Below are 60,948 nucleotides of genomic sequence, written 5' to 3' on the forward strand. Positions count from 1 at the left end.
AATACTAGGTTGATTAAGATTTTGTTGTTGTTGAAGTTAGAACATTTACAGTTGTGATGCTAAGAATTTTAGCTTTTAGCACCTCAAAAAACTATTTTATTTATTTTACCACCTCACTTTTCAATATGCCAAATATCAAATGTTCTATTTTTTTATTACTTTATTTAAACAAATATAAACAACTTATTAAAATAATAAATGAAGAAGGAGAATTTGAGTTTTTTAATTGAAGGAAGAGATATAATCTTAATAAAATATTGTATTTTATTTTTAACAATTTGCTACAATCAATAGGTATTTATACCAGTTTACTATAGTTGCAAAAAATATAGTTTTAGCTTCTCCAATAACACATGATTTTTTGGTAGTAAAATAGTTTTTTTTTTTTTTTCTAAAATACAATTACCTTTATAAATGTTTTTATCGTTTTTGTAAAATTTTGGGGATGGATAGTTACTATTTGAGTTAGGTTAGTTAGGCTGATTGGGAAGAAAGAGAGCCTAAGGTTTTGAAAGAAGGGTCCAACTACAAAGATAAAATAACTATAAAAAAAAAAAGACCCAAGGGGGCCCTGGGCTCTCTTGAGCCCCTACCTGGGTCCGTTCTTGCTTGAGAGGTTGGCCTGCAAGCATCCAACAAACTTTTGGTATGAATTTTATTTATTTATTTATTTTCAAAAAAAAAAAAAAAAACATTGGCCCACATCTTCATCTTTTATTTTTTATTTTTGGAGTAAAACATCCTTATCTTTTTTTAGTGAATGAGAGTTGAGACGAATATGAGTATAACTTGCAAAACAAAATATCTCATTGTAATCAAACGGAAATAAGTAATCAAACATAGCTCTTTGTATTCTTGGCCATAATAAAATAAAAATCTTACATTTTTGCATTGCGAGATATTATATATCATTCCACCAATATGTTGCATCGTGCTTAAGTTTTTAAGATACACATATTAAGTCCTCAATGGGATCATTAAATCTACAAGGAAAACTTCTTTGGAGTCCACCTGAAAAATTAGAGAAAAAAATGTTTAAAACTTTATTCTTGAATAGTTTGAATCAATTTCGTTTATAAACGTGGAGGCCAATTCCATAAAATTTGATTGAAATATAAAAACAAGAGCATTTGTAGCAGGTGTGTTAAATGTGTTAAATGCTATAATATGACACATTTGGCATACCAAATACCAAAAATAGAGCTTTATCAAGTGTATCAAATGTCTCAAAATTTTGAGACATGCTACAGTACCGTTCCAAAGATAGAACGGTATGGACAAATGTGTTAAAAAACTTACTTTTTTATTCATTTCTCTCTCTTCTTTTATTACTTTTCTTTCTTCTCTCTCTCTTACTTTTTCCTTCTTTCTTCCTCTGCCTGTTCCTCATGTTCAGTCACTCCTCTTCCCTTTTTCTTCTTCTTTTTTCTCCAGCATCTTCACTGGCTTTGGGTTCTTCATTTTTTTTCCTTTTCCTTGATTTGGGCTTCTTTCTCTATTTTTTTCCCTATCACGAAGAAGAAGGCAATTCCGATTCGATATTTGTGGATGCGCTGGAGGGACTCCGGCGGCGAGATTGTCGAGGATTTGAAGCTCAGCTTGCCGATCTGAAGCAGAGCTCGCTGATTTGAAACTCTGCTCGCCCGGTGGTAGTCACCGATCTTTGCTCGTTGTCCTCCACAGCTCTAGCTTAAACCCACCCAAAATGTCTTGGTGCATATTCGATTCAATTTATGATTTTAGTGTAAATTGTAATTAATTTTATGATTGATTTGGTGGATTTGGGATGTGGGTTTGTTTGATTTGGTAGAAGTGGGTTTGTGCCGGTGGTGGATGTGGCCGTTGTTGCGGTGGGGTTGTTGGTCGCCGTTGTTGTGGCAGTAGTGGTTGTGTCGCTGTTGTTGTTGTTGTTGTTGTTGTTGTTGTTGTTGATGATGATGATGATAATAGGAGGAGTTAATATATTATTTTTATGTGTAGTAAATATTATTTTAATGTATAGAATTGAAGGATAAAACATCTGATAAATATGATATTGTAAAATGATGTGGTAAAATGATAAAGTATGTGTTTGATGTGTCAAAATGACATTTTTTTTGAAACATTTGATGAGAATGCTCTAAAAGAGGTAAAAATTGATTCTGTACCATAAAATCACTATAATTTGACCAAGAAAGCATAAAAAACACCATTAATTCAGAAAATATCAACCTAAAAGGCTAAAACCTAAATTGAGCAAATTACTTGAAAATATAAAAAATTAGTAAATAATATAGATTAAACCTTATATTTGTCCTATATCAAACCCTTTCACGGTGAAAAGATATGTTGATAGATTTAGATCAGTTCACTTACAGGAGCAATCACCTCTTGCGTTTTGGTAGGGGATAGAGATGAGACATTGTGTTACTTTAGGATTTTATAACGAATGAGTTTAGTTGACATAAAATAAATGTTAGCTTCGTTGGGCTAAGATGAGATCTCTGATATTTACTTTGCTAAGATCATGTATGGATTGAAGAACACAATCCATATAACATGTAATTAAGTGGTCGGATGTAAGACATTAAATTTGAAGATTGATGAAGTAAGCCAATACGGGATTTAGGTTAGATTCCTGGATTGTGAGTGGACTTACATCTTTACAATATTCTAAAATGATTATATATATATGCATGCAATTTGATGAGATTTTTTGTTCACTTTAGGAGATGTGTGAATGTATCTCTGCTTTTTTACTGCGTGAGTTCTATGGGTCATTACTAAGACCCCAACTATATTACGAGGTCTAGCATTCACTGACTATTATTCTAGCGCATCATTTCTATGACCAAAGAATGTTTCTGTTTAAAGATGCATGATTTAGAATGTAATTAAACTTAAACTAAGTGACATGAGGGCGAAGGAAGATTTATTTGGTAACATATTGACATGTTGTGTTGCTTTCTTGACATTATGGATATAATTGTGCATACATTACATTTGGTAGGGGTTTACATAGGTCTAAAAGGATGAAGTTCACGAGGGATAGGAGGTGTTAAATCTAATGTGACCCAATGAGTTTACGGAATAACTAGACCTTGTCTTAGGAATTAAGATGTTGCTACGTTAATCTCTGTTGAGATTTTTTGTCGAGCTCCCAAATGTTTTTTGCAAGTGTACTTGGCGATATCATGACTTACTTGCCAAGTATGAACCATGTTTGGGTGTGTTTGTTTGGAGGTGAAATAAGATGAATAGAAAACTTTAAAGAGAAAATGGAAAGGAAAATTTTTTTGGAGTGTGTTTGGTTGGATAAGGAGAAAAGAAAATAAATGGTGGGAGCTGGTGTTTTCTCCTTAGGCCCATCAAAAAGATTCTTCTCAAAATGGAGAGAAACTGAAGAAAGAAAATGAGGTTGTTTAATGGACGAAAATGCCCATGTCTAGTTCATTTTTTTATTTTTAGGTGCTGGCATGCATGCTGCCCTTTTTCTTTTTCTTTTTTTTTTTGGTAGTGGTTGGGCAGTGGTCATGTTGCCTCTTTCCTTTTTTCTTTTCTTTCTTGGAAGTTCTTTTATTTTTTTATTTTTATTTTTTAAAATTTCTTGGATTGTTGGTGTGATAGTTGTTTTGTTTTGTTTTGTTTTTTTTTTTTGTTTAACTAGACATGATTTTTTTTTGGGACATGTTTTTATTTTTTAATAAATTGGGTGGTTGTTTGTCACTTTTTGGTTTTAATTGGCTATCATTTTTTAACAAGGGTGTATGAGTAAATTTATACGAACTCACATTTTTCATCTCCCCACTTTTCCACTCCTAACCAAACAAAAATGAGAGAAATTAAAATCTTTTTTATCTTCCCATTTTTCCATCCTCCTACTATTTTCTATCCTCCCACTTTTTCTCCCCTCCAACCAAATAGACCCTAAGAGATTTTTATGAAAAATGTATAGTTGTCTTCTGCCCACTTGTAGAAGTGAGAGATGTTAGAAGTTTTGGACTGGACCAACCCAAATGAGTATGCTTAGAATGAGCGGGTGGAGCTCATTGTCTGATTGTCAAGATCCCTTGATTTCTTATAAATAACTTCCCATTGTTGGAAATATTTTAGTGAATAAACAAGTTTTGATACAAAATTAATATCCCAAATAATTAGCAATAACATATAATAAAAAGGAGTTTAGAACAATCTCATAATGCTATACAATGATGTTGCGAAAGTATTGTCCTTAAAGGTTGATTCGTGACACCCGGAGTAAAACTCGGTATGACCGGTTCTCTTAGCCAAACAACCCCTTAGGATTAGACTATAACATCAACTTACGTAATAGACGCATTTCTACTCACAAAGGTTCAAAAACAACCCTCTATTGCCTTTTCTTAGAACAAATATAAATTATAGAAAAATATGTGAGAGAGAAATATAATAGAATTGTGTATAAGAAAAATATAGAGTAATAGAAAAGACTTATAGAGAAGGGTGTGATGATGGATATTATATAGGCTATTCATGACAATAATAACCTATAGTTATTGGTAACTAATAACTCATGAAAGCCCAAAGGCTATATTATCCATTATTGCCCAACGATTATTTTTCTAATAATTGCCAACCGCTATTTTACTCATACATTCCCAACGGCTAGAAAATAAATAATAATAAACTTGTTTGGAACAAACACCCACACCATCACCCATTACCAAGAGTTGCTTTCCATAGCAACTATGTAGACATAACTACTCATAATTACACATGGAGAAGTCTTTAACAATCACCATCGTGGGAGTCATATTTAATAATTTATTCTTGAGAAGCAATGCAAGACTATGTAGAACACTTCAAAAGATACTCTTTTATTGATGAGTTAAATTAAAGGAAAAGTACACAGAAAGAAATATGTGAATTACATGTTTTCTTCCTCTTATCATTTTTAGTTTACTATACATCTCATTCAATTACAACCCAACTGGATGACTTCTCTTTTTTATGATTTAGCCATTCTTTATGTGATTAAATAATGCAATGTTATATAAAGTCATCTTCTTAATGAGATTTGATTGAGTTTATATATTTGGAAGTGCAGTTAGGCATGGCTAGTGCACTGGAAACTCTTTGTGGGCAAGCTTATGGTGCAAAACAATACAACATGCTTGGAGTATATCTTCAAAGATCATGGATAGTTTTGTTCTTTGCCTCCATCTTTATTCTTCCTGTGTTTATCTTCACAACCCCAATTCTAAAGGTTTTAGGCCAAGAAAAAAAAATTGCAGAAGTAGGAGGGTACGTTGCTTATTGGTCTATTGGGGTGATGTTATCCTTCATTGTGTCTTTCACGAGTCAAATGTTCCTACAATCACAGAGCAAAAATATGATTATTGCTTACTTAGCAGCGTTTTCAGTTGCAATCCATATCTTGCTTTCGTGGCTTAAAACTGTGAAATATAAGTTTGGGATTCCTGGAGTATTGTTATCCACAATGTTGGCATATTGGATTCCCAATATTGGTCAGCTTATGTTTGGTATGTGCGGAACTTTGGCCTTTTGTCAAGCTTTCTATATCATCTGGTGTGATGCTCTGGTAAGACTTTCTCTATCATTTATATTTTCAAACACGCATGAAAATAAATACCATATAGAATAAGGTCTGAAATAATTTTCTTAGGTTTTGACATTTTAAATTGGCAAACCATGGACGAAACTGTCTTAGTTTAGCACTTTTAGAATGTCAAAATGCTGTTAAAATTGCTACTCAATTGCTCTTGTAAGACTCTCTCTTCACTTGCTTGATCAATTGAGAAGTCCTAACTATGACAAATCAGATCTCGGAATTACATATATGCAAATTTCAGCTTGTAAGCTAGTTAAGTGATTAGGGTTTCATGTAATCAAGCCAAAGTTATTTAAACAAACCCTAATACATGTCCAAGAAACTTTTGGAGTTGCTTTATTATAGATCTAAAGAATCAGTGTCTCTTGCCCACAAAAGTTGTTATTAGATCATTCTACACATAGTTTGAACCGGTGGTTATTGAAGTTATTGCATACCGATCATCTCATGCACTAGATTTAAACCTTCAAGTGGAATCTTGAATTTGTGGATTGGAGGTTGACATTGGAACATCTTCTTTGTTGGGTTAAGATAACTTGACCCCAGTTAATTAATTCAATTTGCCAAACAAATTACCAAAAAATACTAAATGTAGTGAAAAATAAATTTGACACAGAGATTTGTTCACAAATAGGGAAAACCTCGCAAGGCAAAAACTCCACTAGGCGATTTTAAGGTTACTACTCCCAAGAATCCACTTATCAATAATTAAACGATTACAAGTATAAGGAATCTTACCAGCTATCCTGGCTTATCCCAAAATATCAATTTACAGTTGAACCTTCGCTCTAATACCCAATTGGACTTGATCTTGTAGTGACCTTCTTTCCCTTGATCTTGTAGTGGCTTTCTATCCCTTGATGCACAAAACTCCAATTTGTGACTAACCCTTTGCACGGATCCCAATATGTGACTAACTCCAGCAACTTGAACAGATATTGTTGGCTGCAAAGTTTTTCACTTTATCAACAATGAAAATTTGGAAGCACTCAGTTACAAAAACCCTATGACGTACAAACGCAATAGCTTCTCATAGAGAAAATAAGTCTTTTGATCTCTGTATCCGTGTGTGACAACCCTTAAAATAAACCTTATATATGTCTAGGGTTGTGAGAAAAGAAACCATGAACAAATACAAAAGTCTGGGCTGGATTTCAGATCTGAAAATTCTGAAATTGTAATTCTCAATAGATCGAGCTGCCGTTGAGCTATCTATTGAGTTTCGCATTAAGTCTCGATAGTAGGTATCTGTCGAGCTATCTGTCGAGACTTAATGAACTGCTTTTCTTTTCTTGTTTCTTGGATCAATCTTCATGTCTTTAATACTTGACTTGAATAACATGTTTCTTGAAATACTAAACCCATCTTTGATCTATTCAATTACAAGTAAAATGCATTTTGTCAAAGGATTAGCTAATTACAAAACATATGACCCTAACATCCTTATTAAAGAAGTCCGTGGATCTCAGAGTTAAGTTTTGTGAATTTAGTAAGTTTTTGAAAAATAGGGTTATTTAGTATGTAAATTTCTATTTGATAGTAGATTTTTTGTTGTAAAATTTCTATTCCATTGGTTTTTGCTGAGTTACCATGTCTGTGTGCTTTGTTATTTCCTATGCTTTTACTATTTTGCATAATGTTGATGATTGATTAAGTGACTAAGGTTGTTCATTATTGATTTAATTAACAACTTGACTTTAAAATCGATTAAATGGTATTTGAACACGGGTTCAAAAACCACCAAATTTTAGATTAAAATTATGTACAAGTGGTACTCTCAAAATTTTTATTTGCTATTGTTTAAACTATATCTTCTGTTCTATGCTTAGTGATGCTGAGGTTAACTTGTTTGCCAGGTTGCTAAGAACTTTTTGATAAAAAAAAAGAAGAAAAAAAGAAGAAAATTAGAAGAATAGGACTGACATGTTGCTTTTCTGTAACACGTGTAGAACATATATTAGTGAACTTCCATGTTTTTCATGACAGTCTTGAGTTATGGTACAACACAGTGTTGATTCTTTTTACTGGAAACAAGCATAATGCCGAGGTTGCCATCGATGCTCTGTCTATATGGTAATTTTTTCATAGCATCCCATCCCATCCCATCCCCTCCCTTTTTGTTTTGGTTTTGGTTTTTATGGTCCCATCTGCCTCAATTAGTGTTGTTTTATGCCCCTTGACAGTTTAAATGTGATTCTTTACAGCCTTAACATTAATGGGTGGGAGATGATGATATCTTGCGGATTCTTGGCTGCAGCAAGGTATTATCATGATCTTCATAATCATTATAATCAATCAATCAATCAATATATATATATATATATATATATATATATATATATATATATATATATATATGTATATGTATATATATAAAAGTAAAGACCTCATGTACAAAAGCATAAGAAACTGCCAAGTGGCGAATTGTATGATATATTTTTTTATTTGGGCTTCCACTTCCTCTATATTTAGCATTTATATCAAACTATTAAATAATAACATATGCATTTATTTCGATGCATTAATAAAATTAAAAGAATTTGTATATATTTATAAGTTGAAATGTTTTGGATAGATACGGATGGATCTAGAAAGTCATGGGAAAGATAGGAGTTAAGATAACTTTTCAATTTTATGCATAAGACTAACTTCAATGCAGAATTTTAAGAGTCAGATTCAATGAATATTGAGTAATATGATTATTTGTCTCCACATTTGTCTAATATAAATCCCCATTTCCCTTGGACTTAAAAATCAAACTTCCATAATTTCTCTCACAATATCTTTAGTTCCCTTTCTTAGAGGTATGTTAACTTCCAAAATATTTTGTCCATCTTTAATTTTTTTGTTTAGATTTTATGCATTCGATTTTACTAATGTAGCATTGTAATGTGGTTAAGATGGTTTTTTCATATTATGTGCTAATTTAGATTTTGGGTTTTCCGTATGATGCATATACTTGGTAAGGATTTGTAGTATATTTGGTGTTTTGGTTACTTTTAGCTCAATTAAAATTTGGAGGTTAAATTGTGATATTATTACGTCATTATGGTACTTTTTTTTCTATTGATGTATCATGAAATTCTATCAATTTTATATCTAATTGATTAAGATATTATTCTTTCAGTTTTCACCCTATTATAATTAAGCTCTTAGAAAATCAAACTTTTCTTCAATTAAAATATTAATGGGCCTTAATTTTATCTCATTTCAATTTTAAACCAAAGAAAGACTACTTTCACTGACATAAAAATTATAAGGGTTGATATAATGGAGATAGAGACTTTAGTGGCATAAGAAATGTAGAAATTAACTCTATAAAATCTATATATAAAGCATAAATCATTCAATAAAGACACTTAAGAACCACCAAGTTTCTAGATGACAATGTGAACATAATATGGTGAGATTTGTTGGTTGCATGAATTAGATGAATTTTTCCTCAATTTATTTAGTTTGAATTTTGTTTTACTAGAGAACTTCATAGATATAATTATAAATGTTTGTGGGGTGTTGGGGGTAAGGGCTGGGGTTTAAATTTCTAGGAGGGAGTTTCACACACATATACACTTAGATTCGGCTAGAGTAGAAATTCTATCTTGTATATATATAAAAAAAAACCTTTCATAAATTAATTATGACAAACAATAATAGTATTCATGAAATTAGTGGATCATAAATAATTTCTTACTAAATTTATTAAAAGGCACCGCGCATTGCACGGAATATCCACTAATTGTTATAATTGAGGAGAAATTTTTTGTTTATTGCGATATTATTACGACGTGTGTAAAACTGTACGAAGTACTACCTTTATATAAGCAAGCAAATGATATAAGTGATGTTCAACAGTAAAATAAATGTGTGCTACAAGGATGTAAAATTGGTTTTCATATTAAAACGTTATCAGTGACCTTCACATACTATTTCTTTTCGACTTGGAAATAGGGTTAGGATGTGTTCCTCTACTTCCTAGTTTAAACTGAATAAAACATGTTTCTTAAGTATTTGGAGGTATTAGAAATATATTTTATTAAAGATTTGGACATATTTATGAATCTTATGGACTCATTCTTGTACCAATGTTTGATTGAGAATATACAGTGTCCGGGTATCAAATGAGCTAGGACGAGGGAGTTCAAAAGCTGCGAAGTTCTCAATTGTGATAACAGTACTCACATTATTTGCCATTGGATTCGTTCTTTTCTTGTTTTTCCTCTTCTTCAGAGGACGTCTTGCTTACATATTCACTGAAAGTGAGGAGGTGGCTAAAGCAGTTGCAAACTTGTCACCATTGTTGGCTGTCTCTATACTATTGAACAGTGTTCAACCTGTGCTCTCTGGTAGTACTCTTCGCGTCATTGTTATTTCTCAAACCATATCTATTTGGATGAGTATTCGTATTCAATAATTATATCCTCATGGCATAAATTAAATGACTTGTCAAAAGGAAAATGCCAAACTTTGTGAACATCAATAAATTTTTTTTTTTTTTAAATATCTGAATTAAATAACCAATTATAATAATATATGTGAAGATTGTTAACATATATCATGAAGCTTTCATGGATAGGAGTTGCTGTTGGAGCTGGCTGGCAAAGCATTGTAGCATATGTCAACATAGCCTGCTATTACCTAATAGGGGTTCCTGTTGGTGTTGTGCTTGGTTATGTTTATAACATGGAAGTCAAAGTAAGCTATCTCTATCCTCTTTTCCCACGTTATATTCTTATGTTTAGATTTTGTGTTTTCTAACTATTAAAATTGATATAATTATAATTTTATAAATTCGCATAATGAAAAAATCTTAAAATTGACAAAGATAATTTAGATACTGAGCTAACTGCATTCTTTCTTATAAATGTAATTATTCAACTACCTCTAAAAAAATGATCTGTAATGGATATATGTATAGCTGCAAAATTTTACTTGTTTCTCTGAACCCCTTTTCTCTGTATCATCTTGTAGGGTACTTGGATTGGAATGTTATTCGGAACATTTGTTCATACTATTGTCGCCATCTTTGGCAATGAAATAATTTTGTCGCCAAGTTTAATTTAATTTTTTTTATTTAACCATATTAGGCAACGAAATATTTCATCACCATTTTTTTCTCGTTTCAATAGATTAGGTGATGAATTTCTTTGTCATCAATTACTGTTTATTTTCATAGTTCAACTTATTGGGTGATGAAATATTATGTCTGCAATTTCTTTTTACCATTATTATTTTTTATTTAGCCTATTAGGCAACAAAACATTTCGTCACCAATTGTTTTTTCTTTAGTTTTTTTTATTGCAGCCTAGTGGTGATGAAAAAAATTCACCCATTTTTTTATTATAAAAATTTAATTATTTTCTAATATTATTTATCTTCATTACATTAACTTGCGGAAAGACTGTAAATGAATCAAGCCGATCATCAACAACTCGGGCTTGGCTCAATAAAAAGCTTGTTCATATTTGTTTGTTTATAAATAAGCCAAGCTTAAGCCTTAGTTTTAGGCTCGTTTAATAAACAAGCCAAGCCCAAGCAAAAAAATGTGTTCACAAACAAGCTCGTGAGCTATTAGTCTTGGTACACAACAATTCAAGTATAGACTCATTTATGAGTTTATATGTGTTGGCTAAATATACTCATTTCACATATCTTAATAATGGCATGACTAACATGAGACCACTACCTATATTATCTTAATTTTTTCTTTCCCTTTAGACTGATCAAGAACCATTTTAGACTATAGTTACATTAAAAAATAAATAAATAATTAAGTAGGCCACATATGATCCTTTCTTATCACTCATCTAAAGTAAGGTTAAAAAATGTGTTAGTATTTTCTCATATATAATAATTTTAAACAAATATTTTTCTAGTTCTTCACCTTCTAATGTGAATGTAAAAATTGTATTTTGAACAATTGTTAAAATTGTAGATAATGAATGATGAATGAATGAATTTAATTATGTAAATTATTAATTTGAATAATTGCTAGTCATAAGTAAGACTAGATACATGATAAAATGAGTATACTATTTTTTTTTCTCTTAATTTTAGAGATTTAAGCATTTAATTAGGGGTGTAATCGGTTTGGTTCGGTGTTTGAAGTGCGATTTTTCCACCGAACTGAAATTTCAGTTTTACCAAATTTGGCACTGACACCAAACCGAAAGGGAGGAACACTGACACCGAATTGACTAAATTTCAATCAGTTTGGTTCGGTCGGTTTTCGGTTGCTTCCAATTTCTTAGAACAAAACAGATCAGATAAAAAGAAAAAACCTATTTCTCTTTACTTTCCCACATTTTCTCAGCACCCAAACACCAAGCAAACAAAAAAAATCAAAATCATGTATATAATCTTTCCCACGTTTTCTCACCACCCAAACACGAAGCACCAAGCAAAAAAAAAAAAAGAAAAAAAAAAGAGAGAACGGAGAAGAAGCACTGAAGCAGTGTGATAGTCTATATGTGTTTTTTTGGATAAATTTTCTAACTATCCAAACAAGAGGGACTGTGGGGAGGCTAGCGTTGGGAGGCGGTGACAAAGGCAGAGACTATGAGAGAGAGGGATTGGAGAGGGGACTGTGCTGCCGCATGTGAGAGGGAGTACTGGTCGGCGCGATGGAGGGGGTTAGGGCGATCGAAAATCCTTAATGCAAATCTTTTATGATGTGTTTAATAGAGAAATTTCTTAGAGCTATATAATACCCAGCCCAAAAAAAGAAGCAAGAAACACTTGTTTAGAAAAAATGGTGAGAGAGAAAAAAAATGGTGGAAGGGTGGCTGGAACGAAAAGGGTAGGAGGGTCAGAACTTATAAATATAAGATGCTAGGGTTTTAACTTTTAATGGTTTTAAAAAATTAAAAAACTCAAAAACGTTTAGGCGAAGGGTCGAACGAGAGAACACTTAGTCATTAAAGCCACATCATACCACTAAGCTACAAACTCCAACGTGACATAATGTTATGTAAATATATATATATATATATATGTGTGTGTGTGTGTGTGTGTGTGTGTGTGTGTGTGTGTGTGTGTGTGTGTGGTTCGGTCGGTTCGGTGCATTAAAATTTTCCACTGAAAACCGAACCGAAATTTTCGGTTTTATTATATAAAAAACCGAAACTGAACCGAAATTTTTGCATCGGTTTTGTTGGTTTGAAGCGGTTTTTTTGGTTCCTTGGTTTTTTGCACACCCCTACATTTAATAATGTAATTTTTTTTTTTAGATTTCAAGCTCAAAAACTTGACCTAAGCCCGAGTTAGAGCTTGATATTAAGCTTGAGTTTGGCTTGATTAATTAATTAAGCCAAGCCAAGCTCAAGCTTTTTGGCTTTCTCATGAGCTTAAGCTCAAACACTATTTTTAGGCTTGTCACAAGCTCAAGCCAAGCTCAAGCTTTTGTTTCTTTGTTTTTCCCTGATGAGCCAAGCTTGAACTTGCACTACTCGACAAAACTCAGCTCATTTACAGCCCTCTTGCTATCACATTTCATTAACAAGTTCATTTTCAACACATTAATAATCAAACCATCCAAACAATCCAAAAGTAAATAAAAGTCAATTATAATATTAAACCATCTATACAAGTAAGTTTTTCACAACGCAATTATAACAAAAGAAGAAAGATGTCATATAACAATACAAAAAAAAAAGTGTTCAAGTAGCGCAAAAAAGAATGTCTTTACGCCACCAATCTCATATCTGCACAAATATAAAGAAAACTACATTAAGACTATAGAACAAACACATTAATTATGTTAGTAATATAAGAATAATTTTTAATAATGTGTGACAACTAATAACACCATTGCATTTTTGTCACTACAACTCTTAAAAGCTAAGTTGTAGAAAACAAAGATATATTTTTAAGCATTATGTAATACACAATTGTGTCTAACTCTCTAACAATGAGTCCTATTGTGTGCTGAAATAACACTGTAAGTTAATTCATATTTAGAGACTGGGGAAGTTCAGGTGCTCTCAAAAAAGAGATTTGGGTGCTTTTTCAAGACACTTCTCTTTTTGGGTAAGTGGCGTGGAGTCGCTACTTTTTTTTTTTTTTATACAAAAAAATAAGAAAAAAATTAAATACGACTCTACATGACTGAATTGTTCCATTCTCATTGATTGAATAAAAAAAAAAAAATACAAACTTAATAAATTGAGTATTACATGGCTTTGGGTCCTAGTAACAAACTATCAAAGATACATGGCTTTTTGTCCTAGTTACAATCTACTCAAAATAAAAACAAAGATAAAGCCTAGGTCTATCTATCCAAAAACACTAAATTCGGATGCTAGGTTACGAAATGGGAATGTATTAAACACTCATTCCGCCCAGACAAAGTTTGGTCTTCTATACTCTCATGACCAATGTACCCCTTTATGCATGACATGAATGATATGTTGCACACATGAAACATATAACTAAACTAAGTCACATAAATCTATTTATGAGTTTTTTTTTTTTTTTTTTTTTTTTTTTTTTTTTTGTTGAGAAAAACTCTATTTATGAATTCATCCTCTTCTTTTGAGAAAATTTAGATCTGCCTTGTGATAAAAAATTGATTTGATCCATAAAAAAAAAAAATCAGATTTGTTTTGGTATAAGTAAAAAAAAAAAAAACAAATTTTTGGAGAAGAAAAGTCAGATTAATGTTTATTAAATAAAACAAAGTCTTTTGGTTTAAAAATATCAGATTTGTTTTGTAATAAAAAATTTAGATTTCTAGAAAACCATTAAAAAATGAGATCTAGAAAAAAAAAAAAAAACTTTTTTAGAAGAGGACTACACTCATGAAGTAAATCTATGCTACTTATATAACAAACGAAACAACGTTACTTATGAATGAAACAAACAAAACATTACTACTATTGACTTCTTTTTTATTTCAAAATCTACTATGTTTAGAAAAATTCAGATTTGTATCTAAGGAAGATACAAATAAGTTTTTTTGAAAAAAAATTCAGATCTACATCTAAGGAAGATGCAAATCAGTTTTTGATTTGAAAAAAATTCAGATTTGCATCTTGGGAAGATGCAAATCTGTTTTGATTTGAAAATTTCAAATCCGCATCTAGGGAAGATGCAAATCAGATTTTCGTATTAGAAAAATTCAGATTTACATCTAAGGAAGATGTAAATTAGTTTTTAATTTGAAAAATTCAGATTTACATCTAAGGAAGATATAAATCAGCTTTTATTTTGAAAAAAAAAATCAGATTTACATCTAAGAAAGATGTAAATAAATTTTTATTTAAAAAAAATTCAAATTTACATCTAAGGAAGATGTAAATCAGTTTTTATTTTGAAAAAGATATAATGACAAGCAGATTATTGAAACAAAAAATATAGATCATGACAATAAAGACAACAAGAATATGTTTCAACAAAAATGTATTGACAATACATGGTAAGAGCATTTAGAAATTAAAGTAAAAGAAGATTTACACATGCATCATCAAAATAAAAGAAACAGAAGAAAAAGGTAAAGAAAGAACCACCTCTTGCATGGATGTTCTCTTCTTCTTGAGGGAATATTTTAGTGTTCAAATAAATTTGTTCAATTATCTTTAAAACCTAAAATATCTTGCTTACAAAAAAAAAAAAAAAAAAAAAAAAAAATTCTTAAGGCTAGAGTCTCCAGAATGTCTTTAACATAAGAGAGAAAATATTAGAAAAGGGAGTCAGAAAAAGAGAAACTTGAGAGCGTGAAAAAGTGTGCTGAATTTTGAGATCCAGCCTCTATTTATAGAGGTTGGGAGACTAAACAAAATAGCTAGATGATTAGAATACGAATTGGGATGCGTCCTTATCTCTAAAAAATCGAAAAGAAAGGGTTTTAACCTAATCCAAATGCCCTCGGGCTGGGGTCTGAATTTGTGCCATTCGGCACTTGGAAAGTGCCATTCAGCACTCTGGAAGTGCCGAATGGCACTTTTGGGTGCCAGACCCGCTTTTGAGTTTGAGTCCATTTTGGACTCCTTTTTTTTTAGATTTTTTTGAGCCAGGACTTGCACTTAGACGCGTTTTTAATCTATATTCTAAAAATTAAGTTACTTTTTGGCTAATTCAGATATTTTCAGCAACAATTTTCTTGTAGATAAATACTCTAAAAAGTTTAGATAAAGTTTGGATTATCCACAATTTTATTGTTATCTAATTATCCCCTTTATTCCCATGCAAGCAAGCCTATTTTTGACACTCACTATCAACCAATCAATGAATTAATTTAAATTAATCATGTGTGGTTGATTCTACCTAGACACAATGCATGTTGACCATGCAAACTTGATCATGCGATATATTTCAATCTGACGGTCCAATTTGGAAACTGGGCATACCGTTGCAATCGTTAGAACCTCAAGATCATTTTTATGATATGCAATGAATAAATTAATGCATGTAATGCAATCATGTATTTTGGATACATGAATGCTCACTCTAGTCATCTTCCTTGATTAAATCATGGGTGCAAAATTGAGTGTCTATAGAATGCCCCTTATTGACAGAGCCTGGAAAGCGAATGTCAATGTAAAACAAAGGAATTGATTTTAGTGACCATGATTTAATTGAGATTGAAATTTCAAAGATTACCTAGCCATCGAACCTAAAATCATGGAACATAGAACTAGTGCCTTGTTATTTTTGACAAAAATGAAAATTATGAACACTTAACCTATTTGATAGCTGATGAATTTTGAAATTATGAACAATTAACCAAGGGGCTTTTCGACCTTAATCTTGAAGACAGGTAACCAAGAGGCTTTTCTACCTCGGAACCGAAGTTGTGGCAACCAAGGGGCTTTTTTACCTCGAGACCGGAGCTGTGGTGACCAAGGTGTGAGAGATCGCACCCCCGGCCCATTTTATAGGAAGTTGGGCCAAACCTACGTGAATGGGTGGAGTTGTGTTATTTCCTCTCAAAATGGAGGTTCGACTGATTATATTTTTCCCTTTAGATTAAGGGTTTTACAATGGAGTCGCCACTTATTTAATTATTGGAAAAATAAGAAAACCAAAATTAAAAAATTCCGCATTTTATTAATTTTCAATTGAATTTACATTGATCATAGGAAAATTACATGGCTTTGGTCCTAGATACAATCTAAGATAAAGTACATGGCTTTATTTCCTAGTTACAATCTAAAAATTGAAAATTACATAGATAAGTATTTGATCTACTAATCCTTGATCTAAGTTTGGAGGCTATGTTACAAGGTGGGAAGGTGTTAGGCACCCACCTTGCCCGGTGAAACCAGTCTTTTAGATTATGGTGGCCAACATTCATATCACATCATCCAATATGTTATCAATCAATTTGTATGTTGAATTTAATGTGTGTGAATGTGATAAATCCTAATTCAATTTATTAAGCATTGCATTTGGATTTGAAAAATAAATTCTAGTGAATGTGTGTGGATGGTGATATCCTAGATTCAAGAATTTGAAAGAATTTTAAACAAACATGTTTTTCATATTTTTTTATGTGAATTTAAGATTAAAAATAGTGTTATGCATGAGCATGTGATGAACAACCAAGAACATGTGAAGAACAATTAAGAACATTCAAACATATTCAAGGGAATTTAAATGATTGTTATCATGCTTTAATCTTAAACTCTCATCATGGCAACACAAAAAAACAATAAGGGAAATGGATTATACCTTCATGCAAGATCTATACGGTGGATGAGGAGACTCTTGAAAGAGGTCCTAAGGGTGGAGGAAAAGAAGAGTTAGGAGAGGAAGAGTGAGTCTCACTCAATACCTTAAGTCTCAAGAAGACCAAGATATGAGAATACTACTCCACTTCCTAAAACTCAAGAGAGGAGAAGAGATGGGGTTTTTGTGTGCTTTGGAATGAAGGAGAGGGGGGTTTATATAGTAGTGGTGAAGGAAATATGAATGGAAGGCCATTAATGAGGGTTGACAAAAAATCATGAACCTAGACCTTATTTTAGCCTTGGGGGAAATCTGGAGTATTAAATGTAGAGATTGGTGGGAGTGAGGAGCAAGCCAAAATTCGGTTTTCCTGTAGCTGCTATAACAGCTTGTAGAGCCAACTTCGAAAAATCATATTTGACTTAGTTCTGATCGGAATTGTCTCATTCTTATGCTTAAATTGAAGCCCCAGATGTCTAGTTTCTGAGAAAATTAACCTTATTCACAGATTCAAAATATTTGAAGAGATATCGATGAAATAGTGACCAGAGGTCATTTGTTAAAAAATGGTTTCAGCACAATTAACTTTAATAGGTCCCAAATTAACTCCCAATTAACATTAAATGGCTCCAATTACTCCTATTTTAGACTTAATTGGTTCCAAATTTACTCTAATTAAAAGATAATTGCACAAATTACTCATTGAATAATTAATGTCTAACTATCTAATTAATTAGGTGTGTGCAACCTTACATAAAATGTAGTCCTAACCAATCAAATTATGACACATCATTAATCTCAAATTGATTATACTTATAACCAATTGAAATCAATTGTTCATAATCACATATAGTTGGACTCAATTTGTGATAGTGCATTTCAACCATTAAAACTTGATTTGATGATAACTTTCAATCTGGTGGTCCAATTAGGGCTTATGACCAGTCGATTTGATCGTTACAACATCAAGATCATTTTGGTGAAATGAGATTAAGGATCTAATGAATAGAATTAAGATGCAAATTTTCAAGGTAAAATTACCCTTTTACCCTCCATGTGAGGTTAAATGAGGGTTGCAAAATGGGGTGTCAACACAAGGGGCTTTTCGACCTCAAAACCGAACTGCTGAAATGTCGATCAAAGGGCTTTTCTATTTCGATTTGGACTGTTTAAATGTCGATCAAATGGCTTTTCTACTTTGATCTGATTTGCTGAAATGTTGATCAAATGACTTTTCTACTTCGATCGGGACTGTTGAAATGTCGATCAAAGGACATTTCTACTTTGATCCGAGTTGTTGAAATGTCGTTCAAAGGGCTTTTCTACTTTGATCTGAACTATTGTCAGCAAAAAGTCAAAATTTGGGATTAGACTTTAAATGATATGGGCTTTGTGGTCCCACTGTTTTTGAGATGTGTGATTTCCATTTGTTCCTTCTTGATTTGGATATTACATTTTTATCAAGAAAATTTTTCTTGTTTTTTGTAGTTCTTTGAAAAAGATTTGATTTTTGAAACTTGAAGCTTGGAATTGGAAGCTGGAAATTTTGGATTTGAAGCTTGAAATTTGAGATTTTGTAACTTGAGATTTTGAGACTTGAAACATGGAATTTGAAACTTGAGGTTTTGAATTTTGGAACTTGAAAATTTAGAATTTTGGATTTTGAAACTTGAGATTTTGAAAATTTGCAACTTGAAATTTTGAAACTTGAGATTTTGAAACTTGGAATTTTGGAACTTGTAATTTTGGAACGTGGAATTTGAGATTTAGAATTTGAAATTTAGAATGTGGAGTTTTAAACTCGAAAACGAAAATTTGAGATTGAAAATTTGAGATTTGAGATTTGAAAATTTGGAATTGAATCTTTTCCTTAATCTGCTAAAAAAAAAAATTTCTTGGAAATTGATACAACCTTTCTCTTTGTCATGATTTTCTCTTAGAAGAAGAAAAAGAAAAAGAAATTCTTTTTTTTGGGAATTGACTGAGTCAACTTAATCGAACTGAGTTGACTCAGCAACTCAACTGCTTTAAAAATGGGGGGGCGGAGGGGGGGGGTTGGGGGAGTTTTGGCCCCCATTTTCTTGTCTTTTCCTTTTTTCTTTTTTTACTTTCTCCTTCCTCCACCTTTCTTCCACCATTGTTACCATTCACCTTCTTCTCCCACTTCATTTTTCTTCATCACCCCACAATTTCTTCTCTAAAAAAAAACATTTTTCTAAGTTTCTCAACCTCCCTTCACTTATCTCCCTCAATATTTTTTCAGATCCTTGTGTTCTTGGCCATATTTGTTGCATACCCATTTTTGTGAAACCTATTTCCAAACTTCTCTTTTCTTTGCACAACAATATCAACTTCTTCCAGTGGGCTTTCTTTCTTACTTTTCATGGGAAGAGATATCATCCATCACTTGAATGGAATGATGAAGAGAGGCTCCTTCAAGACCCCAAGACCCATGCTCCACATTCCCACATGGACTTCAAGGTGAGTTTTTCTTTGTTTCTTTGTTTGGAAAAAATGTTGTTTCTATGCTTCATTGAAAGTTTGATGTTTAGAAAATGTCATTTTATTGTGTGCTCTTGTTGGAATTTGGGGTATTGTATGATTGATTATGTTGTGTCCTTGGCTTGGGATCATTTTTGAATTGTTTGTATTTTTTGGTCATGGTGTAACTTTGACAATGTTGGTGGCCCTTGAATTTTGGCAATGTTGGTAATTTATGATGTTGTTGAATGAATTTTGGCTTGGATTTTTGGGGGCTTTGAAATGCTTTTGGTTGTGATTTTAATTTGGATATGGGAAAAATTTTCTTTGGTTGTGTATGGTTATGGGAGAAATTTTTTGGTTACGATTTTGGACATGGAATGAGATTTTTTTTTATTGGTATGAAAATTTTGGCATGGAATGAGATTTTTTGTAGGCATGGAAATTTTTTGGCTTGGAATGACATTTTTGTGGGCATAAAAATTTTGGCATGGAATGAGATTTTTTGTTGGCATGAGAATTTTGGCATTCTGATGATGGGCTAAATTTTTGTGTTGCAGAATCTCAAGAGTCGAGGAAGCCTTGAAATGCCAAAAGGCATATGGGGAATACTGTCTCAAGATATTAGGAACATTATCAATAACGCTGGCTTTTAGACTTTTTTCGAGGCTTTGTTGAATAAGGTTGCTCACGAGTATAAGGATCTCCAATTACTCCTTGCTTTGTCAGAGCGTTTTTGGGACACCACATGTACTTTCCATTTTTCGGGTATTTGTGAAGTGATGTTGACGCCTTATGATTTCTTTGTCATCACCGGCTTGAGAATGGGTGGTGAAAGAATCCGGGTCAATGATTTCCTTACTCCAAAGGAAATTAAGAAATTGTCCCTTTGTTGTGGCTACATGATAATATTGCGGGTTGTAAAATTGTGGCAATGGGTACATGCATGTTCATGCTTCTCTTCATTGGGACTTTCTTGTGTCCAGACTTAGGCACTATTATGAACCTGCGCCATTTGTGGAGCTTGAGAAATATTGAATTGATCAAGAATTATGATTGGGGTGGTATGGCTTATGCTACCCTTTTACACTTCATAACTCAACTTTCCAGGCATAGACTCTCAAGCTAGGGTGGTGCTCTTGTCCAGCAGGTGAGGTTTGGAACTTTAGGCTGTGTGCGGGTTTTGTTTTGAGAATTGCTTCGGCTAGATTGTGATGGTGTTGTGAAATTTTTTAGGTTTGGATGCATGAGTACTTTGGGTTTGGTCCTCAAGTTCGGGAGAAGGTTGATGATATTTATCCTAGATTTCTCCGTTGGTTGCCCAAATACCGTTTATCAACGCCCTCTAGGTGTTCTTTGGAAGTTTGGCATGCAGTGATTGACAATTTGACTATTTCTAATGTGAGTTTTTCTCTTTTTGTGTGGGGTCTTTGATGTTTGCTTATGGTTTGGTCTCCTTCTCATTTTGGGTTCTTTGTAATATTTAGACGTCTTTAAATCCTTGGGTTAGATGTGAGGAGTATGTTGAATGTGCATGGGCTCTAGAACTGAATGGTCGCCAGATGTTGTTTGAATGTGGGCATGGGAGGTACTGGTGTCTTGGTGATCGGGTGTTGCCTCAAGTTCAACATGTGTATCCTCCTACAACAATTATGATTCCTCATTATTTCTCCATTCGGTTGGCTGACCTTTTGACTAATGAAGGGATTACTCGAGCTCGTGTTGGCCATGTCGTTTCAAGAATACCAGGGATTTATTTTGAATTTATTCAAACTCAATTACATGGTGTCTAGCTAGCATTTTTGTGACATCAGTATTTCCCTTCCATTCTGAAGTCAATTTTTTCATCTCGTATGTCCCTTTCCCATAATTTTGCTTGGTGGCAATATTTGCATGTTGGACTTTCAGGCTTCATCTTTTGAAAAAGAGGAAGAGGGAGAGGAAGAAGAGATTCCTTCTCTTTACCATGTTGGTAACTTTTCTAGTTCTTTCATGAAGACTTATCCCCATTTTCCAGCATGGCAATATAAAGTGATGAATCCTGATGGGACATATAGTTCCATGTCTTTGGATAGGGCAGAGCACACCCCAAACATCCCTTGGCCTGATCTGGTATGTTTTTGAATTTCAGTTCTTTGTCCTTATTTCTTCTTGGCTTATTGAATGGCTCATGATTCGGTAGATTTTTGCTCTAGGTCGATGTTGATTTTGTGGAAGAGAGCATGCAAATGATTGGAAGTTTACAATTGGTAGAACGCACGCAGTCTTCCCAATATGTGATCAATGAGAGCTAGGTAAGATGATGCTTTCTAAATGTCTATGCTTGGACTTTTCCGCTAATCAACCTAACATTTGACCTTGCTGACTTTTCAGGTGAATCGAATGGCAACAGCTGATTCCACTAGAAGAACTTTGGAGGAAAGGATTAGAAATCTTGAATTTGGGAACCAGCAACATGATCCTCGATTCTATGCAAGTCAAGAAGGAAATATTGAAGGTGGCTCCTTTAGAGGTGGGTCGAGAAGGTCCTTAAGCAGGCGGACCGGGAGTCCCACTAATGTTTGATTTGTATTTTTAATTTTTCCTACAAAACAAGGAGAAGTGTTCCTTAGACAACCTTGTATTAATTTCCATTTTTAGCTCTTTGTCCTTGGAACTTCCTTTGATTATGTGGAAACTTTAAATGAGACAAGTTTAGAATTCACTTGATGATGTCTTGTTGTACCAATTTAAACTTATCCTGATCAATTGTGAGGGAATTGCTCTTATTTGGATGAGGCGAAGTCAAATGCCCCTAGTTTACAAATGAATGCATGATTTTTATTTTTATTTTTTTTTGTGTGGAAATCTTGACACCTTGGTTTTCTTTATGAAAAGATGATGGTGGTGGGCTCTTTTTTTTTTAAAATGAATGAGGCATGGGCGAATGCCCCTAGTTTGGGACATGAATCCATGGTTTTGAACAACCTTAATTTGATCAATTTTTTTGAAAATAGTGATGCAGGTTAGAAAGGCATGTTTGGATGCCGTAGTTTAACCAAAAAAAAAAAATCTTTCCAAGTGTTTAATAGGGTCAAAAATGAATCTAAAAAGTGCTTGAGAACGCAAAATAGTGCGAATGAGTTTTAGTGGGGTTGAGTGTCGTTCGACACTTGAGGAGTGCCGTTTGGCACTTTTAGAGCGCTGAATGACACTTTGTCATGCCGCCAAGCTTAGACCGTGGTGGGCTGGCTCCTCACGTTGTCCTAACGCATGTTTTGCATTTTCAGGTTTTTTGAAAAATGTTTTCTTCGTTAGTGACCATGAAACACTTTCCTACTCAGTTACAAACTCTTTGAAACTTATTTAAACCTGATGAACAATTGAAGTAGCTTACATTAGTGATCTTTCTTGCAACAAATCTCTGCATCAAGGTTAGCAAAACACAATAATCACAAGCAAAAGTCATCCATGGCTAGCAATCAAAATTTTTCTCATTCAACAATTCATGATATCAACAGATGGGTTCGTAGTTTTGATTTCAGTACCAAAACCAATTTTACAGCCTATAAACTAAAGGGAATTAAGGCTTTGAGGAACGTCAAAATCAAATGGGACTTCCTTCGTCTTGCTGTGAAATTCAGGGATCCTGAAGATCACGTGTTTTAGTTTAAAACTACTAAACTTTGTCCCACAATTGAAGAATTTTTTGCTATTTTGGGCTATGATCCAAGTAAGAAATCCGTAGCAGTTTCTTGTAATCCCAGGCATAGAGAATTTTTGTCTGATGCTCTCGGTCTTCCTACTTCCATTACCAGTAGTATGGTTGAAGGATATATGATGAATCTTCATGCGATTATTTCAAGGTTGATTAACAACCGCACTTACGGAGTGATCGATAATATGCAGAAATTTTTTGGCTTGGCCCTATGCTTTGTGGGAAAATTGTTGCTTTGCTCTGGAAGGCATGATTTTGCGGATGCTCGAGCCATAAGTGTTGTGAGTCAAATTAAGGATGGTGATAATCCTATTTCTCTGATCTTGGTAGAAACTCTTCTAGGAATGGACACTGTATTTCATGGTGGAGAGTCTCAACACTTTCTTGGGAGTCCCTTGGCTTTGCATATATGGTTGATGGAACGACTGGATATGATTGCCAGTCCTATAGCTGGTAATTATGGTCCTAGCAGTTTTCTTACTAGGACTGTCACCAAAACTGAGTGCCAAAATGAGAGTGACTGGGTGAAATTCTTAAACAAGAAGTCCAATGCCTCAATTCGATGGAATTGCTATTGGTGGAAGTGCCCACCCCTTTACTGTAGTCTCCAGGTTTAGATCACCTCTTCATAGTTGGATTAAAGAGGGCAACTTTCTATAAGGCAGATAGACTCTTGAGGCAGTTCCAATATGAGCAAGGAATGACTGGTGGAAAAAGAAGAAAACCTTTTACTCATGTGGACACAAATCCTACTTCTATAAGGAACATGCTGTTGGGCTTGGAGATGGTTGATAGAGAAAAGACTGAAGACAAGATGGCCTTCTTATTTTTGGCTTTGAACATGTTTATTTTAGAAGTTGATGTGAAACTCTCATGTTCAGAAATTATTTAGGACTTACAGGTTAAGGGTGTTGTTTAGGGTTTGGTTTTTTCATGGTTTGATTTAGGGTTTGGGTTTTTTTGGATTTTGTGTAATGACATGGCCTAATGGAATGGTTGAATTTTGGAATTTTTTTTTTTTTTTTTTTTTTTTTTTTTGCTTAATGGGCTAATGGTGGTTTTGGGAATGTTGTGACCGGACCAATGCATGGTTGCCTACGTACCCCCTTTGTAGAAGGAGCAGGTCATCATGTAGTTCATTTTTTTTTTTTTGCCTTAATTTTTGCTTAGGCTGCCCTTTCAGGTTTTCAACCTAGTACGCTCTCTCACTCTCTCTTTTTTTTACTCTCCTTTTGTGTAGATTGCCCTTTCTGGTTTTCAACCTACCATTTTTTAATCAAGCCTAGGAAAGGAAATAACATAATTTATAACCACTTTAGACGTGGTGTTTTCAGGCTACCACCTCAGACATGGTATTTCTTCAATTGATCCATGTTGGTTGGCTCGGTAAAATGATTTGCATTTAAATCCATCAACCTTACTGCTCCCCCAGAGTATGTTTGCTTGATAATGTATGGACTTGCCCAATTTTGCTTAAACTTCCCATTTGCATCTTGAATCGGGGCTCGGATCTCTTTTAGAACTAAATCTCCCATCTTCAAATCTCTGGTTCTTACTTTCTTATCAAAAGCTTTCCTAAGCCTCCTTTGATATCCTTGAATGTGATATAGGGCCTTGAGTCTCTTTTCATCCAGAATGCATAACTGGTCATATCTGCTTTGCAACTAATTTACTTCAGGGATTTCACTTTCTAGTACTGTCCTCAATGAACGGACACCCATTTCAATGGGGAGGACTGCTTCCATACTACACACCAATGAATAAGGAGCGGCTCTTGTGGAAGATCGAATTGATGTTCTATACCCCCAAAGTGCATAGGGTAATTACAGGTGCCAGTCCTTGTAATTTTTATGTTCTTCTTCAAGATTTCCCTATATTCTTGTTTGTAGCCTCAATTGTTCCATTAGTCTGAGGATGGTAAGGTGAAGACTTGTGGTGTTGAATGTTGAACTGTCGTAGCAGCTTCTCTGTTTCTCCCTTGAAATGCAGCCCATTGTTAGAGATAGTTTCTTGTGGTACCCTATATCTGCAAATGATATTTATCTGAATGAATTGAGCAACTTTCTTTGAATTCAAAACCTTCTATGAGGCAACTTCTATCCATTTAGTAAAGTAATCAATGGCTACGAGTAGGAATTCATGGCCATTGGATGCTGTTAGGTGAATCTTCCCAATAATGTTTATCCCTCATGTAGAGAATGGCCAGGGTGATGTCATAGTATGTAGTGGCATGGGTGGCATATGTTTTAGATCTCCATGGACTTGGCATTGATGGCATTTTCGAACATGAGCTGCATAGTCGGCTTCCATAATGGTCCAATAATAAACTTGTCTCATTATCTTTCTTGACAGCATGTGTGCATTCATATGTGACCCCTTTCATGAACCTCTTCAATTATTTGCTGTGCTTTCTTGGTGGTCACACAGAGGAGATGAATTCCATCATATGATCTTCTGTAAAGTCTTTCACCACAAATAATGTAATTAGTGGATTACCTCCGATGATCAATTGGTCATTCTTGTTTGCGGACTTTGGGTATCTCCCATCCTTGAGGTATTGCAGTATGTCTGAATACCATTAACCTTCTTCATTCTTTTCTTCACCCTCTTCTATTGTCCTGCAATAAGCTTGTTTTTCTTTCTGTTCCACCACTATTGGCCTAGCTTCATCTTCCTTAGGCCCATCCATCATGGATGCCATAGTTGCTAAAGCATCTGTAATTTGATTTTGCATCCTAGGCACATATTGATATTGGATCTTACTAAATTTTGAGGCCCACTTTTGAAGACATTCATGATAAGGCATCAACCTTTCTTCTTTGATCTTCGATTTATTCTGAATTTGGAAGATTATCAAAGCTAAGTCACCATACACCTCCAACTCTTTCACCCCTAAGCCTAGGGCTGCTCGTAACCCCATAATGCAAGCTTCATATTTGGTAGCATTGTTGGTGGCTGGAAAGTTGAGCCTACCAGAAAATAGAATGTGTGTCCCTTTTGGAGAAATTAAGAGAACTCCAATACCACTCACATTTTGATTTATTGCTCCATCAAAGTACATCTTCCATAATTCTATCTCCATCCTTATGATATCTTCATCCAGAAAGTTTCCTTGGATCTCTTTAGCTTCTTCTGGTGAACAATGGTCTAAATGATCAGCAATTGCTCTCCCCTTCATAGATTTTTGAGTTACATATTTAATATCAAATTCTGACAAAAGAAAAACCCACTTAGCAGTCTTCCTATCTTGCGCAGGCTTTTCCATTAAGTACTTCAAATGATCCATTCTTGCAATTAACAATACCTTATAGGCAAGCATATAATGTTTGAGTTTGCGGGTTGCCCATACAAGTGCTACGCATGTCTTCTCTAGTGGCAAATACTTTTCTTCATAAGGTATCATCTTCTTGCTGATGTAGTAGATTGCATTCTCTTTTCTAGTCCCCTTTAAGTATTGAGCAAGTAAAGCCCCCATTGCTTTATCTGCAGTAGTGAGATACAACAACAATGGCTTTTCAGGTACTGGTGGGACAAGTATTGGTGTTTTCATTAGATAATTCTTGATCTTTTCAAAAGCTTCTTGGCATTGTTCATTCCACTTTGTAGGAACTTCCTTCTTAAGCAAGAGGAAGATTGGTTCACATGTCATGGTGAGCTGGGCTATGAATCTGCTAATGTACTGTATCCTCCTTAGAAATCCTCGGATCTCCTTTTCAGTCCTTGGAGGCTTCATCTCTACAATGGTCTTGATTTTTTCTGGATCAACTTCTATTCCCCTCTGGCTTACCATAAACCCCAATAGCTTTCCGGATGTGATCTCGAAAGTACACTTCTTTGAATTTAATAGTAACTTGTAGAACTAGATTCTTTCAAAGAATTTCCTCAAAGTTGGCATATGCCCTTCACGGTCCTTGGACTTGACTATCATATCATCAACATAAACTTCAACTTCTTATGGATCGAATCATGTAGCAAAGTGGTGGTTGCACGTTGGTAAGTAGCACCAGCATTTTTAAGGCCGAATAGCATGACCTTATAGCAATATGTTCCCTATGGTGTAACAAAGGAGGGTTTTTCATATCTTCTAGAGCCATCTTAATCTAATTATACCCTGAAAATCCATCCATAAACAATAGCAAAGCATGACCTATTGTGTTGTCAATTAGGATGTCAATGTGAGGCAAAGGAAAGTCATCTTTTGGGATGGCCTTATTCAGATCTTGGAAGTCTACGAACATCCTCACCTTCCCATCTTTCTTTGGCACCGGAACCACATTAGCTAACCACTCTAGATAGTTGACCACCCTTAAGAATCCTGCATTATTATGTTACTCAAATTCTTCCTTGATCTTGAGGGTTCATTCTGGCTTCATTCTTCTCAATTTCTGCTTGACGGACTTCATGGTTAGATCTATTGGAATGTAATTTTGTACTATATCTATATCAATCCTAGGCATGTTTTCGTATGACCATGCATATACCTCCTTGAATTAATGCATCTTTCTCAGAAGTGGTTAGAGTATTACCCACTTGTATCATTTTAGGTTCATCATCAATTCCCAGGTTAATTGGTTGGGTTTCTTCTTTTATGGGTTCTAGGTGTCCTTGTTTTAATTCCTTATTATTAAGAGTTTCTTTACCAATTTCAGAAATAAAAACATTCAAAGCCAACAAATAAGCAGAATAAAAAATCATATTATAAGGAAAAGAGTTCTCAATAGACTCGATAGACTTAACTAGATCAGACTTAACTGGAATACTATCACAAACAGACTTAACAAGAATATAAATACTATTAGAAATAGACTCAATAGGGGCAGATACAATGTTCTTGGTGGGGGTGACTGGCTCGACGGTCTTGATCTTCTTGGCAAGAGTGATTGACTTGATGGTCTTGATCTTCTTCACGGAGTCCTCCATGGGGTGGGCAGCTCCCTCCAATGCCCAATTCTTCAACTCAGTTGTGGCTTCAATGATGGTAGGTGACTCACAGTACGTTCCTTCTTCCCTCAGCATTAGTACTGCGGGATCTTTATCCATATAATCTGTGGCTTCTTCATCAATCTCCATATCTGTGGGTTTGTTAGTCACAAAAGCATTTAAGTGTTCTATGTTGTCCATCTACTTGTTAAACAAATCGTGCTTCCCTTTGTTGCTCAAGTAGGTGTGTTGAGGGAGACACTCTAACTCGCCCCCTTCCATCTTCTCCTTATCACCTTCAGCATTCTTAAGTGTTAGGATTCTGAGACTATGGACCATCAATTTTTGGTATAGAGCGGCCAATCTAGGACCTATGTCATCCTTTTCTTTGGAATGTGGGGTCAGCGATCTAGGTCTAAATCGTAATACAACCCCAACTCTAGAATCTCTCTATCATGCTTGTCATATCGAGGACCAGACCTTGAACTAACATCAGTGATACAACTCCAATTTGAGGGACGCCTATAGGGGTAATCATCATTGTCCACATCATTGGCTTGTTCAACCTCCTTTCTTGCCTCTTCTAATACATTTATTAGCCTGTATTGGTCACAATCAGTGTCACTCCACCTGTTAGCTTCAACATCATCTTTAATATCTTCATCATAGTAATCTACCTCATCATCATACTCTTCACAATAGAACCCATCATCTTCATATTCTCTATCACTAGGGGGTTCACCCCAATCATTGCCACTGTATTGGCTATCATAGTCTTCACTATTGTTGCTCTCACTATCACTGTTACTATCATCATCATCATGCCCACTGTCACTGCTGCTGCTGTCAGTACTACTATCACTCTTGGCATCATTTCCTTCATCATCATTACTAGGGGCTGCTCCGCCTTCCTTATCTTCATTATTGGCTCTTAGTTCATATGGGCTCTTCAATGCATGCTGGCAAGCCTCCTAGTATTCTTCTTCTCCTATATTGCAAATGGCATCTCCAAGAAGTGTAGTCATGGCATTAGGGTCCATGTAATCAATCTAATTAGTAGGAACCCAAGTTGTATCTTCCTTCTTCAGTTCTAGAAGCTTGTTGTTGCAATTAAATAGTAATTCAAACCCAGACACCATTGTCCTTGTCACAGGATCAAATCTCGGTTCAGGGAATCCCCAATAACGTTAACTATCTCTAGCATTTACAAACTTTCCGTTCAATGTAGGAGTATAGGGCCTTAGGGGCTTCAGAGGACAAGGAAGTCCCTTTGCTTTAGCTTTGGCTTAGGCCATCTTTCTCACCTCCATCATTAGTGGGCTTATAGCCTAGCCCAAAAGGTGGTGTAGCAGTATAGATCATTAGATCTTGAACAATCGGCTTCTTCACAGTCTTCCCCAAGTTCATACCCGAAAGGTAATTCATTCTCTTCATCATTGCCACCACGTTGTTGTTGCTGTAGGGAGCAGAGTCCATAGGAATCTTCTCCACTGCTTCTTCTCTTCTTTCAAAACTAGGCCTCTCAATCTCAAAGCCATCTAGAGTCAATGGCTCATTTTCAGCATTGATAGTAAAGATGAGCTTAGGCATAGTCAAAGTATCACCATATATGGTCACAATAGCTCTTTCATGCGAAAATCAAACCTTTTGGTATAGAGATGAAGGCACGGCTTCTGTGTCATGGATCCATGGTCGCCAAATGAGCATATTGAAACATGATGCTATGTTAAGGACTTGAAACTCTACCTTCTTAATCATCAGCCCTATAGTGAGCTCTAATATTACGGTTCCCAAGACCTCTCTTCTACTATTGTCATATGCCCTTACATGTTGATTAGTAGGCATAAAGTCTTCAATTCTTAGACCCAAGCAACTTACAATCTTTAAAGGACACATGTTTAAGGCACTTCTGTCATCAATGAGAACCATCGGGATCCTCTTGCCTTTAGCATCTACTGTAATATGCAATGGTTCATTGTGTTGCTTCCCCTTACTTGTCAAATCCTTGTCAGAGTAGGAAATAGTAAGTTCCCTACTTAGGGACCCAATTATAGCATTCAAATTTTGGGAAGTTATGGTTGTAAGGACTTGAATTTGGTTGAGAAGGTCTACTAGGTTGAGAAGGTCTACCAGGTTTTGATAGTGTTTGTATGAGGCCATGAGTAAACCCCATAAGGATATGTTGGCTTGTGTCTTCTGTAGTTAATTGAGGACCTCATCTTCTTCAGCAAATGTTTGTTGGATAGATTTATTCAAGGCTTCTACCGGGTTGTCTGTCTCCAAATGTGGGGGTTTGAAGTGTCTCTCTCCCCTTATAATGTGGGCAATTTTTGTTGGATCATTAGGATTGGTATCTTGGGGTTTGAAGTGTCTCCCCCTATTTGTGGATGTTAGGTTGCTTGATTGGGGTTCGAAGTGTCTCCCTCCATTTGTAGGTATTGGGTTGTTTGATTGGGGTTTGAAGTGTCTCTCCCCATTTGTGGATGTTGAGTAATTTTTGGTTTCTGGTACATCTTCATTCCATATATCATATTCTGTGATGGATGTCCTATCCATAAATTCTTCCCATGTCATTATAAAGCACTCGGGTAGGTTATAGATCAGGTTAGATGGGTCTTCTTTACTTTCCTCTTCGGTCATCAGACAATTAATCCTTGGTCATCTCCTAAAATTGTGGTTGGGTAAGGTACTATTAATGATGCTAGGCCTTGTAGGCGGTGCAATCACCTTATTGTTTATTAGGTTTTTAATTGCATGATGAAGGTCAAAACAATTGTTAGTATCATGGTCAGGGCCTTGGTGGTAGGCACAACTTTTATTCACATCAAACCTTGTAGGTAGTGGGTTTGGAATTGGTCTTCGGTCTAAGGGCTTCAGTAACCCTTTTTCTTTTAGCTTATCAAACACTTGACTTATAGGCATATACAACTCATGAAATTCCCTCCTGAGCCTTGGGAGTGACCCCTGGGATACTTGTACAGGTGAAATGGGTGCAATCAATTGATAAGGATCATTTTTATGGATGGACAAAACTTAAGTATAGTACCTTAAGTGCTGTTCCTTAGGTTCTCTTTTTAAGATTCAGCCATGTAACTACTTAACTAAAAAATACACTTCCTTCCCATGAGAAAAATCTACACGGCAGAATCCTAAAAAGAAACCTAAGAAATAACACCTAAGTACCGTATCTAAGTTTTGCTCTTTATAGATATTAAAAACTTTTGCAGCCTTAGAATTAGATCATAAATTCTTTTTAAACCTCGGTGGGGCATATTTTTTATAGTGCCATTATTTATTGCATACATAATTGGTGAATGCTAAGACTTCGTGCAAAATTGCCAAAACAAGACAAAAGGAAGGAAACGAAAGGAATCACGCTGCTTTCTAAGGTATCATTTTAGATTCTCACTGATTGACTAGGAGACAAAGAAATAAATAAGGGCGATACACCCACATATCACAGCGCAGGCATACATATAGGCTGTGTTTGGTTTTCAAATTCTCTCGAAGTTTCTAGATTCGAAGTTTCTAGATTCAGAGTCTCTCGTGAATGGGTGAATGCTAAAAGAAAGAAAACAGCACTTTATATACTTCAATCGTTCACATCAGCCTTGTAAGTCCATGATATGATTTTTTTTATTATTTTATATAATTCTTTTCCCGTTTCTCCCTGTTTATATAGTCCATGATATGATTGTCTTTCTTGATGAATTCCTTACTCTATTTAAACCGGATTAAGAGCTTATTTTTGGAAGAAGAATAAGATATATATATTTTTTACTAATTCCATAGTTGAGAGAGATGATTTAAATTTGAATGTCTGAATTAAAAATAGTAAGAGATGTGGGTCAAAAAAAAAAAAAATAGTAAGAGATGCAAAAGAAAAATAAAGGCCTATTTGATTTGAAAAACTCAAAACTCAGTTTTTATTTCTTATTTCTCATCATTCAAACTCTATTCTCATATTTCATTTCTTTATCTCTAATTTTTTCATAACTTCAACAGATTTTTGATTGGGTCTTGTACATGAGATGGTTTCATTTTCAGCCTAGTACGGAAAACTTTGTTCCACATACTGCATTCATACAGCTTTTTTAAAATGTAAACTTTTTTTTTATTTTGTTATTGCTGTGTCAGTGTGTCACGTGATCCATACAAGGTTGAAGAACTTTTTGCTTTTTTTTTGACGAATGGTTGAAGAACTTTTTGCTTTTCACATGGGTTGTTTCAACTTTTACAAGGGTTGTGTTATGGGGCAGTAACTTTTGATTTTTTTTTTTAAAATTTTTTTTACAATATTATGTTTTTTTTTTTTTTAATGTGGTTAACTTTATAAGGAAAAAAAATAAAAAATAAAAAACTTTTTATTTATTTAATTATTGCTGTCACTTTTTCTATCAGTAAATTATTGTTCATTAGGTTGTAACATTCTCTATCATTAGGTTGTCACTTTATCATAAAAGATTAAGCAACAAGACATATATGCCAAAACATCCTATGTTGCAATGATCAAAAAAAAAAAAAAAAAAAAATCCATAAGTATCCTCTGATCCATTTACCTTAATTTAATTTAATAGTTATAATTGTTGAAGGAATTTGAACCTTTAATATTTCTGTTAAATATTTTCGTTAGAAATATTAGAAAGAGTCGAACCGTGAAAATTATAAAATTCTTGACATCTTATATATTTATTCTGTCCAATAAAGGCCTATTTGATTTGAAAAACTCAAAACTCAGTTTATATTTTTTATTTCTCATCATTCAAACTCTATTCTCATATTTCATTTCTTTATCTCTAATTTTTTCATAACTTAAACAGATTTTTGATTGGGTCTTGCACATGAGATGGTTTCATTTTCAGCCTAGTACGGAAAACTTTGTTCCACATACTGCATTCATACAGCTTTTTTAAAATGTAAACTTTTTTTTTTTAATTTTGTTATTGCTGTGTCAGTGTGTCACGTGATCCATACAAGGTTGAAGAACTTTTTGCTTTTCACATGGGTTGTTTCAACTTTTACAAGGGTTGTGTTAAGGGGCAGTAACTTTTGATTTTTAAATTTTTTTTTTTTACAATATTATGTTATTTTTTTTAATGTGGTCAACTTTATAAGGAAAAAAAAATATAAAAAAATTAAAAAAATAAACTTTTTATTTATTTAATTATTGCTGTCACTTTTTCTATCAGTAAATTAATGTTCATTAGGTTGTAACATTTTCTACCATTAGGTTGTCACTTTATCATAAAAGGTTAAACAACAAGACATATATGCCAAAACATCCTATGTTGCAATGATCAAAAAAAAAAAAAAAAAAATCTAAAAGCATCCTCTGATCCATTTACCTTAATTTAATTTAATAGTTATAATTGTTGAAGGAATTTGAACCCTTAATATTTCTGTTAAATATTTTCGCTGGAAATATTAGAAGGAATCAAACCGTGAAAGTTATAAGACTCTTGGCATCTTATATATTTATTCTGGCAAATAAATATAGATGGGTAAGTTAGGTTATTGATGTAGAACACAATTTACTATTTAATTATTATAACTTATTATTTTTTTTATTTTTATGTAAAAAAAGTTATTTTAGGTTTAGGTGATTTATTTCATTGTTTTTATGTCCATTTAATGCTTTTTAGGTCAAATTTGGTTCTCGTTATGGCTAGGTGTTAATTAGGGGTTATATTAAAATATATTTTCTTGTGTGTCAAGTTTTACGGAACTCTCAAATAGGCCCCTAAGTCTGTACACATTTTTTAATTATTCAATCAATAAAATTCAGACTTTTGTCTTTCTATTATCTAGTGGATTCCAGACCTTTTCTCCTTGTTGAATCAAGGATCCTTGTGGATTCAAGGAACCCTCATGGATTCGAGGTTATTTTCAGAAGCAAACGTATTTTGTTTCTCTATTTCTAGAAGTAAACGTGTTCTGCTTCTTGACACTTCCACATCCCGCATCAATTAATATTAGAGCCTTGACTTATCCTGATTTGGTCACTGGTGGCTAATGTATAAGACAGTAGCAATTCCAATGACTGAAAACTTAACAAGTATTACATGACGTAAAGCTAGCACTCATAAATATCTTTGCTAAGATGCCGTCATTGGAGCATGAAAACAATTGGGACAACTGTCGCGGAGACAACTCACAGGCAACCTATTGGTAAGCAAATTTCATGTAGACCTTATAGAAAAATTGCAAGTTTTAATGGTTATTTTTATAAAGAAGATTTTCTTGATTGGTTACTTGATTTAGAGGGTTTATTTGACTATGAGAATATTTATTATGAGAGAAAAGTTGGACTTGATTTATATAAACTTAGTGAGTATGCCTTACGTTGGTGGGAACAAGTACACTTTGATAGAATCTGATATGGTAAAGACAAAATTCGTTCATGGCTAAAAAGTTCACACTTGAATTATTTTAAAGAGCCATATATTCCACTATTAAGAGGAGAATTACGTGTTGAAGAAAATACTTTTCTTGAAGAATATGTAGAAGTCAAAGAAGAAAATATAGAGATTTTTGAGGAAATTAATGAAGGTCTTGTCATAGAAGAAGAACTTGAAATCAAGATTGTGGAAGATATTAATGAAGATGCTATTATAGAGAAAGATTTTGAGGTCGAGATAGTAGAGACCATTAAAGAAGAAATTATAGAGGAAGTTGTCAATGATCTAGGTGAAGTCAAGTTAGATGATTGCAACGTTGGAGCTCCTATTGTTTTGGTAGGAGACACCGAAACAAAGTTTATTGATTTTATTGGGGTTGATAGATTTGATTCAATTGATAGTTCTTATTTGGTAAATCTCTACAATTTCATGAAGACAAAGGGAAAAAAAAAAAATTTAAGCTGATTTGTTTATTCCATTGATGAGTTGCAAGTTTGGAAAGAAGATCAAGGGGCTCAAGCATTCGACGTATTTGTTTATTTGGAGCTAAAAATTTCAGATTTCAAAGATAAACTCGAGGATGAGTTTGTTTCAAGTGGAAGGGTTTGATATAGAACACAATTTACTATTTAATTATTGTAATTTATTATTTTTGGTATTTTTATGTAAAAAATTGTTATTTTAGGTTTAGGTGATTTATTTCCTTGTTTTTAGGTATATTTAATACTTTTTAGGTCAAATTTGGTTAGGTATTAATTATGAGTTATTTTAAAATATGTTTTCTTATCTGTCAAGGTCTACGGAGCTCTTAAATAGGCCTCTAAGTCTGTACACGTTTATTAAACAATTATTTAATCAATAAAATTTAGACTTTTGTCTCTCTATTCTTTAGTGGATTCTAGACTCCTTCTCCTCGTGAATTCAAGGATCCTCGTGGGTTCAAGGAATCCTCATGGATTCAAGGTTATTTTCAAAAGTAAATGTGTTATGTTTCTTAGTTTCTAAAAGTAGACGTGTTTTGCTTCTTGAAGCTTCCACATCCCGCATCAGTTATGTGATGTCTACTATGGGGAGAAAATGAATCATGAGAAATATATTGTTATGAGAATTAACATGTAATATTTTGCTATTATAATATGTATTAATAATTTTGTAATGATTGATCAACAGCTAAGAAGAGAGGTTACTGCATATTGGTGTGGAAATGGAAGGAGATATAAGCCAAAAGCTTCTTAAAGAAAAAAAAGGAGCAGAAGTAACTGTTGCCGATGAAGTTACACTCAAGGACAGGGTGTGGAGCGAGACAAAAAAGATGTGGGTTGTGGCCGGTCCAGCTATATTCACTAGATTTTCCACCTTTGGAATCAATGTCATCAGTCAAGCCTTTGTTGGGCACATTGGCCCTACAGAATTAGCTGCCTACTCACTCGTGTATACTGTGCTTTTGAGGTTCTCAAATGGCATCCTGGTATGTTTTGCCACTACATTTTTTTTTCTTTGGATTGTTTGGTACCAAACTCAATATGGGTTGTAGTAGAAGAGAAATATAATTCTCCTACAAAGGATACAAATAAATTTCGAAAATATTGTGGGGGAAATTTAAAAAAAAGAAAATATAGGAAGAGACTGTGGACTATGGAGCTCATTTTAGGGATGATGACAACATGTCTAGCAGGGTCAGATGAGTAGTGTCTCCGATTTCACCCTGTTTCTTCTTTGGTTCGGGTAAAACAAATGTGGAGCAGAAGCAAGGGTGGGGTGGGTTGGAACTATCTTGTGATCTCTATTAAGGTTGCTTCCAGGACGGCCCTGAATCTTTTTTTAGGGGGGTTAACTTTGACAACTTATTGGTCCTTGTAATTCGATTACCTACCTAATTTTGAATTCCATTTTAGGGACTGTTTTAAATTGGCTACTAAAAGCAAAATATCTGGTACTAATACTGATGCATTGCTTTAGTATTACGCATAAAATATATATACATATGTTAGTGGTGGAGCCATAATCTAACTTTTGAGGGGGGGGGGGTGAGGGGGTGGGGGGGGAACTACATTTGACAAGAACATTTATACACATGCGAATATGTACATATAGTATTTGAGATCAGTTTGCAAAATAACAATTCAATCATGTGTATGCTAAGTCGTATTTAAATGCAAGAAAATTTCCAATAAAATAACTTATTCATTATATTATATTTATTTATTTAGGAATTTATTTACATGAATAATCGTTCTAAAATTTTAAATATAAAAAAAAGTTATCACTCTATTTACGAATTGAGAGATTTTTAGTTGTTAGATAGACATAAAGTTCAACTTAGGTAAATTTCTGTTATTTTTGTAAAGCTATATGTTATAGGTCTATTTATTTTAGCTTAATATGCAAACTTATTTTTGAAAAACCATCCTATTTATTAGCCATTTATTTATACTACAATACAAGAAATGCATTTAAAAAGTTACCAAAGAAAGAGAGTAGAAAAATCAAACAATATGAGGTTATATGTTAGAAATGCATCAAGGTATCTGTATTTTTGTTTGTTTTTGTTTTTTTAAATAATAGAATTGGGTTGTGTAAATATTAACACTTTTTTTGGGTGTGCCCGGGGGGAAGTTCCCCCTCTTGACCCCCTGGCTCCGCCCCTTACATATACATATATATATATATATATATATATATATATATATATATATATATATATATATGCTAAAATTTTTAAGTTTATTATGCAATTAAAAGTTTTATAATTCAAAGGTACTTTCTAGAGTGATCTGATTTGTTAGTAAAGAGAGAAAATATAGAACAAAGGAAATGTGGTATTGTTGCAAATAATCAAGCATATAATGGTATTAATAAAAGAGTAATGCTGTTAAGTTTTAGACCTCTTAACATAATATGTTTAACCTAATACTAAGCCAAGTTGATTAACAAGTTTGTTAAGTAAGTCTAGGTTAAGCAAATATGTGAAAACAGATATAATGCGGAAAGTAAAAAACACAAAGATCTAATGACTTAGGAAAACCTATTCGGTAAAAAACCTAGGGAGGATTTAACCTAATTATCTTCAAGGTAAAAATAGATCCACTATGAAAAAATTGAAGTTTATATAATAACACTTAGACCACTAACATTCTATTGCTACTTCGTGTAGAAAATTTACTACCACAACCACATAATAGCTCCAAGTCCACGGATTACTTCTTTCCTTGATCTGTTGCAACCACAAATTCTTCTACTTGTGACTTTGAGACATCTCTCAAAGGTTTTGGACCTTCTTGAAAGTTTTTTATGCAGCAACTGAATTCACCATCAAGTTCTTGATGCAAATCTTGATTTTGATAGTTCTATGTGTGTGTATGAAGGTAAAAACCTCTTAGATCTCACAAAAGATTTAACACACAACTTAAAAATAGACTCTCAAATGTAGCTAGGATTTTCCTTTTATACTTGGAGTGAAAAACTTAATCCTACACGTCATATGGGCTTGGGTTGGTTTGGAAATTCTGCAGAAAATTCCTAATCCACGATTTTTGATCGATCAAGTCTATTCTTCGATCGATCGAGCCTTGCAGAAATAGAACAATAATTTCTTACAATTACTCGATTCCAAACTTACATTAAACCAAACCTTGAGCAAGTCTAAACCTAGACTAAATGTTTTGATCATGGTTTGCCAACATATACAATTTGAAGTTCTAATACATTAGTTCTTGAAGTCTTAGAACCTAAAAAATGTTACAGACACAACCTATTTTACAATATTTTTACAAACTGCTGATGTGACAAATTTCTTATTAGTTCCAATATGGGTCTATCACTAACATCATATTTTTACTTACAAAAACTATTTGGAAAGTACCAAAACTACATCAACAGTTTATAAAAAATATTGTAGAATAGTTTATGTGTGTAGTATTATTCTTAATAAAATATACAAGTTCCAAGAAGTGCATCCTCCCTAGTAAATCTCCACTAGAGATCTGAGTTTTTATTTATTTATCTTCCTTTCTAAATTCTCACGCTTCCTTATCTTCTCTTAAATCCTTCAATACATCTATCTTCCTTTTATTTTCTTTCTTTACTCCTGTATGTAACTGTCTTGTTAGAGCATTCATTTTTCCAATGCTACTATTGTACCGTCTTACTTTTATAATGGTACTGTAGCATCTTGCATAAAATTTTATATTATTCTCTCTCTCTCTCTCTCTCTCTCTCCCTCTCAGCCACTCAATTTTCTTCCTCTTTTTTTTTTTTTTTTTTTTTCTTCATCTCAGTTCTCACTCCCTTTCTGATTCTCTCTTGTTCAAAGCATGCCACCGGAGCTGGGTCGCTAGGTCGATGATCGATGGCAGCGACATGGGGTGGTCTCGATGGTGGCAATGTGGGTTTGGGGTGGTCTGTGATGGTGGGTTAATCTGATGGGTTTGTATCTGATGGGTCGAGATCGTTGAGATCGTCCAGCAGTGGAGATCGGCGTGGTTCCTGGGTTTCAATCGAGGGGTTCACGGGTTTTGATCGGCAGTGGAGATCGGGTGGGCCATGGGTTTTGATCGAGCAGTGGATTCCGCATGGTTGGACTTTTGATTTTGGCTTCAAATTGGTTGGTTTAGGTTGGTTTGGTGGTGGTGTGGTGATGGTGACTGTGGTGGGTGGTTGAGAGAGAGAGAAACATATATTAGAGAAAGGAGAATATTTTTATTTTACTTTATATTATTTTAATATATTGTAGGTAAAAATAAAAGTTGGGATGTTGGGTGTATTGTATAATTGATAAAATAGCTTTTTGGATGGTAAAATAGGATATGATGGCATTTCCAGATGTGAATGCTCTTAGGAAGAGTTATTTAGAGAGAAGACATAGAGGGACCTCCTCTGCTGCAAAACAGCAAGAAATTGTTCTTCTTTGCCAAAAAACAAAAATATTTTTCTTCTCCTGTGAATCTCTATTACCATCCTTATCTTCTTCTTTTATTTAGGAGGATCTAAAATTTTTTTTTGAAGAATATAATATATAAATTATTTTAACCCTAATTTTAGGGTAGTGTCCCCATTAGTTATTTCGACATTAATAAAGTAAGGATGAAAGACACAAAAAAGGGATTGTTGAAAATAAGAGTGATAAAAGAGAAAGAAAGCAAGTATAAAATCAGAATTATTAATGGCATACAATATATATTATTTATTTATTTATTTGGGGGAGCCTATCATTGTCTTGTCACTTTTTTGAGGTAGGTAATAGAGCGGGATAGGATAAATTAAGTAGGATGGAAAATTTCTGTCATTCTTTCCTCATTTGTAATTAAAAAAAAAAAAAAAAAAACCAAACAACGCCAAATCTTGAAACTCCACCTGATAATTTGAAGCTACAACCACTTGTCATGAAACTCTCCACGGCCATCATGAACCCCCCCCCCCCCCTCCTCTCTCTCTCTCTCTCTCTCTCACTCTCTTCTTTTTCTTGCCTCTTTCCAACCCCTAATTGGTGGAGAGCATGGTGATAAGGGCGTTGGCATTGGCGATTTGAATGAGAGAATCATCAATCTTGAGGTAGATGAGAATAACTTTGAACTACCGCATATCCTTAGTATGATGGTCACTCCACATATATAAGTGTTTGTGCGGTGTGTGGGGTAAGGGCAGGAGTTTATGTCTTCAAGAGATAGCTTCACAAACATATATACTTAAATTAGATTAGAGTAAAATTTTTATCTTATTTATATATATATATATATATATATATATATATATAAAAGGCTTTGATGACATTGCTGCTAGTTTTGCACCATCAATGCTCAGAATCGAAGTGTTTTCTATGGTATCACAATTGGAGAGCCCAATAATAACAATAATAATAATAATAATAATAAATGGATCTCTGGTTTTTGACCTTGTGAGTCTTGTACGTCATTAATAAGACCCCAATTATATGCATTTAGCTTTAACTATATTACGAGGACGAGCATTCAATGACTATTACTCTAGTGTGTTATGTCTACGGCTATGAATGATGCTGTTTAAAGATGCATGATTTAGAAATTTGAATGTGATTAAACTAAAACTATGTGAAATGAGAGCGTAGAAAGATATTTGGTAACATATTCACAATTGACAGGTTGTGTCACTTCTTTGATGTTTTGATATAATTGTGCACACATTAAATTTTGTAGGGATTTACATAGCAAAGGATTTAGTTCAAAAGGGATAAGAGGTCTTAAATCTAATGTGACCCAATGAGTTTAGGGAATAACTACACCTTGTCTTGGATGTTAGTCTCCGTTAAGATTTAGTGTCGTGCTCCCAAATGTTTTTTGTAAGTGTACTCGATGATAGCATGAGTTACTTGCCAAGTATGAACCGTGTTAGAGATTTATATGAAAAGTGTATAGTTGTCTGTGCTCAAGTGTGTAAGTGAGAGATGTTAGAAGTTTTGGGCTGGACTAACCTAAATGAGTATGCTCAGAATGAGCGGGTCCACCAGCATATTGTCAAGATCCCTTGATTTTTTACAAATAACTTCCCATTACCGAGAGTTGTTGGTGTGGACGCAAGATACAGACCTCCAATTATACATTGGTGCGGGTGGAGAAACAAAAAGAAGATGGTTAAACCTATAGCCTTATAGATGGAGCTTGCTAGTAATTGGACTTGAAGACTAAGCTAATCCGGCCATTTAGTAACTAGGGTTTCTTTACTCATTTCGTTTGCTATTTAAGCACAATTTTCTAATTATTATAAGACACTTTTGAGATTAAGAATAAACATTTTTTTTTTCACTAGTGCCAACTCCAGTTTCGCTTGATGTTGACTCCTGGGGTTTATCCCTGCGTTGAGAGAGCATTAAAATAAGTGATCTACATGCTTTCTTTCTCTATCCTTTTTAGTTTACTGTAACATCTCATCCAATTACAACCTGACTGGATGGGTTCTCTTTTTTTCTTTTGCTTTTTTAATGATTTTAGTCATTCTTTATACGATTAAATACTGCGATGTTATATAAAGTCATCTTCTCAATGAGATTTGATTGAGTTTACAAATTTGATAGTGCAGTTAGGCATGGCTAGTGCACTGGAAACACTCTGTGGGCAAGCTTATGGTGCCAAACAATACCACATGCTTGGAGTATATCTTCAAAGATCATGGATAGTTTTGTTCTCCTCCTCAATATTTCTTCTTCCAATATATATCTTCACAACCCCAATTCTAAACATTTTAGGCCAAGATGAAAGTATTGCAGAGGCGGGAGGGTACATTTCGCACTGGTTAATTGGGGTGATGTTATCCTTCATTGTGTCTTTCACGTGTCAAGTGTTCCTACAATCACAGAGCAAAAATATGATTATTGCTTACTTGGCAGCGTTTTCACTTGCAATCCACCTCTTGCTTTCATGGCTTTTAACAGTGAAATATAAGTTTGGGATTCCTGGTGCATTGTCGTCCACATTGTTGGCATTTTGGATTCCCAATATTGGTCAGCTTATGTTTATTATGTGTGGAGGTTGTCGGGAAACATGGAAGGGTTTCTCATCATTGGCTTTCAACGATCTTTGGCCTGTTGTCAAGCTTTCTATGTCATCTGGTGTGATGCTCTGGTAAGGCTTTCTCTATCATATATCTTTTTAAATACACTTGAAAATCAATACTTGATAGAATAAAGTCTGAAATAATTTCAGACTGAAATTATGTAACAGTAGCCCTCTCAATATTGTTTGTTGTTATTGTTTAAACCATTTCGTTTGTTTTGTGCTCAGTGATGCTGAGGTTAACTTGTTTCCTAGGTTGTTAAAAAAAAAAAGAAAAAAAAAAAAAGAGTTTAGAACTCACATGTTGGTTTTGTTTGATAGATATATAGAAATTTTATAATGGATTGCATTGTTTTTCATTACAGTCTTGAGCTCTGGTATAATACAGTGTTGATTCTCTTAACTGGAAACATGCAAAATGCTGAGGTCTCTATTGATGCACTAGCTATTTGGTAATTCTTTCATAGCATCCCCTCCCCGCCCCCCCCCCCCCCCCCCCCCCCCCTCCCTTTTGTTTTGTTTTCGTTATTTATGTTTCCATCTGCCTCCAAAAGTGTTGTTTTATGCCCATTGACAATATAAATATGTGATTTTTACAGCCTTAACATCAATGGGTGGGAAATGATGATATCTCTGGGATTCTTGGCTGCAGCAAGGTATTACCATCATCATCATCATGATTATTGTAATTGTTGTGAAATTGGAAGCTTTGACACCAATTTGTTGAAAATAGCAGATGTGTAAATATTTATTTGTTGTGTGTGCATCCAAATAACTGTAGGTTTATGCAAAATAGAGATAGGAAGACAAAAAAAAACAATCACACAAGGAACACAAAAATTTACGCGGTTTATCCTTAGCCTACATCTACGAGTGGTGTCAAGGAGAAAAGTGACTAACAAAAAAGGGATATTACAATTGTAGCACTCTCACTAAACCCAAAACCCAAATATAGCTAAGAGCTATCTCACACATAATAGAGAAACCTATTCTAGAAGCTCTTAAAGTTGCGGCACTTGCTCTTTGTTTCTGAAAGTTCAATTGTCGCATAACAATATATTATTAGGAAAAACAGAGAAAAACAGTTTCTGGACTTGAAGAATTTCTGTGTATATTGGATTAAAACAGATTACAAAGGCTGATGTATATCTATACAAGGAAAGGAAAAACAGGGGAAACGGACTAACTAACTAATCACTAACTAATTACTAGATTTCCCTCTAAACTTGATTAATAAAACTAACTACTACACACATGCAATCCATGTGCTCACTAAAACTAACATAAGAAATGCAAAACTACATGTAGTATAAATATAAAACTAACACAGTGGACAAAGTTGTCGTTTAAGCAGCAGACTTGGGAATTTTCTTCTTCACTTGATCCTTGCTTCTGTCATGATCCTTTCTATCTTTCTTTGTAGAATCTTGACACCCCCCCCCCCCCTCAAGTGGAATAGGGGCATAAATGTTGACCATATTCAACTTGGACACAAGAAATGAAAATTGATGAGCATTTAAAGCCTTTGTCAACAAATCTGCAATTTGAGAATTAGTTTTAACATGTAACATTCTGATAAACCCTTCCAAAACCTTATCCCTCACTAGATGACAATCTATCTCAATATGCTTCGTTCGTTCATGGAAAACCGGGTTTGCAGCTATGTGAAGGGCGGCTTGACTATCACAAAACAAAAGTGCTGCTTGAGGGTGCTTGACTTGAAGATCACTAAGCAAATACAAAAGCCAAATGACCTCCCAAACAGCTACTGCCATGGCTCGATATTCTGATTCTGCTAATGATCTTGAGACTGTTTGTTGCTTTTTTGACTTCCAAAAGACTAGAGACTCACCAAGAAAGACACAAAACCCTGTCACAGACCTTCTACTGTTAGGACAAGAAGCCCAGTTTGCATCAGTGAAGGCTTTCAAGTGCAGGTTTGACTTGCTTGCAAAGAATAGACCCTGACCTGGTGTTGCCTTGAGGTATTGCAAGACTTTATTGGCTGCATGTAAGTGTGGTTCTCTAGGATATGCCATGAATTGACTCAAACGATTCACAACAAAGGTTATATCTGGTCTGGTTATGGTTAAGTATAGAAGCCATCCTATAAGCCTCCTATAGGAACTAGGATCTTGTAAGGCTTTACCTTCATACTTACTAAGCTTGACATTAGGATCCATTGGAATCTTGGCTGGTTTACACCCCATCATGCCAGCCTCTTTCAATAGATCTAGGATATACTTCCTTTGACACAAGCTAATGCCATTTGCAACCCTTGCTACTTCAAGACTGAAAAAGAACTTTAAGTCACCTAAGTCCTTCAATTTAAACTGTTGATCAAGAAGAACCTTTAATTCATCCACTGCCTGCTTGTTGTCACTAGCAAGTAAAATATCATCAACATATACTAAAAGAGCAATAAATGAAGTAGAAGTCTTCTTAGTAAACAAAGAGTAGTCTGCTTTAGATTGAGTAAAACCCAGCATGAGTAGAGCAGTGGAAAACTTAGCAAACCACTGTCTGGAAGCTTGTTTCAGACCATACAAGGACTTGACAAGTTTGCATACAAACCCCCCCTTGCTGTGGAAGCCTGGTGGAAGGTCCATATATACCTCTTCTTTCAAATCACCATGAAGGAATGCATTGTTTACATCAAGCTGACATAAAAACCAGTCTTTCACAGCAGCTACTGCAAGGAGGCATTTGACAGAAACCAACTTTGCAATAGGAGAACAAGTCTCCAAATAATCAAGGCCTTCCTTTTGAGTGAAGCCTTTGGCAACCAACCTAGCCTTATATCTCTCCACACTTCCATCAGACTTATATTTCACCTTATACACCCATTTACACCCAATAGTTTTCTTATGAGAAGGAAAAGGAGTGAGAACCCAAATATGGTTAGCTTCAAGGGTAGAAATCTCAGCAGCCATAGCTTCTCTCCACTTGGGATTAGTGACTACCTGGTGATAGAACTTAGGTTCCTCAATGGAGGAAATCATATTGCAGAAGTGCAAGTGTTTAGAGGACAACCTATGAGAAGACAAGTAGGAAGACAAAGGATGGGCAGTACTAGAGGAATTTGAAGGACAATAGGAAGACACTTGATTACATTTGTAAGCATCTAGATAAGCTGCAAGTGATGTGGACTCCACAAAAGGACCATTGTTGTTGCCATGCCCAACTGATCTTTGCTTCTCATCTTGAATCAACAAAGAGAAGACTTTCTCAACAGATGGAATAGGATCCATCAACAAAATTTGTCCTCGAATGTGAGAGAAAGAGTCATTGAGACCCATCAAAAATTGCATAACAACTTCTCTATGATGAATATTTGTGATCTTCTCATTTATATGACACACACACTTCTCACAAGAACATGTAGGAAGAGGTTCATAGTTCTGTAATTCATCCCATAGAATTGAAAGATTGGTGAAGTATTCAGTCACAGATAGCTCACCTTGAGAAAAGCTTGCAAGATCCTTCTGTAATTGATAAACCCTAGGTCCATTACCTTGAGAAAACATGTTCTGGAGCTTCTTCCAGACTTCCTTAGCAGTCTTGCGATACACCATGCTCATGGCTATTTTGGGAGAGACACAATTAACAATCCAAGAAACCACAATTTCATTGCACCGTGACCAGCTTTGAACCAATAGAGGATTTTTCTCCATGGCTGAAGTCAAAGAAGCCGATCCATCAATCAACCAGAACTTGTTCTTGATCCTAAGGGCTTTCTCCATTGATTTCGCCCATGTAGGATAGTTCTCACCTCCAATCAGTGATTGAGAGACTAATATCGCACCAGGATTTTTAGCATGATGAAGGAAAAATGGATGAGATTCATCAATTGTGATGATTGCAGAAGCTTGATCGGAGGAAGCCATTGATGAAGCTTCAAGATTCTAAATGAGAAGAAAAAAAGCCCTAACTTTTGGGAAGAAAAGGAATTGAGAAATTTAAGCGGAAGCTAAAAACTGCTCTGATACCATATTAGGAAAAACAGAGAAAAACAGTTTCTGGACTTGAAGAATTTCTGTGTATATTGCATTAAAACAGATTACAGAGGCTAATGTATACATATACAAGGAAAGGAAAAACAGGAGAAACGGACTAACTAACTACCAGATTTCCCTCTAAACTTGATTAATAAAACTAACTACCACACACATGCAATCCACATGCTCACTAAAACTAACATAAGAAATGCAAAACTACATGTAGTATAAATATAAAACTAACACAGTGGACAAAGTTGTCGTTTAAGCAGCAGACTTAGGAATCTTCTTCTTCACTTGATCTTTGCTTTTGTCATGATCCTTTCTATCTTTCTTTGTAGAATCTTGACATATATGTATGTGCATATATATATATATATATATATATATATATATATATATATATATATATATATATATAAACCAAATAATAAGTTAGCTAGGGCAGCACGTGAAACTCCCAATCCGAATAGGAATAGATGTTAGTTAATAATGGAAATTAATCCCATGTGATGCACTCACACAACACAATACTAACATACATGTCAAGCCACCAATCAACGGTAATTTTTAGAATTGAGAAGAAGCTATATGTATATTGAATCATGTGTAAAACTTTACGACGGATCCTTTTATATAGTCAGATATATGAGTGACGTTCAATTAAAGGAAGTGTGCTACAGATGGACTGCATGTTCGGCTTGTACTTAACAGTTATCGTCATCTTCGTCTTTGATATAAATTTCATATTAAAACGTTATCATAATCCTTCACAAATATATTTTATTGACTTGGAAGTGGGGTTAGGATGTTCCTCCACTTCCTAGTTTAAACTGAATAAAACAAGTTTCCTAAAGATTTGGATGTATTAGATTTAAATTTTTCTTAAAGATTTGGAAGTATTTATGAATGTCATTGACTCATTCTTTTTTTTTTTTTTTGGAAGATCATTGACTCATTCTTGCACCAATGTTTGATTGAAAACATACAGTGTTCGGGTATCAAATGAGCTAGGAAGAGGGAGTGCAAAAGCTGCAAAGTTCTCAATTGTGATGACAGTGCTCACATCGTTTGTCATTGGATTCGTGCTATTCCTATTTTTCCTTTTCTTCAGAGGACGTCTTGCTTACATATTCACTGAAAGTGAGGAGGTGGCTAATGCAGTTGCAAACTTGTCACCTTTGTTGGCTGTCTCTATTCTATTGAACAGTGTTCAACCTGTGCTCTCTGGTGCTCTTCTCGTCGTGTTATTTCTCAAACTGTAGAAATTTTTTTTTCCTATTTCTGAAATAAATAACCAATGATAATAGTATATGTGAATATTTTTTTTAACGTATACCATGAAACTTTCATGTACAGGAGTTGCTGTTGGAGCTGGCTGGCAAAGCATTGTAGCATATGTCAACATAGCCTGCTATTACCTCGTAGGGATTCCTGTTGGTGTTGTGCTTGGTTATGTTTTTAACATGGAAGTTAAAGTAAGCTATCTTTATTCCCTTTCCCATGCTTGTGTAGAGATTTTGTGTTTTTCTAAAATCTAGCTATTGTTATAAATTGATATAGTTATAATTTTATAAACTAGTAGAAGCACAGAATCTTAAAATACATAAAGAAATTTAGATACCTAGCTAATTGCATTCTTTCTCATGGATGTAATTATTCAATTACCTCTACCCAAAAAAAAAAACAAAAAAAAACAAAAAAGTTTTGTAATGGATACATGCAGAACTGCAAATTTTTTCTTGTTTTCTCTCAACCCCTTTTCTTGGTATCATCTTGTAGGGTGTTTGGATTGGAATGTTATTCGGAACATTTGTTCAAACTCTTGTACTTGTGATTATTACCTATAAAACGGACTGGGATCAACAGGTATTGCCTATTTAGTTTGCCTTTTAGCTTTGTTTATTCACTTGTTTAAATTTGTCTATTTCTAGTTACATTAGCTGCTTATTTATTTTTTATTCATTACTATTATATGCACACTGCAGGTAATTATAGCTCGTAACCGCGTCACAAGGTGGGTTGTGAAAGATGCTGAAGAACCAAATCTTACCACATCAAATGCCTAACCTCATGCTGCATTCCTTCTCTTTTGTACCTTAGTTAAAATACTAGATTAATTTAATACGAGGTTATTTTATTGAAAAATACACTCGTAATTGCACACTTCGTACATATTCTTTTTGAATCGTGTTTTTAAAAAATGATTTCAACCCATATGGCAGTGTATGTATAGTAATTATGTAATAAGAATTGTATAATAATCATTAATCTATTTTATTTCTTAGATACCCTATACTCAATTGCTTAAATTAGATTTTATTTTTCCCTTTAAAGTACTTGTTAGGGTCATATTTTTATGTAATTGTCATATCTTATAAACAATGCATTTTAATTATAATTTGGTAGTATCTAAGTAATTTCAAGTATATCATATCAAGTGGTAGTATAGAAGACACGAAAATTACTCAAGACATAGTACAAGAAAAGATGGAACAAGAAGTCTCGATGCCTAGTTCGACACCTTCGATCTGTCAAGATTTAATGAACCTTGATACCTAGCTCAACACCTTCGATCTATCAAGTTTCATGGATTTTAAAATTCCACATCTGTTTTCGGCCCATGATGACAATGCTTACCTAGGGTTTCATGTACTAGGTTTCCAAAAGATACAAAAGCAATATTTTATTGATGTCATCATATACAAAGAAATATAGAGACACACATTGAGATACACACTTTACAGGCGCTGTTGCGACATCTTGTGCGCCTTATGGTTCTATACTAAGTTACTTCTAGATCTACAAGCATAGATTGAAGAACTCTACATCAATAACAACCTTCAAGTTGTTGTGCTATTAGTCATGTATTGGGATCCGTACAAAGGAAAAGTCTCGACAAGAACAAGCCCAATTGTGGATTAGAGTAATAGTTCAACTATAAAGTGGTATTTTGGGATAGTTCGGATAGAATAAGATTCCTTATACTTGTAATCGCTTGATTTTTTATTAGTGGATTCTTTGGGAGTGATGATCTTAAATTCATTTGGAAGGGGTTTTTGTCGACAAAAGTTTGCCCCATTCGTGAACAAATTACTGTGTCAATTTAATTTATGTTGTTTTCTAATTTATATTGATAGTTTGTTTGTTCCCTAATTTGATTTGCATATAGTTTGAATAATTAATCTACTTAGGTAATGAATTAATTAATTGGGGTCAATTTATAAACCAATAGTACTAAGTCATAAATGAAATGAGCTTACTTAACAACACCTCCCCCCACACCAAAAAAAAGGAAAAAATAATAATAATAATACATATATAGGCAACTGATTTTAGATTTTTGGCAAAGTGATAAATTAACAGTACATATATAGTTTTAGAGCCTCAAGTTCCACATGGATTTTTTTTATAATTACATCAGCTTTACCACCTCTTGCAACTTGAGTCTTAGACACTCATATATATATATATATATATATATATATATATATATATATATATATATATATATATTTTGTGAACTTGAGTTTCTAAGACTTGAAATGCTACTTAACTAATATGTTTGCTTTTAAGTCACGTAACGAAATTGTTAGGAGCTAAAAAAAACACCCAGAATATGGCCAAAGGGTAAAGAGGAGTTGTACATGTAAAACTGGTAATAATGTAGTTAATAGTGTAGCCAGTAATGGTAGTGGGATGCCAGTAGTTAGTAAAGTGTTTATTTTATCTTACCTTCAATATTGGTAATAGTGTAGTTAAAAGTGTAGCCAGTAATGGCAGTGGGATGCCAGTAGTTAGTAAAGTGTTTATTTTATTTTACCTTCAATATTGGTAAAGTTTATTAGTGCTTTACTACTTTAATAGTTAAATCGGTCATAATTTATTTTTTATCTTTTAGCTTAAAGATTTTATGTAAAAACAGTACACTATCTTTGTTAACGGTTTTGTTTTTGTTTTTGTATTTTTTTTTTTGTTTGTTTTTGTTTTTGTTTTGCTTTGTTCTGTTTTTTTTTTTTGTGGCACAACCTTAGTTAATATTTAACTGTTAAGACTATGATGTGTATACCAATTATAATCTTTGATGGTTGAATAAGAGATTTGGGGTTCAATTCCCACCTACACTAAAAACTGATTGGTGTTTTGGTCTAATGATAAAGAGTTATCATCAGTAGCGGATGTCATAGATTGATACTCTCTCAAAAAAGAAAAACAATTATAATATAAAACTTAAAATGGTTGTCCACACTACTTAATGGCCAATGCACATTGATAAAATTGGTTTTTTTTTTTTTTGAATTTCCAAATTTACAATGAGAGTGGGGGATTTAAACCTAGATGTCTTCATTGAATACATTATTAAGCTATAAAGCTCTTGGTCACACGAATACAATTAGTTAATATCATAATGAGAACATATAACTATATAATTAGTCAGAGTGGTAGGTTGGAAGCATTATTTTTCAACTTAATGTTTAAAACTTTGTGGGTTCCAATTAGCTCAACTAATAATATTTCCGACGGTTGAATTAGAGATCTAGAGCTCAATCCCTGTCTACACCAGAAAGTGATTGGTGTCTTGGTTTGATGATAAAGAGCTATCATTAGGAGCGGAAGCCATAAGTTGAAACTCTCTTAAAATATATGTTTAAAACTTTAGTTCTTTTCATTTACCTTATCTATTTCATTGAGTGGTCCATTACATCTTTTTTTTTTTTTTTTTCTGTGTCAATTTTGTGGGTTGTGCCTCTTTGCATTGAGTCAAGCTTACTAATAGACTTCCCCACATGGGTGTTTATTTTTATTTTATTATTATTATTATTATTATTTGTAAAAGACTATTTGACATAATGAAAGATGATTTTTTAGTCAAATCTTTGATTTTGTATAGTTTAAAAGAAATTGCTATAATATTTAGCATGAAAGCAATCATAAATGATTTATGAGATTTAAAGGTACATTAAAGTCTATTTTAATAGATTGTATTACAATGTATTAAAAAAAAAAGTTATCTATGTCTTTTTATCTAATGATATTTTGGTAAAACTAATGAATGCGAGTTTGGATTTCCATGGAAAAAAGAAAAAGAAAAAAAAAGAAGATATGGCCCCCCTAACATGGAATCTTGGCACTGTTCTGGCTACTCTTTGGATTTTCTCCTCAACCTTAGGTGGCGAATGCCACTCTACTGAGTGGAGTGGACTTTTTGAAAGTGTTAGGTTTTAGACCCCTTAACACAATATGTTTAACCTAATATTAAGTCAAGTTGATTAACAAATTTGTTAATTAAAATTAGGTTAAACAAATATGTGTAAAACAAAATAATGTGGAAAATAAAGAATACAAAGATCTGATGACCCAAGAAAACCTAACGGGTAAAAAATTTGAGGAGGATTTAACCTAGCTATCCTTAAGGTAAAAACAGATCCACTATGAAACAATTGAAGTTTGTACAATAAGACTTAGACCGCTAACATCCTATTGCTACCTCGAGTAAAAAACTTACTACCACGACCACGTGACAACTCCAAGTCAACGGACTACTTCTTTCCTTGATCTTCAGCAACCACAAGTTCCTACACTTGTGACTTTGAGACTCCTCTTAAAGGTTTAAAATCTTCTTGAAAGTTCTTTATGCAACAACTGAAACAATCATTAAGTTCTTGATGCAAATCTTGATCTTGAAACCTCAATGTGTGTGTATGAAGGTAAACACCTCTCAGATCTCACAAAAGATTCAACACACAACTCAACAAAGACTTATAAAATGTAGCTAGGGTTTTTCCTTTTATACTTGGAGTAAAACACTTAACCCTACACGTCATATGGGCTTGGGCTGGTTTGATAATATTGCAGAAAATTCTTGTTTTGCGAGATTCGATTGTTCGAGTCTAATTTTTGATCGATCGAGCCTTACAGAATTTAACCATTAAATTCCTGCAATTACTCGACTCAAACCTTACACTTAACCATACTTTGAGCAAGCCTAAACCTAGACTCATTGTTTTGATCATGGTTAGCCAACATATACATAGTGAAGTTCTAATATATTAGTTCCTGAAGTCTTAGAACCTAACAGAAAATCATATTCTTGTAAATTTCAAAAGGTTACAAAATAAAAATATTTATGAAACACAACATCAACTCACAATCTCATTAACCAATGAAATTTCTTAAACAAATATGCCAATTCAAAACTTAAATTCATACACCCCATTTTGTAGATAAAGTTTGAAGGCACAACAAAATTTTACAACACTCTTGTTTTGAGTTATGGTATAATTTTTTTCTATTTAATTTTATTTTGACTTGGTAGGCATATAACTCAAGTTGTTGTAAAAATGTTCTGAAAAATTGAAAACCAAAAAGGAAGTTTGAAACCAGCAAAATCTCATACTCATCTTAGTAGACCGATGGGCATATTTTGTGGACCTATACTTTTTCAAGTCTACCAAATATGCCATTTACACCAACATAGACCACATGTAAGACTGATGGGCATATTTTTTGGACCTATACTTTTTCAGGTCTACCACAGATGCCATTTACACTAACATAGACCACATGTGTTTCAGTCCCAATGTGATATTCATATTCAAACTTTAAATTCAGATTCCCGAAAAATACAAAACAATGCAATTAGTCCATATGTTTGTTCGTTTAGACCCCACAAATCAAATCGTTTAACCTAATTAATTAACCAAGTTGATTATTAGGTTTATTATTCAGATCTAGGATAAACAAGCATATAGCATATCATGCACAAATGTGGAAAAGTAAATAACACCACGATATGACAACCCAAGAAAACCAATGAAACAAACTATTTCAAGGTAAAAACCTGGAAAGGATTTGACCTAACTATCCTCAAGATAAAGTAAATCCATTATAAGAGAATTGAAGTTTTTTCAATTAGATTTAACCCTAAATCTATTGTTACCTCATGTAGTAACTTACTGATACGACCACATGCAAGCTTCGAATTCACGAACTATTAAGATTAGTGCCCTTAAATCCTATTGTATGATACTATGTATGATATTAAGTATGACATTATGTATGACTTAATATTGTAATTAATAAAGTTGTTTTATTATTATCTAAAAATAAAGGTAATATGAATATTGGGACATTATCATATAGTCCATGAGATGCATAATATGTGATTTATATGAAAAGTCACAGAAGATATAAATCACAAATTCTTTGCAAACACAGAATTATAGTTCATAGTCGGTGATGAAATTAGACATTTCATTTGCGAAGACTATAATCTATCAACTAAGATGATTTATCTTGATCATGGAACTAGAGACTTCTAGTTGGTATGTTAATATATTTTAAGAGTTAAGACATATTGAACTGGACCGCTTTGGGATTTATTATTCTCCTAACGACTGTCAAATGAATAATAATTCTCACGACTTCTATTTACATGAACTCTTAATCCTGAGAGGATAATGGACTTGATTATGAAGTGTATGTTGCTTTGATATATCAGGAGTGAGATCTAAAGTAACGGTCAAAACCTCAGTATGTTGGGCAACCACATTTAGTATTAATGGAATATATATTCTCAAGATGGAATTCATAATCTCTTAACAGAGATACAAAATATTCCCTTGAGATAAGTTTAGTAGGTTTGGTTATTCAGAGTGTTAGGCCTAACCACTTGAGTAAAGAGTTACTAAAGTATATATTTATAAAATTGGATTTTATAAATATATGATGAATAACTTAAAAGATTAAATCGGGTACTCAAGGATTAAGATGTAGTAATTTACAAAGTGGCAGTCTACATTTATGACTTTGTATTACTATAAATATTTTATGAAGGGGTTGCATGTATAATAAAGTCTTGGAATATAATTTATAAATAAGGTCTAGAGTACAACTATATTTATATAGTTGTATTAAATATAATTAATGGTAACTTTGGATTTGTCAAGAGTTGACAGAAAAGCCTAAGGCCCATTGGAGCTAGTGTCTTATTGGTCCCTTTTGGTCCCACTCCAAACCACATACTAAAGCCCAATTAGAAAGGCCCAAAAGGCTAGCCTAATTAGATAATCAATTAGATATAAAGAGAGAAATATACAGAATTTTAAATAGAGAGACATCATTGTGAAATGGTGTGTATGTGAGAGTGAGACTCTCAAATTTCTCATTTGGAATTGATTGAGAGACCATACTTCTTGGGTGTTAGTGGAACTAGAGTGAAGATTAAAAGTGTTTCCAAGTGCTTTTGATCTTTGTTCTTGAAATTCACCGCTTCAAGGTACCTTCTCTTATTCTTGAATTTTGAAACTTACATAGGGCATGTTAGCAATTGCGAATGAAGTAGATCCGTTAATTTTTCGCTGCATATGTTTTGTATGAGATACAAACATGTATTTTTCCATCACGGACTCCTTATCTTCTCAAATTTACACCAACACAAGCACCCTTGCTTGGGACTTTAAGATCCCACTCAAAGGTTTCAGATCACCATCAGTAAAGATCTTGATGCAGCAACTATGTTCTACCAATGCTTAATTGTAGATCTTGCTTTGATAGATTCTTGTGTAGCTAGAAGGTACAAAACCTTTCAGATTTCACAAAAAGTAACACATAAGTCTTTCAAAAGTGTGAAAAACGTAGCTAGGGTTTCCTTTTTATATGTGGAGAAGTTGGAATGAAACCCTAAATGTTTTCGCGAGCTTGGGCCTGATTAAAAAATTTGTAGAATTTCTATTGCTACTATCTTTGATCAGTCGAGCCTAATTTCTCGATTGGTCGAGTAAGGCAGAAACTCACTGCTTTTTTCTGCAGTCAGCTAGACTTGAAACTTGAAACCAACAATTTTAAGCATTGTCTAACACCTAAACTAAACATGTTTTGTTCTTGGTTTGCCAACACAATAAAAATATGATTCTAAACATTTAAACCTAAATCTTTAGAACCTAACAATCTCCTCCTTTGGCAATCCGTGACAAAACACACATACATAATGTAATGCTTAAATTAAATACCAGCCTAAATATAAGATATTGCCCCAATACAATTCTTACACAACCACTAACTATTAGTTGCTAGTATAGATAGTAGTTGTTGAAAGAATTAACTTGTAAATTCCTGAAACACTGAAAACAAACCATAAACACGTGTAATCTAAGTAAAAATTTCAACTTTAATTCACAAAACATATAAAGAGACAGTAAACACATCAATAATGATTAACCTCATCATTAACAACTATAATAATCAATAAACACATCAAAGTTTGTGAATCAAGTACATAAACACTAAGTAGATACAAACAATGAAATATAAACATCAAAACCAAAGGAAATAAATAAATCGAACTCCCCCTAAATACAAAAACTCTACTCCCCGAAGTATAAAAAGTCCTAGAACCTACTCTCCATTTTTGTTACAAATTGCCAAAGGAAAAATCAGCCATCAGAGGGTGGAGGAGGTGGAAATGCACTCCTATACTCCACAAAATCTGCTCTCAAGGAAGCAACCTCCGTCAACAACTCATCTAGAAGATGTCCATGAGCTGCTTGAGTAGTCATGTAAGACTCCATTATGGCACAAAGTGAGAAAGGAGGGTCAACAGTAGGGTTTGCATCATCAGCACGACTAGAAGCATCCACAGCTATAGTCGGATCCACAAAAGTCTCTTCAGCAATAAGCATAGTACCAGAGGTATTAGCTGTAGTAGAAGCTTCTCCTCGTGATCTCTTTGATGTCCCAGTGCTTGGCTCAGCACTCTTCATCTGTGCTTATCGCTGTCTAAGAAAAGAGGCTCTTATAGGGGCAGTGATAAGAACTAACTCTAAGGGTGGAAACTCAGGCAACCTAAAAACCTAAAAACCCTATAAATGTACATGGGAAAGAACAATTTCTGACCTTTACTCTTACTCCTAGAAATATCAAAAATGGTTTGGATAAACAGAGAGGGAAAACACATAGAACCATTAGTAACAAGAGCATAAAGAAAAGCATATCTATCTATGGGAACAATATGAACATGTGAAATAGGATAGATGTTATGACAAGAAATCCTCAAATATAAAGAATTAAGCTCAATGAATTCACAAGAATTGATTCTTGGTTTAGTACCCCAAGAAACAGGTCTACCACAAAGAAGTGACATAATGTCATCAATAGAAGGAAACTCAGTGTATAGGTATGCGAGTTTACGAATTGAAGGCACTCCTAAAGCTTCAAAAATAGTTTGTTTAGTGATGGTAAACTCTTGACCACAGATCTAGGAAGTCAAATAATGACCACCTGTGAATAATCAGAGAGGTTAGAGTAAAACTCTCTAATCAAAGCTGCAGGAGGAGGATCAAACATCTCACACAAATACACCCAGTTCCTAGACACAAAGTTTCTACAAATGGAGGGATCCAACTCACTCAAAAAAATTTCCCTTTCACCCCATATGGACCTATATTTAGTCAAGGTCTCATAAATCTCCTCACATTTGGTAGAGAAGAACCTAACTCTATCTACTAAGGTTGAACCAGAAGAGGATGGACCAGGGTTCCTATGAGCCATGACTAAAGACAGAAACAACACAACAAAACTAAGGGTAGACTGCATCAAGAAGGGTCAGAGACAAGATAAGATGCAATTTTTGAAAAACTATATGATGCATGACATTAGAATTCATATGATGCATGCTCTAATGATTTAAAACAGTCAAATTTCATCACAATTTTGAACATTGAACAAGAATATTAAGATTTTTTGAAAATCCCCAATTTTGAAAAACTTGATTTTAAAAAACTTATATTGATCAATTGAACAACATAACAAACATAAATCATGTTATAATCACTCAATCTTTCAATAACACAAGTCAATTTCAACCAATTTTACCCAATTTCACAAAATCCCAAAATCTCTCAAGAATTTAAGAACCCTAATTTTGAAAAATTTTATAAACCATGAAAATTTTGAAATTAAAGTGTGGAAATCATTTTTAAATGATGCATGAAGAAAAACTCATGATTTAGTTTTGATCAAAATCCCAAAAACATCAAAAACCCCAAATTTCTTAAAGTGTGAAAATCCCTAAGAAAATGCATGAAATCATGAGAAGGGATCAAGAGAGGAATTGGAGAGAAAGACAGAGTAGTTTTAAAGTCTGATCTGATTCCTATAGGTTAAAAAAAAATGAAATCCGATCGGTCGAGAGGAATCGGGAAGGAATCAAAATGTATATGGAAATAGGCTCAACTAATCTAAGGGAATCAAGAAGAAATTGAGCAAGCCTGAGACTTTAAGCTTAAAAACTGAATTTTCCACTTCCCTTTTCAATCGGTCGAAAAATAAACTCAATTGGTCAAATCCTGAAGAAACAAAAATTTTGAAAATTCTGGAAAACTTTTTATATAGAACCATTTGAAAATCTGTTTTTATGATATGAGATGTATGTTCATGATTTTAATTGTTTTTCAAAACCAAGCTTTTCAAAGAAAAAATTGAACTTTAACAAATTTCTTCAGTCTTCTCTTTTCTCACTCCCCCAAAATGCATTAAACACAACAAGAAGTTTAATTTTGGAAGGCCACAAAACTTAACACACAATCATATGTACAGAGTTTAACAAAGATTTGCTTGTGGTGTGTACAACTAGTAAGTGTATGAGATACTCACAAGGTGATATGTAGACTGAAAATAAGCACACTTTCTACATTATACATCACATAAGTTTGAAAGTGACTATCACCTAAAGAGTTACATCATATAACTCTCACACTTCCTAGAAAATACGCTTGCAACCATGCATTTAAAAAAAAAATTGTTTTTTCCTTTTCTTTTGAAGCATATTTTACTTTTTTTTTTTTTTTTTTTTTCATTTTGCATTTTGCTTTTTGCTTCTTTTATCTATTGTATAGTAACACCTTAAGTATTTTGCTGTGCAAGTGTTACACCTTACCGAGCACGGTTTTTATGATTTACACATAGGTGTTCATGATTAGCAAGTAAAAGTGGTGAGATGGTTATTTATGCCTTTCTCCTAGGATTTTTTAGTCCTTACAATAAAAAGAATGTGAATCCAAGTCCAATTCAGATTAGGATTTTAGCATGCACATCAGTTAGTATTTTTGGCATAACTTTCAGCTCAGACGTCCAATCAAGATAATTCAACTTGGGCTGGAAATTTAACTTTAAGGGATACAAAGTTTTAGTTTACCAAAAGTTCTAATTCTAATGTTAAATTGGCCAAAATTTTCATTTAAGTGAAGCCTAAAAATCTGGGATTTTCTTCAAATGGGAATTCAACTTGTAATAGGATTCCCTGACCTATTTAAAGACTCTTTAGGACAAAATTCAGAGGAGACTAGTGCTAGTGCTAGGGCTAGGATGCAAAACAAAAAATTGGAGTAAGAGGCAGTGCCGTGTGTGACTTCTCTGTAACTTTTCTCTATGACAGCATTGTGACTATTTCTTTCTCTATTTTATTTGTCTAGTTTAATGTTTAGGATTTTATTTTTGTGCTTTCTTTCAATTACTATGAGTAGCTAAATTTATAATTAAGATTGAGGATAAAACCTTGTTAAGGATTATCAGTAATATTTATGTGATTTGATTTTTCCCACAATAGTTGTTCTTTAATGATTTAAATTGTTCTTACTTCATATCAATTAACTAAGATGAGATTCTAGATATGAGTTCAATCATATTTTTTTCATGATTTAGGATTTATCTTAATTAATTAAATGCTTGGTTTATTATTTCTTGATTATAAAATTGGATATTTCTTGTGATTTATTTGGCTACGGATACAATTGATGATTTGATTTTATACTTAAGAAGCAAAGAAGAACATGCTTTAGATATTTAAATAGAAGTTTTAATGAAAATATTTTCCATGGTAGCAAGATCGATTTCTAGATTATCATGTACTAATTGGGAAAAATTAATGATTGTAAATATATGTTGATATGAATTAACAAGGCGGATTAGAAAACCTTATTTTCTTTCTTTAGATTGTTTACACCTCTCTACTACTCTATATTATATCTTTGCTTTGTTTAATTATTTGCTTAGTATATTTAATTTCAAACGAACAATTTTTGTTAAACTAGATTAGGATTAATTTGGTTAAAATTTGATTTATTTTCTTACAGTCATTCAAGTCCTTGTGGGTTCGACCTCGTTTTTGTCAAAATATACTTCGGTACGGTTTGTACACTTGCGAGTACTTTAAAATTTCACAACAATGATCACCTAAAAGCTTCTTTATCCAAAAAATTTGTGAACAACTTCCAGCTGCAATATATTCTACTTCTGCAGTTGATAGAGAGTCAAAATTTTGCTTTTTGCTCATCCAAGTAACAAGATTGGTTCCCACATAAAAACACCCTCTAGTGGTGCTTTTCCTATCATTAGCATTACCAGCCCAATCCGCATCATAAAACCCAGCAAGTGAGACATTTGACTCTTTGTTATAAAACAACCCAAAATCACAAGTACCACTAACATATTTGATTATTCTCTTTACAACATTAAGATGTGATTCTTTTGGACTAGATTGAAATCTAGCACGTACACCAACACTGAAAGCTATATCAAGTCAACTAGCAGTCAAATATAACAATCTACCAATCATACTTCTATATAAAGTGATATCAACAGACTAACCTGATGGATCATTTCCAAGTTTTGTATTGGTAGCCATTGGAGTTCTAGCATGTGCAACCTTTTCGAGTCCAAATCTCTTGAAAAAGTTTCTAACGTATTTTGCTTGGTAAATGTATATTCATGTGTCTGTTTGCTTTGTTTATAGTCCTAAAAAGTAGGTAAGTTCACCTACCATGCTCATCTCAAACATCTTCTTCATTTCATCTGCAAAAGATTTAGCAAGAAAATCATTGGTAGAGCCAAAAACAATATCATCAACATAGACTTGAGCTACAACAAAGTGATTCTTATCCTTTTGATATTAGCATTTCCTCTCTTGAATCCATTTCATGTGAGATAAGAGGTCAGTCTATCATAGCAGGCTCGAGGAGCTTGTTTAAGACAATACAATGCCCTTTTCAGTTTGTAGACATCATCAGGCCTATGAGGATCCACAAATCCTTTAGGCTGCTCTACATCCACTTCTTTTTGCAACATCCCATTCAAGAAGGTACTTTTGACATCCATTTGATATAGCTTGAAATTCAAGTGACAAGCAATGACGAAAAGTATCTGAATAGACTCAAGTCTAGCTATAGGTGCAAATGTCTCATTAAAGTCAACTCCTTCTACTTGAGTGTATCCTTGTGCAACAAGTCTTGATTTATTTCTTATGACTATTCCATGCTCATTAGACTTGTTTTTGAAGATCCATTTAGTGTCAATTACATTGACTCCTTCAGGTCTTATAACCAGTTCTCACACATCATTTTGAACAAATTGATGGAGTTCTTCATGCATTGAGTTAATCCAATCAGCATCTCGCAAAGCTTCATCAACTTTCTTTGGTTGCACTTGAGAAAGATAACATGAGTGTGTAATAACATTCAATGCTTTAGATCTCAGTCTCAGGTTGTCGTTTAAACTTCCCAAGATGTTGGTGGAAGGGTGATTAAGCATGACTCTAGCAAATGGACCTTTTCACCAAAGAAGTTGTTGTACTTTTTGCCCAGATGGTGTACTTGACTCATCCTGTTCTTGTGGAGTTTCTCTG

General features: G+C 33.8%; 1 protein-coding gene across 3 annotated transcripts; it reads left to right on the top strand.

The window, feature by feature from the left end:
- Positions 1 to 31,813: 31,813 nt before the first annotated feature.
- On the top strand, positions 31,814 to 48,560 carry LOC142609458 (protein DETOXIFICATION 21-like). 3 transcript variants are annotated; one of them, XM_075781038.1, is made up of 9 exons: positions 31,814 to 31,965; positions 35,921 to 36,218; positions 41,801 to 42,342; positions 42,639 to 42,725; positions 42,873 to 42,929; positions 47,263 to 47,501; positions 47,631 to 47,749; positions 48,054 to 48,140; positions 48,260 to 48,560. In XM_075781038.1, the coding sequence occupies exons 2-9, from the start codon at positions 35,955 to 35,957 to the stop codon at positions 48,338 to 48,340; spliced, it is 1,476 nt and encodes a 491-aa protein (XP_075637153.1). In that variant the 5' UTR covers positions 31,814 to 31,965; positions 35,921 to 35,954; the 3' UTR covers positions 48,341 to 48,560. The 3 variants fall into 3 exon arrangements, with proteins under 3 accessions (XP_075637153.1, XP_075637155.1, XP_075637154.1); XM_075781039.1 differs by lacking the exon at positions 31,814 to 31,965 and adding an exon at positions 34,404 to 34,520; XM_075781040.1 differs by lacking the exon at positions 42,639 to 42,725.
- The last annotated feature ends 12,388 nt before the right edge of the window (positions 48,561 to 60,948 follow it).

The sequence above is a fragment of the Castanea sativa genome, chromosome 9, assembly GCF_040712315.1.
Source record: "Castanea sativa cultivar Marrone di Chiusa Pesio chromosome 9, ASM4071231v1".
Classification (NCBI taxonomy): domain Eukaryota; kingdom Viridiplantae; phylum Streptophyta; class Magnoliopsida; order Fagales; family Fagaceae; genus Castanea; species Castanea sativa.

What these genes read in the sequence shown, in the direction of transcription:
- LOC142609458 (XM_075781038.1), top strand. Translation starts at nt 35,955, where the DNA reads ATGGAAGGAGATATAAGCCAAAAGCTTCTTAAAGAAAAAAAAGGAGCA. An exon ending in GGTTCTCAAATGGCATCCTG is followed by an intron (nt 36,219 to 41,800) that starts GTATGTTTTGCC and finishes TTGATAGTGCAG; the next exon opens with TTAGGCATGGCTAGTGCACT. An exon ending in ATTGATGCACTAGCTATTTG is followed by an intron (nt 42,726 to 42,872) that starts GTAATTCTTTCA and finishes TGATTTTTACAG; the next exon opens with CCTTAACATCAATGGGTGGG.